Raw genomic sequence first — 61,610 nt, 5'->3', positions numbered from 1 at the left:
GCATCACAAGGGCAGAAACTCTCTAACAATATATTAAAAGTGAAAATCTTTTCACAATTCTAAATTTAGCTTGTGGCTTTATTTGTACCCTGAGATGACTGCTGGAGGGAAATGACATTATATATTCACATTTAAGACTATGAACAAAAAAAAGTAAGGATGTACTTCCTTGACCCTTCCTCTAATTTTTCATTAATACCTTCAAACAAGTGAAAGTAGAAAAACTGTCACAGCCAAGATTTCTCTGGGCAGAACTGTACATTAAGCTCTGCAGTTAAAAGTGTAAACAAGGTCATCTGGATTAAAAAATTATGCAAGGTTAAAATGGAAAAAAGTAGATAGCAAATTATACTGTATGTATAGATACTGTATGACAGTATCTATAAGAAGTGATTTTTATAGAAGTAATTAAATCTTAAAAATAACTCTTAGTCACTTATGGACCACTTACTGGAGTTTTTAACTGGGATGTTTTACAAATTCAGACTGAATGTCTTGAATGTTTAACTGCTTGTCTTTAGTCGTATCTTCTTCAGGTCACAAAGAACCAAGTGACATGCTCCTCTATGATAAAACCATATCATGTGGGTAATGTTAAATAACATCTGTTTTAGGCTAATAATTGTATTCAGTTGCCTTCATATCAAACTTCTTTATGATTATGGACAATGTGTTAATTACTGGCCACGTTCATAAATATGATCCACTTGTTTATGAGATTTTTACTATAACACGAGGCCTGAAGAGGAACAATTGCAAAGTTTATCAACGTTTCCACAAAACATCACAAGCAGCAGATTTAATCATTTCTGAGACAATAAAAGGGACACACACAAATCCTAAATGACATTCCTGATTAACTATACTGAAGCTCAGACTCAACAGTTTCTTTAACACATTTTTTTCTGGTTAACTGACTGGTTTCTAAAATTAAACAATATTCAGTGAAGTTGATTTGACAGAAAATAACATGCTTGTGCAGAAACCATTAAACATTTTATTTAACAAAGCCAAAAAAAGACATTAACCAAGGATGAAATTCAAAACAATTATGCCGTAATTTAACAATAAAACCCATTAAGTAGCTTCAGTTTACCCCATGATGAAAATCAAATGTAATTTCATAATCTAAACTGGATCAATAATTTGATAATTTAAAGTTCTGACAATTATTTTGTCAAACCTTTACAGGAAGTGCTATTTAAGCTGCCTTATGTAATACCACGTATTAAAGAGTAAAACACAACTTTATAATGATACCATGAGTTTTTAATCTGCACCACTTCATTTGGGAATGCAACAACCGTGACATCAATGTCCGTTTGATTTTATCTTCCAAGTCTTCCCTACCTAAACAAATATGTACCACACAATGCACGGCTAAGAAACATTTCAAAGATGCTGAGGGAGTGTTTTCCGTATAAGCATCACCTCCACAGACAGGTTTGTTAGCTTTTCTAGTGTATTCTCTTACAGGACTACAGGGTATCAGTTCCCCTGTGTGTTTCTGCTGAAGGCAAGTTTAATGATACCAACGTAACTACATTAATCCATAAATGACACCAGTCTGAATGGCTGAATTTCCAGGAATTTCAGGCTCTACTGGAGCCTCCACCCCCCCTTCCCTATACCACATTTAACAAAAATATATTCTGTGTTAAATAAGCGTAGAAAAGTCTCTATTTCCCTCTAACACCACTATACTCAGTCTGAGTAAATATCTTCATTCTGCTTTCACTTAAAGACTAAAGCATAACAGACATAATTCTCAAAACTCTTATTCCTTTTAATCATCGTAAAAAGGCCCCAAAACAGACTATAAATAGCTTTAACAGCATTTAACCAAACTCACACATCACTTAAACACAGTCATTCCTAAAACAACAGTATTAGACATTCTTGATGCACATGAAAAAAAACTGAAGCCTTTTCTTCTGAGAGGAAGTGGTTACACTCCGGCTTTTCCCGTCTCCTTTTGGAGTAAGTTTTCCTTGGCCGGATCCTGAGGGTCTCTACAGGAAGTTTTCTTCATTTCTTGACTTTTTACCCACGTGTAGGCTGATGAGCCACTAAGAACCATCATGTTACTGGTCCACCACAGCAGGCTTTTACTGGACGAGTTGTACACCACTGCAATGACAGTCTGCGCGCAGGCTTTTGCCGTTCCTGAGACGTTGTGCGTGAGCGGGCTGGTGAACTTGATCTGGAGGCCTGTGACGTAGCCGATGGCGAAACCAAACACGCCTCCCAACGTCATCATTCCCCAAAAGCCGAGGTCCGTCAGGCGGCTGAAGCTGGCCACTCGGCTCAACTCGCCAAACACGATTATGAGCGGCAGGAAGAGGACGCACGCGTTAATGTTGTTGTAGTAAGAGAGTTTCCAGATACTTCCATTCACAGCAGGCATCACTTTCTTAGTGTAGATGGCATTGAGAGAGACACAGGCACTCGCCAGCACCCCAAAAAACACACCTGACCAAGACAGGGATCCCGTCAAACCTTCCTGGTCCACACCGAGCCAGAACCCACCTGAAAAAACACACATAAAGGTCTGAGATATTACTGTAAAAGACATAAATCTAATAATTTGATATTGTTCTGCTGTTCGATAGATTCTTAGGGTTAATGCATTTGTGTTTGTTGTATTTTTAAGTATGTAAGTAGTACATACTTCAATATTTTTAGACAAATATTGAATACTGTAAACAGCTAAATGATGTTTCCATACACACATATACAAATATATATATATATATATATATATATATATATATATATACATACATACATACATACACATATACATACACACACTATATATATATATATATATATATATATATATATATTCACTACAATGGCGGCTGACAAAGTGGTAAAGTGACCTACCAAGTATAATTCCGCAGCACGTCAGGGCTTGAAAAGATGTTGTTTGTTTCAGGACAACGTATGACAGCAGCACATTGAAAACTGTGCTGAGGGATCGGCCCACCGTGTAGAAAGCCACCCCGACGTATTTTAGGCACAGGTTATTGAAGGTGATCATGCCGATGAAAACAATGGACAGCGGCAGGACCTCCCGCGACGTCTTCAAGCTGAACGTGACCGAAGGGAAGTTGACGACTCCCGGACACATCAAGGACAGCAGCTGCATGAGCCAGCACAGTCCAACAGTCACCGCACACTGATAGAAAGTGACAAACAACGGCGCGTCCAAGTCTCGATTGTCCAGCAAGTAGCTATTAAGGAACACCATTGTTATAGAGATAAACCAGTAGAGAGCAACCACAGCTGCTATTCTGACTGCCCGGAGTATGAAAGAGTCTTCATTGTCGTCCTGGTTCGTCTCCTCCGCACCGGTCAGAGCCATCCTCAAGATACTGGACCGCTTCAGCTGTGTCCTGTTCATGATTACACATGAAGAACAAATTGGATGAAAACCAGAACATTTACAGGGAATAAAACGCAAATATAGACATGCTGGATGAAGACATGACTTCCGTGTTCGGATAGCCACAACAGCCTGACTTCCGGTGAGATTTTTCAACACAAAATCTAATAACATGATATATTTCCCCAGATTGAATCAACTCTCCCGGATACGAATTATTTAAAACCAAACGTTCATCAAAACAACGAAAATATTAACTCATCAAATATAACAATATATTTATGATATTAAAAACGCATAAACTACAATCTAACTTTATTTATACGCATTTTAATAAACAACACAGCTGAAGAAAGTACACAGATCAGAACGCATACCCTGAAACTGGAGGGTAAACCATTTGACCAACTTCAAATATTTCGTTTACTAGATCCTGTTGTTATGTTTCTATGTACAATAAGAAAAGCTGAGCAAACATTTGATTCTCGAAGCTTACCATAATTTTCTTTTCTTTGCAGACTTCCCTATAGTGCCCGCCCAACCCGGCATACTATGCTGAGCGAAACTACTTCCTTGTCCTAACCTCGTTTTAGATTTTCAGTCACAAATGTCCTTTTAAAATTCGAATATTACCAATTATTTCAAGTGGGGAAAGGCAGTGCTTTAAAGAAGTTTAACAACTGTACTTATTTCTTAATGAGGCACATTATAGAGTTTTATGAGCCATTTATGGCCTCAAATAAATAAATTAATAAAAAAAAATGACACACGTAATAATAATTTCCCTGTCAATTCCCTTCCAATTAAAGTTAGTTTTTTTTTACCTTACGTTTTCAGCGAAGGCTCCGTACCTGTGTCGTGAAGAAAGTTTTTGACTCTAAGGAAGCGTCTATATAAGTCCTACCCTTCATACAGTGCTACTACGCATGTGTTTTCGACCTGTATTTCTAGTCCAGGCGGAAAACGTCGGCACCCCTACTAAAGAAACCTTTAAGCTGTGCCTTTAACAATAAGGACGTGACGTCATCGTCATAACGGAAGTCAATCTCGAAAACGTTCCAAAATTAAAGAACAAGACTATAGCTGTCCAAAGTCCATAGAACACTGAAACTGGAGGGTAAACATTAATTTGCCGAACATCATACATTTCGTTTAACAGATCTTATGTCTACATTCATATTTACAATACAATGTATATTAATACAGGAGAAAAAAAAAAATAATAAATAAAAAAAATAAATAAAACAAACAGAAAAATCACCAACATGACACAGGACATCATCCCTCTACCTACAGGAAACTACCATTGCCACTTAAAGCAATACACACTAAAGTTAAAATAACATGAAAATTTAAAATAATTTTTAATATAAAATAAATTTAATTTGATTTTATAAGCATTATCAAGGACTGTTGAACATGTCAAATGATGTAACCTTATTGATCCGAGGTGGCTCAGGTCAGTAGACTAAGGGCACAAACAACCTGACTCAATGATTGCTTTGTTCACCAAGCCATAGAGATCTTTAATTAGCACACTGGTGAAGTGTGGGGTGTGCATGAGCCTTTTCTTACTGAAATCTATCACAGTTTCTTTGGTTTTATTAATATTCAGCACCAGCTTGTTATTCCTGCACTACCCTGTGATGAGCCCGTGATTGTTTCTTTACAGTTTTAACACTATATGTCAGTTTATGAATGAAATGTAGTTATTTGGCCAGATGGTGATATGAATTTAGGATGGTATAAACACTTTTTTTTCACAATGCTCTTTATTTTGTTCTGTTTTGTTTGATTTCCCCCATTAGTTAATGATTGAAAATACAGAGTTCAGATTCTTATTTACTGCAGCATCTTTTTAAGGGATATGTCAGATTACTTCCAAATAAGTTCCACCAAAGTAAAACTGAACAATATTTAGCAGAGAGAATAACAAAGATATTAGCAACATGTTATGTCCCAACAGACCCCTGATCTCAGTGTAAACGGTTAAATTATGCTGCTTAAAAAGGTTAGTCACACCACACATTCATTTGTTTTAGCTGTTCTGTTTAAATTATATGAATTTCATATTACCCATTTATTAAAATTTAAATTTTGTTTAGAATATAGTCAAACTCTGTAATACTTGTATTACACTCACCTATGTACGAAAGTGCAAAAAATCTGATTATATAACATGGACTTGTATTTTATATACTGAATGTTCTAATTTTGATTTAAAGGATAAACTTTCAAACTGTTAATGTAAACACCATAATCTTCATTGAAATATGTGCAGGTAAACCTGATAATACATTCAACAATCGTTTCCTTGCAGAAAAAAAAGTGTTGGCTTTTATCTTGGCATCTGAAATAAGAAGACATAATTTATACTATTTTCTTTCCTTTGCTCATCACAGGCAGCAGCTTTGCTTTGCCGTTTAAGACAGTAGGTGGCAGCAACTCTTCAAGTATTGTTTCTGTGGGCGGCTGCAGCATCACAACTGTGTGCACACTCATTATGTAGCTTCATGGTGATCATTTGTAAGATTCTTTTATAAATCAGGCTAAGGTATTGGTCTGTAGTAATGGCCATGGGGCAACAGTCCTTTATATGACAATACTTATCAATGAGACATATGGATGTGTTGTTCTAACATCAAGCTTTTCTAATTTAAACAATGCTGAACCTTTCACATGCCTAATAACAGCAGTCTTTGATCACTATAACACGATGACAGTGGGACAGCCAGTCTTCTAATTGATAATCTTTGCTTTCCTTCCTCATGACTTTAAAGAAATGAGTGGCTTTTACATTGTGTTTTCCTTTATTTTGCATTGATGAGTTGAAATTTTGGTTGGTTGGTTGTTTTTACCTTAGCATCAATCGTCTGTCGCCATCTATCTGCTATATCTGCAAACTGCAATGCTTGTCTGTCGTTTCCATAAGTTTTCTAATGAATGATCTCAACCTTGATAAAAACAGAGAAACAATAAATAAAAAAAAGTTTTACTTTACTGACCAGACTTTCTGTCAAACTCCATGTCTTCCTGTCATCATTGTTCTCTTCTTCCACTGTTGTAAGCTTGCTCACTTAGTGGAAAATTGCTTTGAGTGCTGTTTGTTGGTGTTATATTTTCTGCTACAGTGCACAGCAAGTCACTTGGCTGGTGTACCGCTGTTTGCCACTGAGCTAGAAGGCTATGCCCATGGACCCATAAATGCTCCCAGCAAGGATAAGATGCCATCTTCCTTCAAAACCACACTAGTGGTATATGTGTGGTCTGATTTCAGCTATACATCACATACATCAGTGGGTGTCCAATCCCTCACGGTGCTTCTTTGTGCTCAGGTTTTTGCTAGGGAAGAAATGCCTATCTACTAACAGTCACAAAACAATCTGCCTCACAGAACCCATCCAACTGGGGAGGTTTCTACATTTTATTATCTAGTAAAAAAAAAAAAAAAAAAAAAAAAAGGAAGACGGTACCTTGGATGGTGAAAGGTACCACCGGGAGCGAATACATATCCCCCATTTCCACCTTACATTTCAGGGTAGGGCTCATCTAAGAAGGATGTAACATGAATATAAATAATGTATGTTGACTCGTACAGCAAAACAATAAAAATAAAGGAAAGGGCTGATGAAAATGGAAGAACTGCATACTCAAAACTATGAGACTATTTAATGTTTAAGATTGTTGAAACTTAATAAAACCACACGAACAAAGCTGCATAATTTTAGAAGTCAGAGGATATCGTTAACTGGACTTTTCTCTTTATTTTAGGTCATGATATTAATTCAAATATCAATGCAATAAGGTTCAGAGTTAACAGTTTTGTAACAGTAACAAAGAAACAAAAATACTTTATAAAAATAAAATTCAAAGACTGATGAAGAAGAGTAGAGTAGAAATCTCAGCTGTAAATACATTTGCACACATTTGAGAAGTAGAGGATCATTTAAATTCCTTGATATAGGCACATACGAAATGATTTCAAGGTGGGCAAATGTTTAAAAATAAAAACTGTTGTGACTTTTACAAGATGTATATCACTGATAAAGACACAGTCTCTTACAGCCTTTCCAGACCCTCACTCTTCTCTTATAAATAGCTGATTTTTAACAAAATCACCATTCAAATAACTTAAAACATATATGCAGTGAATTTAGATAATAATTACGTATAGTGATTTCCCATAGAGACCTCTAGAAGTCGTTGAATGCTTTAAATACTTTTGTTTAAACAGTCCACTCGATTCCCATCCCAGGCATATATACTGGAACAAGGACAGTGATCCAATTAATGACCAGGTTGAGCTCTAACTTTAGCTCAGCTCAGCAATGCCTGCAACCACAATGACTGTTCCCTTAACCAGACACAACCTTACAAAAGCCACAAAATATCATTAAAGATTTATATTTTGACAGCTTTTGGAGACAAACATACACCATGTCCAGCGAGTAGAAAATCTGAACCTGAACTCAGAGCCTACCCTCCATCATGTATTGTAGTTTGTAAGATAATATTTTGCTAAATTAGCATAATGGGTTATCCAATAAGATGGTGAAAAAGAACTTAAGTTTGTTAGGCTACTAAAGGTTTACTGAGGCACTGAATCAATGAGAGATTGTATGACCTGAATATTACCAGGTTTCTTCATGCAACCCATAGAGTCGCTCCCTGCTGTCCAACAGAGTGCACGTCTGTGTGGAGCATCTTTTTATTGGACGTTTTAAAATTCCTCAATAATTCAGTAAATTCCATTAGGTGTAAATAGGTAGGTTCATTGTCTGTGAAGTTCAAATGCTAGCACACACACACATAAAAGAAAAAGAAATCAATAAGGCTGCCTGAGAGATGATTGGAGTGTGCATTGACTTACATGTTTATGATTTCACCTTAAAGTGAGAAGAACAACCACACTTGGCTAGATTTGCACTGTTTTAATGGTTTCTGTCAGCATACTTGTCTGCTTTTAAAACATTCTTGGCTTTTCTAAGTCTCCTTGGCATGACTTTATTTCCTGCACCAGCTGAAATTCATCAGACTGTCTGCACACCTGTTTCTACTATAACAGAAATGAATGACATACAGCCTTTACTTGATAAAGGTTCATTTTAAGCAGATGTATAAAAGTTACTACTCTTTAACCTTTTGAAGTTTTCTTCTTTTTTTTTTTTTTTACACCAGAACCATATGTCTGTATTACTAAAAACATTGTTTACTAAATTAATTTGCTCAGAATAAAGTTTGATGGCTGAATCAGTAACAGTGTTGTTCTGCTCTGTGGGTAAATGCTATGATGAATCTCCCTGCAAATATGGTTAACAGATATTAGGCTGACACGGGTGAATTGTGTGGTATACAGTCCACAGGGCAGTTAATTTCCAGCACACAATTTTCTACTCCATGGACCAAAGTTAGTCTCCAGCTAAAATAAAACAAATAAATAAAAATAAATAATTTTGGCTCTACTTTAACTGTCTTTTCAAAATGACTGACATCCCTTAAACCTAGTTTTATGGAAGAAATTAAACCATTGCATTTATATATAGAATGTTTTTAAATATTATATCTGGATTCATTTTAAAAAATGAAAATGTAATAAGTCATTTTTGGGGGTTTTTCTGAACTAAGATTGTTTAGTTTCATCAGATAAATTTCTGATTTATTAATGTTTACCGTAGTGCACATTAGGACTTTGTACTTATGTTTATTTTATACTTTTTCCAGTTGACAGCTGTCTGACAGAGAAACAGTATTCCTAACATAAACACTGGTGGTGACTCAGACAAAGATTCTTTAGAAGATGAGAATCCAGAGAACCAGACAGGAGAGGGTAAAAACCCAGAGAAGGAACCAGGAGAGGATGACAAAGCCAAAGGGGACCAAGATTCAAGGCCAGAAGGAGTGGACAAAGACAGAGGGTTATCATCATTTCTGGGCCAAAACCAGTGTGTGGAGCTAGGACTTTTTTTCTTTCTAATTTGAGCTAAAAAGCAAGTCTAACATAAGGAATAGGTTCTAAAAATGCTCTTCTACGTCTTAATGCAGTGTGTTACGACCCTCTCTTTAACCGGGGGTATCGGGGTCGATAACAAAAGCCGGACTAACAAGATGATATCCAATAATAATTTATTAAACAAACCCCAGGTTCAAACAAAGAAATATACTCAGTAGATAACAAAAGGTGTCCTATTACAGGTAACATATCATGTCCGGAGAACTCAAAAGAATACTTAACCAAAAGGTGCCCTTAACTGGGTAATGATTAGGCAAGGCAAGGAAGTTTATTTGTATAGCACATTTCATGTACAGGACAATTCAAAGTGCTTTACATAAAACAAAGGCATTATAGATATTTAGAAATAGTAAAAGGCATCAACGCATAATCACAATAAAATAATAAATTACATTAAAATGATTAAAAGCAAGATAAGTTAAAAAAAAAAAAGTTACTGTGCAGATTTCATGAGAGAAGAAATGTTTTTAACCTGGATTTAAAAATGTCTACATTTGGTGAAAGTTTAATCTCCACTGGCAGTTTGTTCCACTTGTTTGCAGCATAACAGCTAAATGCTGCTTCTCCATGTTTAGTCTGGACTCTGGTCTGGACTAGTTGACCAGAGTCTTTGGATCTAAGAGCTCTGCTAGGTTTATATTCTCTGAACATATCACAGATGTATTCTGGGCCTAAACCATTCTGGGATTTGTAAACAATCAGAAGGGTTTTAAAATCTATTCTGTGACTGACTGGAAGCCAGTGTAAAGATTACAAAACTGGTGTGATGTGTTCAGATCTCTTAGTCCTGGTTAAAACTCTAGCAGCAGCGTTTTGGATGAGCTGCAGATGTTTAATGCTCTTTTTAGGAAGTCCTGTTAAAAGACCATTACAGTAATCCAGCCTACTGGAGATGAATGCATGGATGAGTTTCTCTTGGTCTTTCTGGGAGACTAAACTTTTAATTATGTTGATGTTTCTGAGCTGGTAAAAAGCTTCTTAGTGACAGCTTTGATGTGGCTGCTGAAAGTCAGGTCTGAGTCTATCAACACTCCAAGGTTACGAACTTGGTCAGTGATTTTAAGAGCCCGAGTCTCCAGGTGTCTCTTGTCTTCTAAATAGGACCTGAGCCAGTTAAGGATCGCTCCAGAAAGTCCAGCCCAGTTTTCCAGCCTGTGCAACAGGATTCAGATTACAAGTACTATTAACACTATAAAGGAAAATAAACCAACTTCTCTCTATCTATTTAACAATTAACCAGCAATACAAATGAGACTTATCAAGTTCAAACAAAAACGTCTCCTAATGAGAACGTATCTTAAATTATCTACGAATCCAAATATACCAAAAAATGACTCATAATGAGTGAACCAAAATCTCTTAAACCAAAACTTAAAATAACTACTCAAAGGTGAGAGTGTCTCTTCTACGCAACCAAACACAACTGTGTAAAATAACAAATAGGGAACCTAAAGTCTTACAAACCACCGGGTCAACTACAACCAGCGTCTACAATCCCAAAATGGCTAACTGTGCGCCTAAGGAACTCAGAGTCCCTCAGACTGGTCCTTTCATGGGACTTATAGGGTCCAATCACAGAGGTGGTGTAGAGGGCTGGTCTTGCTGTAGGTGGAGCTGTCCTGGCGTCAACCAATCACCGAAGAGAAGGAAGGGGCAGGCACTCTCAGCCAAATCTGTAACCAATCCTCTTGCAACCAAACAGCAGAATTTACAACACATTCACAGGCTGTAGGCCGGGGGATGTGACACAGTGTATAAGTGTTGTAAGTGAACTTTCTCATATATATATATATATATATATATATAAACACACACACATATACACACACATATATATATATATATATATATATATATATATATATATATATATATATATATATATATATATATAAATAAAGATAATTCTGTAAAAATTAAATATTGTAAAAAGCTAATTCTGTGGAGGACTGTTACCATACCTTCCTTCATCGACTTATCAGCTTTGCAACAAGCTTCAAAGAACACCTCTCAGTACCTGGAGCTCAAACTCCTCTAGGCAGAAGAACTGATAACCAACGACATATATGACAACAACATCTGAATGATTCAAGTGATGAAGAGATCTTTCTGGAAATTGTGAAAAGGAACCTCCTCCGAGATGAGAGAATGAAAAAATATGGTACAGTCCAAGGCCTTTCAGTAGCAGAATTCCTGGCTGCAGCAATGAAACGTGATTTCAATCAAGATTAGTTCCGTAATTCCGATCAACAAAGTTCTCTTGTGCAGTGACGTGCGCATATTGTAAAATTAAAATAAAATTAGGATAAAAAAAAAAGTTTTTTTTTTCTTTAGCATCCCAACACTTTATATGAATAAATTCAAAATACTCCCCCCCCCCCAAGTCTCAGGAGGATATGTGTGTAAGGAGATCAATCAATATCCAATTCTGAAAAGCCACAGTTTGTATTTTTAATAAAGCAGCCAGTACAACTCCTGTCGACATAAACTGTCAAACTGTCAAAGTAAGAAAGGTACAAATGTCACCCTAGGAACAATTTATTTTATTATTAACTTAAAAGAACACTTCTTGGTGTTCAGACAAAGCTATAAATCATTCATGGGCTTATTGATTTCACCAGTTTAATTATGTATTAGTATACAGTTGATCGCTGTGTGAATATGAAGATGACTTGTATATGGTAGAGCACTTTCCATCATCTGCTGGACTATATAAATGCAGTCCATTTACTATTTGTTTCTACTTTATAAAGTTACATCATCGTGTTTAAGAATTTATGTTGATGAATCTGGCCAGCAACCAGCAAGGTAACTGCTGAGTGCATCTAAAGTCACTCGCTAAGGTGAAAACAGAAGTGAAAGGCCTTTTATACAGTAGAATGAATACTTCTATAGTCATTATGGCACATAAAACATCCAAACCTTGTAAGCCTTTCAGATAGAACATCCTCATGAAAATCTAAGATCATAAAACATAAATAAAACATGACCCTCTCAAAATTGGATACCATCTTACAGCTATTAAGTACCCCTGTAACTATTCAGTATAGTAAGCTTTCTATGGTTCTCTTAGCCTAACTGGATAAAATATAACTGCAGTACACTGTACATTTAGATGTCCTCTCTATCTGGGTCTTGCTCAGCAGACTCCAGTACAATTCAAAACCTTGTCATCAAGGACCAAGGTAATTCTCATGACTCACTCTTCTGTGGGGATCAATTGTGCTGTGAAGGGACATTATGACAGTTGTGCTGCTAATTTGGTTTGTTGAATTCCTTTGTCTTCTGTTTTCTTCCATGTTATCAGGTGGAGCACATCCCAAGGCTGCAGAGGGAATCAGTTAAACTACCATTCAGGTCACAAGAAAATGATGGCAGACCGTAACAATCAGCCATAGGATTTGTCTTTAAGTCTCCAAACAAACAAACAAACAAATAAACTAACAAACAAAACAAACAAAACAAAAAAAACATAACAAAAAAAAAAATACAAACAAAACAAACAAACAAACAAAAAAAAAAAACAGGATGACTAAATCCCTCTAGCTGCCATCTAGTTGTATATTTGAGAACTATGAAGCTACCTGTTCTGTCTTTATCACAGACAAAAATTGTCCATAAAGCTAAATTGTGTTTAAATAGCTAGCTGTTTTCAGTATTGTGCAATACCAACATGATCATATACAGCAATTATCTGTCACTATGCAAGTGCTATATCAACATCTTATTCATACTTAATAGTCCGTTATTCTCAGGGGCCGTCCCCACAACGCCGGATTGCAGTAAAAACGCAAAAGTATTTTAGCAAACCACCCTTTCATCCACACGAAGCCAGGGATTAGCCTCCATGAAACCGACCATGTCTGAAGCCAGGTACCAAAGTGGAGAAGTTTGAGTCCGCTACCGTCTACAGTACTGCGCTGGCTGCGAAGCCGCACAACTCTAGGATATGACGTCAATGTGATGAACGTGCACTGATTCCCAATCCACCCTTCCTCGAGCTTTTTTTGCTTTATAGTCAAGCATTTTTTGAAGAAGAAGCTCAACTTCTTTATTAGTCTAAATAAATGTTTCTCCTTCGCTTCACAGTGAATCCTCAGCTATATTCTCTTCTCTGCTTCCGATGTGTACTACCTGCAACACGCAGTGAGCCTTTATCTGTGCATGCGTTGTTTTGCTCTAGCTTTCGAGTGTTACTCTTTAGCACCACCGACACCCAATAGTATATACTACAGCGGTGTCATGGGGATGTTGAAGCCTTTCTGCTAGTTTTTGCCACCGTTTTCACACCGTTTTCACACCTGAGCCGGCTTCGTTGCCGTGTGGACATAGCCTTAAGGTGTGACTGGGGATTCGATTCAACTGGGGCTTGCTACATTCAGCTGGAGTTTGCTTTCACACTGCACTTAGTTGAACAAACCAAACCTTTTGAATAATGTATTCTCCTCCTCATCTCAGGTGGTCCTGCATCAAGAATTACTGGAGGAAAAGACAAGACAAACAACATGAGAAAACCAAGTCAGCAAGTGCTTAATGCATGGCAACTTTGCTTTGTGCTACATAAGTTGTTGTCTGCTTCCTGCATTTGGTTCATTTGAAGCAAACCAGACCACACTTTGCTTCTCTAATGTGCACATTGAAGTTTTGCTGCAGATTCACCGCTCCCCAAGCAAGCTACATTATCCTAGCAAACAAACTAGCCTATTGATTCAGAAGAGCTGATGTGGATACACCCTGAAGTTTGTTGAGCTGCATGAGTCCCTGTACTTTTTAACTTTAAACTGAAAGTGATCAAAGATATGTCAATATTCTCCACAATTTTTAAAAGTCAACACACTTGAGTTTTAATTTATTCTGGCATTTTAGATTTATAAGGGCATCAAATTTCTTTCTTCTCATATTGGAAGAATGTTGGTGTTGAAGAACACACAAATAAGTGGATTAGGAGATACTCTATCTGTGTCAATAACATCGCAGAAAAAAATGTTCTGGTGTTGAAGCAGCAATTTAGTCCTAGGATAAAAAGAAAAGAAAAAAAGAGCCTTATACAATTATTTCTAATCCTTGTAGCATCTTTCTGGCAAAATAAGTTATTTTTGGTGAATGAAGTTTAATTTGCTCTATTTCACAAGGACTAAACACAACACAAAACAAGTATGTGAATGCACCACAAAGGTCATCAGCAGTCCACCTCATTGAATGGCTCACTGGTTTTAACACTGCTAATGAAGCTTAAGTGGTTGTGTACTGCACATTTGTGTTTCCAGTCCCCTGCACCGCTGCACTAGAGCTCAGTTAATTATCAACTTTGAGTGAAATTGTTCTCACTTCAGTCTAGAATGTGCTGTTAGTGGGTTGAATGAGCTATTTGAACTTGATCAATAATACTACTCCTCTGCAACGGCAAAGGATCCCACTTTTGTTTTCCTGCTCAGTCATCCCTTTCAAATGCATTATTTTGTCCTTTGTTTTTTTCCCTCCTCACTTTTCCATTTTCTTGCACATCTTTCAAAGGACGCAAATCACAGTTGCAGGCCAGGACTAAAACAAACAAACAACAAAAAATGTTCATGCTCATCTATATTCTTGTTCTTTTAATGTTTTTCAACTAAGATCCTGAAATATTCTACAAAAATGTAGAAAATAAATAAGTAAAACTAGCAATTTGAAAGTCTATGCTCATTAACATACTGACTTTTTTTCTGAGTCCCTGGTAGCTCAAAAACTCTTTTAGATTTATTACATTCTTCCAGTCATTAGGTTCTAAGAAAAAAACAAATATATAAATAAACATAAGAGAGCTGTTTGTATGCAACATCTGTTTCTTAAGTAATAGCTGCTTAACAGGGGGCTTCATCTCCATGGGTTGCATTCAAGCAGAACAAGAGAGTGAAATGAAATATATTACTAGACGCGCACTTACTTAATCATTAAAACAGATGTTTTGCTTGCCACGGATAGATAGAATAATAATGAGAGGATACATTTAATTCATGCAGTTCCTGAGTGGAGGTTTGGATTTCAACTACTTTTCTTGTGCTGCATCATCCAATCCCTGAAACTCGGTCACCAAGGAACAGAAGCCATCACTGTTAAAAGACCAGTGATTAACTAAGAGTGAAAAGATGAGCATCTGCGTGCACTCATATTCATTCTGTGCTGTAGTGTATTTGTGCAGAGCATGTTGTACTGTATTGGAGTGTGATGGGGAGGTTGAGGTTGGCTGTTGAAAAAGAAGCTGTAACTTCCATTCTCTCGTGGCCCAGGCTTTTTTTCTGCTGACACAGTGAAATATTGATGCAGAATAAATTCCCATCTAATTAGAGTGCCTGAATTAATCGGGCAGCGTTTAATTAGGGGAGTTTTCTTTTCAGGGAGGTTTTGATCTGAGCCATATGGCTGTTCTCTCAGATCTGCTGTGGTTCACAAGCTTATAAATATGAACTACTTTTGTTAGCAGCTTCAATTAAGAATTTTTTTTTTAGATTCTGGCAGGATTGGGGTGTAAGGAGTCGGCAGAGGATAAACAGGCAGTGATGTCATTGGTATTGCATTTTAAGTAGCATGTTACCCCTAAATCTGACATGAATAATGGGAATTTCAAGTTTGTGTATTGCTGATAGAGGGAAGGATTTTCATACCTGTTGTATTTCATTTAATTTACTTTAACAGAAGTTATTTAAAATTATGGATTTACCAGAAATTAGTGATGTGCTGATGACACTAAAATATTAATACATCTGAAACCAGCTTTTTATGTTCTAGAATCAATATTTTTGTTAGAATATTTTAGTCATTTGGGGTAAATATGGAGTGTATCACAAACTGGAAGACAGTGTAAAGAACTATGATATCAGGATCTTGTGTAAATTATACTCAGTCGTTAGGAACTACTTTTTCTTCTGCCAGTCACCGTCACATGTGAAATAAGGCACAGTGTAGCGGCACAGCAGCGTGTGGATCACTCAGTCTGTAACATCACATGAGGAGCTGAACAGCAATGGTTTGCTGTATGATGTGTGTGGGAAGACATTGAGGTGCTGTAGGAACACCACAAACCTCCTCTGAGAGTCAATCGTAATACAATATGTAATGATATTATGAAGAGAAGGAAGAGGAGAGGTGCTGCAAGAGTGAGACAGACATCACCTTTGGAGTCCTTCGATGCTTCAGCCGATTTATCAGGGATGCGACAACCCCACTTTTAGGTTTAGCTTACATCACTAATGACGTTAACATGATCAGTTAAGTCTTGTGGAAATGCTGTAGGGTGATTGCTGATACAGTCACAGGGATCTAATGAGTCAAGACCAGATAAATATTTGCTTCTGCATGTCCCCTGCAACCATGAATTGGAAAAGGAAGGTAAGAAAATAGATAAATCAATAGATTTTTGGTCCTGTCTGATATTTTGTCCCCTAGTGTTCAATGAAGGGAAATGCATCTTCAACTTTAAGTAGAAGGAAAAAACAAAAAACAAACAAACAAACAAACAAAAAAAAAAAAAAACATCACTTCAGCAATTGGAAAGGCTTTATCCTGTAGTTTTTCCATATAGTTTTATGCAATATATGCAGACAGGCAAATTTAAAATAACAGAGTTTTGCAGGAATTCTCACTGGCATGGGCTTACTGGTGACTGGCATGCCAACATTCATACTTGGTTGTTACAAGGTTGCCAAGTAGTCATTCTAAGGGAACATAAATGTCTAAGAACCATTTAATAATAATAATAATAATAATGATGGATTAAATTTATATAACGCTTTTCAAGGCACCCAAAGCGCTTTACATTGTATCCATTATTCATTCACGCCTTACTCATACCTGGTGATGGTAAGCTACTTGTGTAGCCACAGCTGCCCTGGGGCAGACTGACGGACACATGGCTGCCAATCCACGCCTACGGCCACTCCAACTATTACCAAACATTCATCCACATTCATACACCAGCAATGCCAACAAATGTCATCCTCGTTCTTTTCCAGTCTACATGTTGCTACTCTTCAGAAACTAAACATGCACCTACATAGTTGTAAGACAGTTTATCTGTGTATAATAATATTATCTGTGTATTATAATCGAATATAACAATCATGGACCATGAAAGTAAGCAAATGCTATTTTCACTGTGAAACAGGAATTCACCAAGAAACAACAAAGCCTCGATTAATTATACTCTGAAGCATTTTTATTGTCAAATTTACTTACCACTATTCAGAAAAAGTGATGCCAGGCTGATCGAAGCATGGCACGATGAAAGATCCCATGCATAAAACTGAAATACATCCAAGCAATGAATAATAACAGCTACTTGTGAATCATAATAACATCTAAAGGTGTGAATATCCCTTAATGTGCAAACTCATAAAAAAATGGGCGTTTGTGATTTTGATTGATGATATGATCAAGAGACAATCTGCCCCACTATCATCAGCCCATCAGTGATGAGTGGGATGAAGGCAATATAGATGGCAGAGCAGTCACTGATGCAATTTATGACTTTGGACCTTTTGTTGAAGATGTAGGTGCATACAGATAACTGTCACAGACTGAAGCATGTACACAATGTAACATCTGTTTGCAATGCATGGTTATATTATTGCTGATTTAATTTTGTTGTGTCTCTATGACACTGGTGCTTCTTTGTGTAGCAGGTTTAGAATATACTGCAGAATTCCCAGTAGGTTGTCTGTCTTACCAAGTTTGGAATAATTTCATAAAGTGTAGTACCTGCCCTGGCACAGTGTAAGGAAGGCTGCTGCTGCTTTTCTAAAAAAATGTTTTGGCTTTTAAAAGATTTTGACTGTGACAAAGTTTAATATAGAACAGGGATAACCAACTTCAGTCCTCAAGGGCCACTGTCCTGCAGGTTTTAAATGCTTCCCTACAACAACACACTCTGGAGTTTGGCATCCCTGATGGAAAAAGTAAAGGCACAAATTCTACCAAGATTAACAAAAAGCTCACATCCATCTCACTTAGCTCTCCCATTTCCATATTACAATTTTTGTGACTTTGAAATGATAAAGACAACGTAACAGGTATTCTTTGTTAGAGATGCCAATTATTCTTTCAGAAAGATGCTGCCTTCATTTATATTCTTTGATATAGTTAAAATGAACTACGCTGTGTTCTAGATCACTGTCACCAACCGATTCGAGTTATTGCCTAATGTGTCTGCAAGTGTTCTCAATGTTTTTTAACTTCATATGGACAGCTCCACAACTGACATGATGCTCAGGCTGAGAGAAAAGAATTTGTGTATTAAATCTGCTAATAAGTGTTGTGTAAATGTTAGAACTGTACAATTTCCTTAAGGATATAGATGGCAGATCTTTGATGCAGTAAATAGTTTACCCCTGGTCATGCATGAGTCACACTGCACAGTGACTCACAACAGGGAAGAGAATCACAGATATTTCTGGCAGTAATATGAAGCTAATGTTTGCATTAGGACATTGTTTCAGATTTGATTTGTTGTTATACACAAAAATACTACAGAGGTTTTATGTTTTCTTAGGGACATTTGTTCTATCTTCTATGTCTGCAAATTTAACATTATATGATGGTATATGAGGATTGATCATTTTCTAGTTAGCAAATAAGAGTAAAAGGATGGCATGCTTACACACAGCCACAGTGGTGTGGACATGCTGTCTGAATATGGCATATATCTTTATGTCATAATATGGATAAATGTTTTGGAAAATTCTATTTCTTACTGGTGAGTTTTGTTTTAACCTGTCTGACTTTCTGTATTTCCTCCCTGCTAGCACAAAACTTGGCATAGATAAATGATGAATGGTGAATGGAAAAAAAAACAAAACAAAAAACAAAAAACAAAAAAAACAAAACTTGACATAGAGTTGATTCATGACTGTCTCTATCATTTTAAGGGTAGAAACAACCTGCTCACTCTCACTGAAGGAGGGATCCTTATAGAGGATACAGTCAATGACAACAAAGGCAAAACAGTCCTTATGGTTCCTTTGTTCAGCAAGCAGATACTGAGACGTAGCTGTAGATATGTATAAGTTAACTCAGTGTGTAGTGACTGATGATCACAGGCATGTTTCGGGTGTTATGAGCTAGCATTTGCGTGTTGACGAGAGCTTGTCTGTGCTTTTGTAGCTGAGACCATGCTTAACTCTGGTACACATGAGGTTTCACTTGCTAAGATTTGTCATAGTCTCTGGTACATTCAGAGAACAATGTAACAATATTTCTAACACCTTTTGCATATGTGGTCCTCATGTTTATTTCTCTAGAAGCAAGTTGAATTAAGTCAAATTCACCTTCACCGACCTTTGAAAACTACTGATAATAAAATGCAAAATGCCTTCATTGAGTTGCCGCTGACTGACGTATCTCAGTCTCCTTGGATTGCATTTGCTTGAGAAAGTTGTCTTTCTTCTTTATCTGTATGTGTATTCTTATCAGCTTTCAAATATGCCAAGCAAAGGAACTGGCACATTTTAATTAATAACTGATGCCCACGAGGGAGTCTGGAATTCATTCAGAGGCCACATGATCTTGACAAGCCACAAAAATTGAGAAAGCACTGTGAGGATAATTTTCTTTGACTTCTCAAGTGCTTTTAACACAGTTCAGCCTGAATTGTTATGTAAATAAAGTTCCTTAAAATAATTTAGAAATTAGCTTCCTGGATTTATGACTGCCTAACAAAGAAATCACAGGTTATGAGACTAAAAGGGTGTGTGTCTGTGATGGTGGTCAGCAGCACAGGACCTCTCATGATTTGTCACCTTTAAAATATAGTATAACTCTCAGTCGTGTTGTTTCACTGTCTTGTCTTTAAATTTGTGAGATGGTGTGAAAACAATCATCTAATCTTGAACACCAACAAAACAACAGAGACAATGGTAAATATAGGAAGTAAGCAAAGCACTGTTTATATCCTGGGAGTTGTGAGTTGTGGAAGACTACACACACCTGGTAGGTTAGCTAGTTCAACAACAAACTAGACTGGAAATGCTACACAGAAGTCATCTACAATAAAGAAGGGAGCAAACTATAGTTCTTGGAGAAGCTAAGATCCTTAAATGTCTGCACCAAAATGTTGCATTTCTTGTGCTGTGTAAAGTACAATCAGTTTGCAGCCATCTGTTGGAGGATCAGCATCAGAGCCAGAAACTTAAATAAACTAGACAAACTAATCAAGAAGGCTGGCTCTGTGCTGGGAACAACTCTGGGGCCTCTGGAGTTGATTGTAGAGAGAAGAATGCTGCAGAAGCTGCAGAACATCATGGACAATTCTTAGCCTTTTTAACACAGTGAGGAAATAACAGTGTGCTTAGCGAAAGGTTTCACTGTAAGACAAACAGGTAGGGAGATCATTCCTGTCAGCAGCACATTGTCCTCCAGGAATAGTATATAATAGTTCTGGAATAGTAGACTGCCGATTTGTTTTCGTTTAATTTCTCTTTTTCATTCAGTTTCTTTTATTGTATTTCAACTAGTTTGAACAAAGTGGACTTGTAGGTAAAATTCAGGGACAAACCAATTTATCCCATTAGATGGGATGTTCTGTCTAATGTGATGGTTGGCAAACCTGTGGTAAAAGCTGTAAGCCCATTAACAGCATGCTGGTGTCATTTAGCTGATTCTGAAACGCTGGTTTGCTATACGCATGTTGACAAGTGACGTCACGCCCACGTGCTCATTGACCCAGTTTCCAGTTGGAGGGCAAGAAACGTCGGTGCCCTCCACTGTCAGAAGACGTGAAGTTGACAGCAAGTTATGCTGAATCTAAATCTCGCCCTGAAATATTATTAAATCAGTATGGTTAACACGTGTTGCACTGTAGGCTGCACAAATAGACAAAAGGAGGACAGTCATGTCAAATTTCATAGGTTTCCAGCGGATGTAAAACGCCGAAAGCAGTGGATAACAGCCATGAGGAGAATGCGGCTGGATATAAATTCTTACTCTGCTTTGCATGTGTAGTGGGCAGACACTACGTGGCCTTTTAATTTTTCCAAGCAGAGCCACACCTGATGCTTCCGTTTCTTGTCGGTTATCTTCTGCGATGGCATTACGGCACACTTTAAGAAACACACTACGTTCATGCGTTTATTGCTGTGGTACAATATCTGCCCCACATGTCCAGACACAAAGAAGTTATAGCCATCTAGTGACTTGTATGCCTTCATCGCCTCTGCTGTATAAATTCCTGGCGTGTTAATGAGGTAGTTGTACATATCGCCATACTGAACTGGCGGTCATTTCTGAGGACTGTCAACCCATAGATCGTCAGCTATTTTAAATATGTCTGTAAGCTTTTCGTTAAATACAGTTAGCTTTGCACTGTACCTTTCGCGATCATCAGCACAAAGATGATCTAAATTAGTAATACCTAAATCTTTAGTTTTCATTATGAGAACAGATTTGGTCAAAATGACGATATACTTGTACACTACAATGTTTTGGTCATCACGAAAGCAGAGCTTTTTGCCCTCCAGTGTAGTGCGCATGCGCGGGATTACCGGACGTAAATAATAACATTCAACGTGCGTATAAGCACACCCCGATACAAATGTAAGTCACCTTAACTTCCTTTCCTTTATTCTTTTGCAACTCTTTGGTTTGAATGCTGAGTAAAAAGGGGATTTTCGTTGCCATAGCCTATGTTAATAGGAAAATAAACTTAAATGAGGGGGTTTCCATGCAGTGCCAAAGTCAGTAGGACAAAAATCTGACATCATTTTACTTACATTGATTTAAGTAGATATATGAAAACGTTATGCTGTCTTTAAAAAGAAAAAAAAATCCCAGGGTATGTGTGAATACTCACCTTAATTATATCATCTCTTATTCATTGGATAGTTAACAACAGAAAACTGTCCACCAAGTCTAAGACAGCTGAACTCTGCCTTGAATGGAGAAGGACAAAGGCAAATTTACACAACAGGGATAATTTATCTGTCACTTTGCTTTAAACCAAGACCTGTCAACCATGAACTTCAGTTTCACACTGGTAATATATGCAGATGCTGTTACCTGTTTAGATACCAAGCTGAGAGAGGCGAATTATCACAGCGGCTCAGCTTGCAGGGCAAACATAGCTGTTTGTTTGCCTCTGGGATCAGTCTGTTTGCAGTGTTGGGTCATTACCTCGGGAATGCAAAAATGTATCTGTATGACCTTTTTGCAAAGTTTTCAAGTCAGTTGATGCAATCCTAATCCAGAATTGTTTCACTTATGCATATTAATGAAAAAGGTGTTGAGGTCTGTTATAAAATAAAGTCTAAATGAGTTATCGTTAGTTTTCACAGCTAACATTTACAAACCTGTTATACCTTTTCCTTTACTTTGTTTGGGCTGTAAACCATTACATAGACTTTTTTCTGTTCTTTAAACATGTATAAGCAAACAGCAGAATAGTATCTATGAAAATCTTTTAAACTGAAAAGATGTAGAAACTTCAGCATGATTTCATTTTGACGTTGCGTAGGTCCCAAGAGTTCTGGGACATTTCTTGAGCTGAACAGCTATATTAAAGTGGAACATGTCAGTGTCTGGATCTTTGTTTAGTTTATTTTTTAAGGGATCATAGAGTAAATTTCTCTTAAAAATGTGTTTAAGATGATGTCAGATAACTATTTCACTGTCATAAAAAGTTTCACAAACTGAGAGGATGTTTCCACTTTATTACTTGTAAGTCTGATGTAACAAAGATGGGTGCTGAGACCCAATATATCCCATAAAAACACTGTATTTGCATTATGTATCCAGAAAAAGAAAACAGAAATGAGATGTACTTAAGAAAAATGCAAAATGCCAATCCGGTACCTTGTACAAAATGACCAGTTTACTCAGGCCTTTGTTATCATTGGTGTGCACAGAAAGCTGGGGGGCTGCCTCAAGTGAATGTCCACACATCCCTTTTGTTGTCTGGTGAAATGTGACACTGACGACTGAGCAGGGAAAGCGATATCACAGCAGCATCTTTTATCCTGTTTGTCACAGCTTCACCGTTCAGAGCGTCACAGAGAAAAGATTATCAAATACATCTCTCATCTCACCATCACAGCCAAACTGAACTCAATGAATTCTCCGTTGTTGTTATTAATGTGCTGAAATTGGTACATTGATTTGTTACATTAAAACACTGAAACTAGTTATGTAATCAAAAAGAAAAAAAAAAAAGTCTTATTTCATGCCATGGCTTTGCACTTTTTCTTGTGTGGTAAAAAAATAAACAAAAAAAAAAAAAACTTCTTATCCTGCTTCTTTATATCTGAATCCTCCCTTCTGATACATAATAGACACCAAATGACAGCCAAACTGGGGATTTTTATTGATCAGTAGCAACATCAACTTCACACAGCTGCATTGTACTCATTGTGCGCTACTGGGCAGTAAAAACCTTTTTTTTTATTACCCTTTTAAAATAGGTAGGAAATGCAAAGGCCCATCTATTTTCATGGGTTTCTCTTACACTCAATGTTAATGATGAGAAAAGCTACAGAGAAATCAATCCAGGGACTGATACTTGGGTAAGTAACTTGACTAAGGAGGTCCTTTCTTGGACACACAAAGGAGAAATGGTGAGCAGCGATGTAATCAAACAAGGTCAGTGAAGGGCCATATATTTCTGGAACAGAATGGAGTCTGTCACTGGTTTACTAATGGGCTCTTGACTGAAAGCAGAAAGGGATGGGGATTCCTCAGGACTAATTTAGTTTTAAGCAGAGCTAGCAGCTCTGAATATCATTACAAATCTACAATCAATATTGTCATGGGTTGTGCTCGATGTTAAATGTCAGCAGAAATGGGAACACAGAATTTTCAGGCATCATTTGCAATACTGTACACCATGCTGCCTTCTTATGAGTCTTATTAGAGTCCAGTGTTGAGCGTTTTACTAAATGTTGAACACTTTCAGTCAGATTTTCTTTGTTCATTTTGCTTCATTTTTAGAAAAGACCACTGGTGTCTTCTAGAAGGCAATATAGATTTAATTTTACAGCCCCAGTGGCAAAAAAAGCATCATTAGTAATAGCTGTGTACTATACCATGGTGTTTTCCATTTAACACATACATACCAATTTTCCTCTGTGACCACCTCCATTGCTGGTTCAGAGGCTTATCAGCAGCACATCAACCTCAACTCCTCATTCTGCCTCCACATTTGTAGGACACATTTGTAGAAAGGAAAGCACATCAGATTTATTTTAAACAAGCAACGTGAAAAGGGCTCCTCGCTTCTCTGGCAAGATCAAATTCCAACATCTGTCACAGTTTTAAAGTATGTTCTGTGGGTTTCAGAAGAAAATATACCAAAGCCAGTGAAACTAACAGACCAGACTGCTGAAGGTTTACTGAAAGACTTTCACTAAATGAGCAAACTAATTTAATTAAATTAGCAAAATTGTTGTTTCTTATAGGTGACATTCATACAAGTAATATCAGCACCTCATTATTTAGCAGAAGTGTTGGTTTACTTGATATTTTACTGACAAGCCTGTCTAAATCCAAAGCTGTGATAACATTGATATCAGGGTTGATTTTCACCCCAATGTATGTTTTAGTGCAATATTTAACATGTTGTATGCAAACAAGCAATACCTGTACTATGGATATTTTTATGTCACAATCTTGGCAGGCAGAGGCACAGAGCACACAAAAATATGGCCCAGGCCCAGTGCAGAGTTCCTGGAGATATTCCAGCAGTGTCAGAATCAATTTTTTGCCAGATGCAGCTCATCCATAGCCTAATATGGTTCATGCAACAACAAAAAAGAAAATGCTTCTCTTTATAATTCAGACAAAAAGAAGACTGACAAATACAAATACCAAGAAAGGTCTTGGATGATAGTAAATATTGTATTCTATTTCCTGTGTGAGCCAGAATTACTTTAACATTGCATTACTCATGCATTACTGGAAAGAAAAATTTAATAATCTGTGTGATTCTGTTCCATAAAAAAAGAGAAAAGACAACAGGATATTTCAAACGAGACACTTAAATATGTGCATGCAGCCTGGGTTGAGACATCAAAATTACATGAATGACACCAGTTCTTGTCTGAAAGTGTCACTGTGATTCCTTACATGTTCACTCTAAATGTAACATGTCCTTCTTTAGCTGATCTGAGCGTCTTAATGCTTTCCTTACGTTATGTAACGATGCCAGCAATAGTGACTCAAACTTTCTGCACCTGTCTTTCTGTGACAACATGAAGTTTCCATATGAATACAATGTCATCATAACACAATTATGTATTAACTCAATTTTATTAATTGATATCAAGACAGTACTTTGTTGCAGCATCTGCAAAACATCATAAGTAACATCCTGCAAATATTTGTTGCTTTTAATGATTACTTCTGGCAATAAATAGGATTTTGATGACTATCTGATTAGTCAGAACAAAATATATAGTCAACTACCATTTTTAGGAGTTGAATATTTTTGTTTGGGACATGAGGAGAGTTATATTTCACTGCAGAGATGTGGAGGTAATCTTTACAGTGCTGTTAAAAGAATGTTATGGCCCCTTTAAAAGTGAATGCTTATGGTCAGAGGCTGTGTAGTGACTAGAACGAGTTGCAGCACTGTTGAGTGCATGTCTATGTGCATGAGTGAGAGTGGAGCATGTGATCAGAGCAGAAAAAACTGTTAAACACACCTGTTTAGCAGTAAATGCATAGTTTTTGCAACATTTATTACAACAAGCAATAAATGCCAAGCTGATTCCCTGTGTCTGCTTTCCCACTACTTTCTAAAATGAGAGGGGCCAACTCTGAAGCTAGCTGCAGCCCAAGAAGAATCATCTCCCATGTATCTAAAGTTAACAACTGTTTCTGCCGGAGTTTGCACCTATAACAGTAGCAAAAGACCACAGCAGCACAACAGTATTTCACTCTACTAGACAGGGTACGCCTTGGACCAGCTTCCATTTCATTGAAGTGCTAACAAAGAGAGACAAACAACCACTCACACTCACTTCTAGGGATAATTTAGAGTGACCAATTAATCCAACATGCATGTCTTTAGACTGTGGGAGGAGGCCGAAGTACCTGGAAAGAATCCATGAATACATAGGGAGAACATTCATTTTTATTTTTGTTATGCTGCCTCTTGCCAGGTTGTAAATGATAAATAGTTCTCAAATGACTCATCTGGTTAAATAAAGGTTTACATGGAAATTTCACACAGAAAGGCTTGAGCTCACCCCACCTTGCTGAGGCTCGACACAGAAACCTTCTTGCTGTGAGACTCATCATTTTTAATTGGCCTGATTAGTCGACATAAAAAATTTAAATAAATCACTTTCATACTATCAAATACTGTACACAGAACTTAACCAAATATTCATTTTTACTTTTAAAAGACATATGAAATGTGAGTTTGGGGAAAACCATGCCTCTGAAGTTCACATGAGAGAAACCAGGTCACAGACTGAAGTTCTGACCACTGAAGCCCAAAATTAAAGCACATGGTGGAACAGCGCGGGAGCAGCTTATTTCATGGGCTAGCAGCAGACAGTTTCAGGACTTCCTACAGACTAAAGAATGTGTGAAAATGAGAGAAAAGGAAAGTCAGAGAGGGAATGGATGTGTGTGTGGCAGCTAGCTGTTCTAACCTGCTTGTCCTCATATTTCCATCTGTTACACTCTACTTGGTAGCTGTGAAAGAAAGTATATTTCATTCAATAGAAGTTGCGGGGGACCCAGTTGTTATCAGGTTCACACCTGTCCAACAAAACTGCAAGTGGAAACTGACCATGGTCATGTAGTGGAGTTCTGCTCAGTGAACTGCATTTATCCCTCTCAAGTGCTGCTGTAAATTTATAAGGTTAGTTCATTCGTTTCTGTTATTTTCAAAATGTTCTTTGCTTGTCAGCATCTCAAGGAAAAACAGTTGACTGACATTGCACTACTTGCTCTGCTGGTTTTAGCAACTGCATTCATCATGCACTGTAAGGTAATTTTCCATACTTTCATCTACTGAAAGAATTTTGCTTTTTTTGTTAAAATGAGTCAGAGAAAGTGGACTATACTGCATTTCCAATAAAACTGCTTTATGGAGTCGTTGAGCAGCCACTTCACTCAAATTTTATTGCCTTGTATTACACTTGTTACAATATTTTTCTTCCTTTCACAATTTCATGTTACATGTTTTTCTTTTTTTCTGTTACTTTTCACAATTTTCCATTAATGGAAAAAGGTGGAAGGAATTAGCTTGATTTAACATTGGAGAGATTTAAGGACCGCTATAGGTGACCTCTGTTATGTTTTCCTATTCATGTTACCAATAGACCTTCTATATATGTATCACTCTTTTAAAAAAGAACATGCAGCCCTAGACTTTCAAGTCGTAAATGGCAGTGCACTCAGACAGCACATCCTCTGCCAAGGCCAATTTGAAAATCAAAGTATTCATTTTATGCTAATTTAGAGAGAGCAAGCAGACATGGCGGCACATGCACAGGCTGCAGCTTCTCTCTCTCCGAATGAGATGGTGTTTTTCTGTTATTCATCCTGTGAGTTGCAGTGTTTTTGTAAGTCTTTGTTGCATCTACCAGTCTTCAAGGGCACATACAGTCATGAGTTTCTGCTAAATGTTGACCAGACCAGTTCTTACAAGTTAAACTCTGCACAAGTAGAAAAGATACAAAACCACGGTCTGCTCTGGAGGCCTTCTCACCAAACCTCAGCCCTGCGGCTCGCTTACAGTGGAGGTGACACAAGAGTAGCTAGAGGAAGCCAAAGCAAGGCAAGCGCTGCGGTATCTGAGCTAGGCTAAAGACTAGCCCATACAAGGCGGCCAACGTGCGTTCTCTGGATGGTAAACTGGACTATTTACGTCTTCTACGGACAACTCAGAAGGCTGTGAGCCCTGCTTCTGGACAGACGGAGCTCTCGTTGAGGAAGAGAAGACATGCAGCAGAGAACTCTGTTTACATCAGTGATGCCTGGTGACGTGACACTGCTGTGGTCTGCAAACACTGCTCACTTTAGTGTAGTTTATGGTCATTAAATGGCAACCATTCTACCTTCAGAGGGAGTTTACAGCTATAGTGAGGACGCTTTGTTGTTTGTTGTTATTAAATAATAATATGCACAGTATATGGTCTGATAGGGTGAGTATGTATTATTCAGTCATTCTCTGTACCACTTAGTCCATTACGGGTCACGGGTAAGCTGGAGCCTATCCCAGCATTTTAGCAGGTGAGAGGCAGGGTCCACCCTGGACAGGTCATTAGTCCATCACAGGGTCAACACAAATAGGGACAAACAACCATTCACATGCACTCACTATATGGAGAAATCAGAGTGACCAATTAACCTAACATGTATGTCTTTGGACGGTGGGAGGAAGCTGGAGAACCTGGAGAGAACCCACACATACACGAGGAGAGCATACAAACTGCACAGAAAGGCCAACCTCCCCCCCAAGTTTGAACCCCCCCCAGGTAAGGCTGAAACCAGCGACATTCCTGCTGTGAGGTTGCGGTGCTAACCACCACACCACTGTGCAGACCAGGGTGAGTATGTACAGTATATAAATATGTACATAAACATGTATATAAATATGTAAACACAGTTTACATGTGATCATTTGTAAAATCTGACAGGGAGGAAAGACATGCAGCATCTCTCCTTTGACTTCCTAATGACTTTTTCCAGCTTCTTCCTTTCCCTCTCTGTGATGCTGCTGCTCCAGCAGACCAAAGCGTTCAGGATGGCTTATGCCACCAGAGTCATAGAAGGTCCTCAGGAGTGCCCCCTTCACACCAAAAGACCGCAGTCTCCTCAGAAGATAGAGCCTGCTCAGGCCCTTCCTGTACAGTGCGTTACAGTTGTTGTGAGTCCAGTTCCAATTATTGTTTACTGAGCTGATATTAGTACAGCATAAGTCTTCGTAAAACATTTTTCAAGGTGTTCTCCAACTTCTTCCTCTTCAGTTTGTTTTTAAAATGTGCTCCTGTTCTTTCTACTATTCTTCTTTCTATTTCAACTGAAATGACTTCCTTTTCAAGTGAAATTTGTCTCTCACACACACTAATAGAATTCCTTATATACATACTAGTGAAATGTGATTTCAGAAATTTCACTGTAGTGTGTGAATGATTTCAGTATTACGTATGAGAGCATTCCAGTATAGTATATGAGAGGCAGTCTTAGTATAGTGTATGAGAGCAGATTTTAGTATAGTGTATGAGAGGCTTCACCATAATGTGTGAATGATTTCAGTATGAAGTAGGAAGAGGTTTTAGTATAATTTGTGATTGATTTAAACTTAATGTGTCTGTAAGAGGGTAATTCTGAATAATGTCTCAAACGGCCCCTCATACACAAACTCTGCTATCACAATAACATGTAAACTCCTGCAACAGATAATATGGCCTCATGCTAACCGCCAATAGTTCAGTGGCTCTTTAACAGTGCAGTCCCCCAGTTTACACCATCTCAAGTTTATAAACTTATAAACTGTTCTCCTTTCTGTCCCCCTGCAGTAGATTAAAGTTGTCTAGTAAAACTGTAGAAATAGGAAAAGGCGGTGTCAGCCAGGTCTCCATAGACAGAAGGAGGCTGCTCTCTCTGTACTCCCACTGATGTCCCATGAGTGCTGCTTGTACATCTTATTCAGAAGAGATCTTTCGTTTCCCATGATGATGAAGGGGAGAAGAAGTCTGAAGCACCTTTTCTTTTCCTGAACTTTTGTCCTGATGTGGCACCCACAGCGAGTCTTCCGTAGCACCTCTGAGGGGATGTTGTGTCTGTCCTTGGGGAACACTTCAGCGCTGTGCAGTGCAACCAGCTTTTCCTTACTGTGAACAATGCATGCAGGGGACCCTATGTACATCATTAATTTGGGTGATTTAGTTGAAAGAAACAGTGAATCTGAAGAGAAACAGCAAATTTGTGTACAAATAAGTATAAGGCTTGTGTACAAAATATTAACAGAAACAAGGCAGAGCAAAAGTTAGAGGGCTGCGTCCACCTGCTTAATTTATGTTTTACATATTTTGAAACCTTCCTACTTTGTTGTTGCTGCATGTTTATAGAGAGTAAGTATTATGTTAGGCGTTGTTTTAATGCTGGATTTCCATTAACTTACTTTTATCCCTTTGTTTAGTGGAGCCACAGCCAACAACTGCTTTATGTGTGACTAAGTGATAGTGCTATGTAAGTGTATCAGTATACTTTATTACGTATTGCATCAGTCAAAATGTGTACAACCTTTTCACTGGTGTAAATGGTTGGTCAATAGTTTGATACCTTTCTGCTGCATTTTGTTGATATAAATCATGCATTTGTTATATTATTCACATTGGAAGGCTGCATTGGGAATCAGGGTTGCGGCAAATCTTAAAGGAGCTTTCAGTATTGTTCAGAAAGATTGAAGAAACAGTTGTGTACATGGCTCTGTTGTTGAGTTCATTATGAAAAAGTGATTTGTATTTGCACTAAATTTAGGGGTTTATTATTTGCCCACATGCCACTGCTCAACCATAAATCATGAAGCTTGGCCTGGTGGTTTTTGCATAATTTAGCTTATAAGTAAACCATGACCTAAACAGGTCCCTCTTGAAAATGAGACCAATGTTCAAGTAAAATTACCTGTGCAAATGAAGGTGCAATGAAAAGCGTTGATGCATTTCTAAACCAAAACACTGAGCAGTCAATCTATCAGTTTTCATATTTGTTATATTTCTTTCCTGTAAAGCAAATGTAACTCTTTTATTAAAATTGGTACTGTCATTGTAAAAAAAAAAAAAAAAAAAAAAATCAGAAAACAATCATAAAAAGGAAGAGATGCAAGCTTAAAAAAAGTGGTAAGTAGGTCTTCTTTTTTTAGCAAGTAATCATTCTTGGAAAGAAGTGTGGCACAGGGTCGATTGCTGGGCAAACTTCAATATGAAAACAAGTGGTAAGAAATCCCATGGAGTTTATCTCTTATGGTCCAATGGGAAATCACTCTGTGCTTTACCTGGCCTCTTTCTTAAATCCACCTTTTTCATTTTCCTCACAGATTCAGTGCTGTAGAAGGTTGTTGCTGGCTTAAGACACTCAGGATTATGTCGTAGTGAACGTTTATTACTGTGAGATGAGAGGACAGTTTGTTCTGCCCTGGAAACTGAGACCTCAGTTCATGTACAACAGCTTTATAATCCAGAAATAAACATTTCCTTCTTTAAAAAAAAGAGGGACCAGCCATGCAGAGAAGCTGAGGATGTGAAAACGCTGTTAGGTTTGATTACTGCACCCACAAGGCTGTTGATATTTCTATAAATGTCAAAGAAGGACTAATCCTCCCTTGTAGTTTAGCTTTTGAAAGGTGCTGCACTTGTCAGTTTCAATAAAATAAGTGTATTCGTTAGGGTCCAGTTACAAGTGACTTTGTTTGATTTAATTTTTTTTACTAGAGCTTTTTTCTGTCTTTATTTCTTTCATGTTTTTAAATGCTTCAATGTACTTTTTAACTCTTTCTCTGCACCTTGCTGTAATCCTCTTGTTTTTTGAAAAGTTCTTTCAATTGTCTTATACATGAAAAAGTGCAATACAAATATACTTGCCTTATTCCAGTTTTAAAATGAGAATACAAGTAAGTAAGTAAGTATGTAAGTAAGTAAATAAAAACATAAATAAGAAGCGTTGCTTTAGGATGGTAATATTTTCATTGGTGTTCTCCCGTCAGTTTACATGCTCACAAGCCTCACTGTCAATGGCAACTTGAAGATTATGGCACGAAGTAATATACAGAAGAAGCACGAATGCAAACAGCATCAGTGAAAAGTGCCAAGAGATGCTAACAGAAACTGCTATGCTGTAGGCCCTCCATGTTCAGGTGAACAGACACCTGCTTCATTTTAAGAGAAGCATATAATTAACTGGATGTGTCCAGTTAGCTATAACTGAAGAGAGCCTACAATTACAACTCTTCTGCAGGAGAAAGCTAATCAGTCTTTGTCGTCCCACTCAGGTGAGGTGTACAGGTTAAGGCGTGAAGACTCTGAGAGCCCTGCTGACGATGTAGAAGGGTTTCCACTAGTGTGGTTGCTCTATGGAGCTATGCAGCGCCTACGACGGTGACGCAGATACAGACACCGCACGAGTATAAATCCACCTTCAGGGTCAGCACCTTGAAGCACTGCATGACGAAGCTACAAGTACTGAACAAAGAAAATACCAGAGGTAGACCAAGGAGGGGTACAGGATAATCTGCCATCTTGGATGGGTCAACTGGCTAAAGCCCCGGACAATGGTAAAAGGATTATGAGAACCAATGCGGAAATTCATAAGGCTAAAGCCAACAGAAGATGCATAGCCTGGTGAAGATTTTTTAAGAATGTGTGTGGTATCAAAATTCACCAAGGAAAGACCAAGTGCAAAAATCTGGGTCATAGATTGATTTGTCAAGGTGGATCGTCAGTCGGTGGAGGAGGACCAGGGCCAGGAATCAATCCACAGTGCCCTGCACCTCCCTGCTCAACCTAGTCAGAGCACAGGAAGGAACGATGAATCTGAAAGTCCAAAAGACTTGAAGAAGAAATCACACTTAAATTTACCACCAGCAGCAGATGGGTCAAAATGCATGAAGAGTTGAATACCATCCTGAAAAACATTTTCAAAGGAGGTGCAGCATAGAAGATCGAGACAATGGTGGGAATCATGTATTAGATATGCTACCCCCAGACCACCAGCAGGGCCTAACAGGAGACAGCTTCACATTAAAGAGCTACAAGATGAACTAAAGATACTTAAGAAAATGTGGTGGAAAGCAAAGGAAAGAACAGCCCTGAACGAGATCACTTCAGAAAATAGAAGAAGGGCTAATTCAGCTTTGGAGAGCTGAGACAATCAGGGAAAAACAGAGGGAAAAGCATCGAAAGAGGAAAGCATATATACGGTTTGAGACAAGCTATGATATATATATATGTTTTTTTTTTTTTGGAAGTTTGTCATTTCTAATGTGGAAAATTGATTTTAGTGTCTAATATTAAAGTGTACATTTTTAATTCCTAAAAACATACAGTATGTCCCTCTGTTGTACTCTGTTGCCCTGAGGCAACAAACCCATTTTTGGCCAGATCTTCACTAGTCATTCCTTTAATTGATGCAAAGTACTGTAAAGACGAAAGACTGATATCTGATAAAATGCATTAATTTGTCAAATGGTGTTTAGTCTGCTGAATCCCTGTTTGCAGACTTTTTCAAAGGAAACAACTTTGCCATTTTGCTTCATGAAAAGAGTCTGAAGACTTCATTTCCCAGCCCTTTTCTGTCTTGGGAAGAAAAATAAATAACATTAACAGGTGAGTAAACCTTCATTTTTCTTCACTGCATTTTATTTGCTAATTAGATTATATAAAAAAAAAACTCATTAAAATACAATTGTTGCCCTGCAGCAACATCATATCATTATAGGAAATTGCGTAATTACCTAGAGGTAACAGTGAACCAATATGGAATCACCATGGCAGCATGAAATTTTGGTAGTGTGTGTTTAGGTAAATATCATGTTGAAAAGCACACTATAATTTTATTTAGTTTTTTTTTTTTTTTCTTTTTTTTACAATTTAGCAAACATAAATTTAATGTTGGCTGCAGTAAAGTAAGTTCAGGCTATTACTATCCTCTGCAGTCTACTATTACAGTGAAGTTGAGGCAGTGCCTTCACATCCTGTTTGTCGGGATGATACCAACCATTGCCCTATTTGGGTGGACAAAAATAGCATGTAAAGAATGTAAGGGTATAATGAAAGTGTTGTGTGCATAGCATGTCACCCTCACTCAAAAAACAAAAAAACAAAAGCATTGTGCAGCACCTAACTAATGACGATGCATGACAGGAAAACACAGGAGCCTGACAGGAAAAGTTCACTGAAATAAAGCAGTTTCTTGTTTTGCAAATGGTTATGATCTTTGTTTTGATGCAGTTTGTTTGTTTCAAAGTGTGAAGAAGTTTAACTTAAATAAAAAAAAAAGTAAGTATGAGGTGTATTTAAAGACTGCAGCTTTGGCCATTAACCTATTCTACAAGTAATTCATGCCGCCTCAAAGTGGGGTCAGTGTCCCTCTTCTTTAAGTTTTCTAAAAAAATTAGCATGGTAAATCTTGCAAAATCTTACTGGCAGAGAGGTAAAAAGCACTGAAAGCATAATTATGCTTCTAATCTCTGCTTCTAATACATAACCTCAGCCATCAATATACATTTAATTAGAGCTGATTCATTAAGAGAAAACTGAGATTAATTATTGTTATTGTGACATTGCTGATGTTGATAAAGTAAGATACAATACATACAAACCACATGAATTCATAATCCACATGAAAGATGCGATTACAGTGTCAGTTTGAAACGTGAAAATGAAGGTTGATGATTGATCAGCAGAAATCTTTCCATGCAGGTTAAAATCTCAGTCTTTTCATTCAGTTTCTAACATATTCCTCATCCCTATTATGCTCTTATCTCTGTCACCGAGGTGGCAGAGAAATTAAATTACTTATCTCCAACTTCATTAACTCTCTTATCTTTGCAGAGGCGCATATCAAACATAATTTTTCTTAAACATCTTCTCCTAATTTCAGCCTTTTTAAGTGGAAGATATTTCAGCAAGGCACCAGAGAAATGGATGAACAGTTTAATGTGGGTAAAAATTGAAACCGTCTTTTCATTTGCTTTACAATTTGAGTATGTCGATATTATAACCAGACAATAGATTTTAATACATTCTTTTTCTGCTCTGCATTTCCTATCAAAAAATTTCCACGTTTTCACAACATGCTTTAACCTTGTTTTAACATGATCAAATATTATGCAACTGTTTGTTCAAACAGCAGAATCTCACATGTCTAAACCCATGCACGGAGAAGAATTTAATCAAGCCGATACATTTCTGTGATCTGCTTTTTTGCACACCGTTTCCTTATTCAAGCCAAGCCAACTTTATTTATAAAGCACTTTAAAAACAGTAAGTACTGACAAATGTGCTGAACAATAAGAATACATAAACATTCATATATATGACACCAAATGGAAACGGGGTATGTGACAAAACTCATCATTCATCAAACTCATCAAAATTCATCATTATAACAATAGCATTACGCTTCCATAGATTTTGTTCTGGGACATAAACCTGCATAGTAGCACAATTTGAACATATAATTATCTGCATAACTTCACAGTTGCTGCTCCATGTTGCTTCATTGTCTTCAGTTTTTCTTAATATATTTACCTCTCATCTGTATTGATGAAACCAGTCACTACAGTTTACACTTTATTTTTATAAAAAGATAGCATTATTTCAGCTCCTACCTCAGCGTTCAGCCTGTCATCGTCTGATGTAGTTTCAGCCAATACTATAGTAGGAATAAAGGTGCAAGGCAGAGCCAGCTTAATCAGTGCTCACATAAAATAGCCACATTTGGCTTGAGAGAGGAAGCAGTTGAGATCCTCTGTCATGGTCTCAGCCTGAAGTGTGGCTTTCCAAGCCATGTCTGAAGGCATCTAATATTCAGCAGTAATTGCTGATTTTCCCCACCTGTGCTACTCTACATTTAAGCAGAAGTCTATCCTATTTCCATTGTCGGGTCATCTGAGTTTTCTCCTGTGTGCATCCAGCTGTGCCTTGAGGTTTCTATTTTTTTTGTATGTAAGTTATTTATTTTTACCTCCTTGGATTCCTGAACCTGCCTACCCTGAATCTTTAGGGAAACCTTTCCCAGTTTCCCAGATATGTGTTCCCAAAAGACAGGGTTGGGTTCTCGGACATTGCTCAAGCTTGTCTGTTTTTCCACCCCATTGACATACTGGGGCCCAAAAATACACAGCCACTTCAGCGTGTTTATGGAGTTTTCAAGCATTATATTTAGAATTTTTTATCACTGGGTTTACAGAAACAAAGTTATTAATGGTGTTATTTTAAAAAATCAGAATTTGGCCCTGGGGGAGAAGCTGATTTTGGTCATGTCATGTTTGCCTTGTCACAGCAGTGAACAAAATCCACCAAAATAACAATAATAATAATAATACATTTTATTTGTGGGTGCCTTTCTTGACACTCAAGGTCACCTTACAGGATAAAACACAAGAATAAAACAAATCGATAAATATACTCATAAATTAAAGGATGCATAAAACAATAATAAAAAAGCAGTGTGAAATATTACAGTGAGTATGCCAGTTTGAACAGATGTATGACAAGACTGTGAACGAGTATGGCGGCGGTCTGAGGGGTGAGGGAGGGGCGGAAGTGGTTGACATTGCGAAGGTGAAAATATGCTGACCGGGTTATGTTATTGATATGTGATGTGAAAGACAGAGTGCTGTCGAGGATGACACCCAGACTCTTTACCAGAGGGGAGGGGGAAATGGAAGAATTATCAATGGGAATGGAGAAACTGTCAGATTTGGAGGGAGTGGATTTGGTGCCTACTAATAACATTTCTGTTTTGCTGCTGTTTAATTTAAGAAAGTTTGAGGTGAACCAGTACTTAGTCTCTTAAAGACAATCTATGACGGAGGATGGTGGGAGAGTAGAGTTAGGCTTGCTGGAGAGGTAGAGCTGGGTGTCATCCGCATAGCAATGAAAATGTATGTGGTGTTTTCTAAAAATATAACCGATGGGGAGGAGGCAGATGATGAACAGCAGGGGCCCAAGGACAGAGCCCTGGGGCACACCAGTGGTGACTGGGAAGTAAATGTTTTCAACTGGATGAACTGAGTGTGGCCAGAGAGGTATGATTTGAACCAATTGAGGGGAGTGTGAGTGATGCCGAGGAGAGTCTAGCCAGGACGATGGAGTGGGAAATTGTGTCGAAGGCCGCACTCAGATAAAGGAGGATGAGAATAGATAAGAGACTGGAATCAGCTGCCAGGAGGAGGTCATTAGTGATTTTAAGTAATGCGGATTCGGTGCTATTGAGTGGGCGGAAACCGGATTGAAAATGTTCATACAGATTGTTGTGGGATAAATGGGCTTGGAGCTGATAGGCAACTGCTTTTTCCAGGATTTTTAAAAATAAATGGGAGATTGGAAATGGGACAGAGGTTATTGAGATTGTTGGGATCCAAACCAGGTTTCTTAAGTGTTGGGGTGATGGCAGCTGTTTTTAACAGTGACTTGAACAGTGAATGAACCGAAAATTATTATATTGGGTGAGCGTAAAGAGAGCTCAGCCAGAAACACAGAAAATTCATTTATGAACTCCTTATTAGGCTTAGGTGGACAGTAAACTGCTACCACAATTGTGGGAACAGGGCCAGGCAGCACTGAGACCATAGACTCATACGAGAGGGAGGCTGGGACAGAGACAGGCGAGATTCTCCACTTCTCGCGGGAGAACAGTGCAAGACCTCCTCCCCGTCCAGAGTCACGTGGTTTGCAGTTGTAAACAAACCCAGGTGGGTTAGCTTCATTCAGAGAGACGTAGTCATTTGGCTGTTGTCAAGTTTCAAACATAAAAAATCCAACTCACGGTCAACAAGGAGATCCAAAAATCCCTTTATCCTCTAAACATGCTTCGTATGACGTCAGAGGTGTTCATCCTCTCTTTTAGCATCACGGATGGCTGCCTCTCATATTTTTCCTGTGTGTTTCATCAGTTTGTGCTGCTGTTATGACTGCAAAGCTGTGTTTGAATGTGGCAAGTGCAAAGACTTGATAAAAAAAAGGTACGTTTGAGAAAAATGGGGGTGCCACACTAACATGAAAACTTTCCTCCCTCAATTTTCCTGGTCCTTTGCAACATGCCTACCAGAGTTGAGCCCGCCTGTTAAGATTAGTTTTAATAACATTATTTAACAGTTATAGCATTAGTCCATATTCTATATTGTGTATGCAGGTTTATCTATGTTCAACCAGCAGTATCAACAATGTATAAGGTGGAAGGTGGCATCCATAGACATGCATGTTAGGTTTGGTAAACAGGTGTCTTGTAAATTAAACTGCATGACACAGTGGGATGAGCTGTATAAATAAAGGTTAATAATAAACAATAAAAATACACCATTATGACCACTTCTAACAGAATTTCTTTGCACTCTGCTCTAATTTCCACTGTACTCATTTTCATGAGCATTTCATTCCTTTCTTATGGACATCTTTATCACATTGCCTTGATTTTACTCATATCTTTCTACAAAATTGACATTTTGGAGCACTAAAATGACTGGATATCTGTATTTTTTTCTTTTTCTGCGTTTTCAACTGACCTGGTTGGCTCACATTTACACACACACACACACACATGGGATATTGCCATATGCACAAACTCACTATTAAACTAAAATAAAGCTATTTTTCCCAAAGACAAAACAACGTTTTGTAACAAGTTATTTTCAAAAGAAATTAGATATCTGTCAGTCTGAACATTTAAGTCATGGTGATAAGCCAGAATAGCCTACAAAATAAAAAATAAATAAATAAATAAATAAATAATAATAATAATAATAAAATCTGGCATCAAACTCATACTGAAAATAATTATGTACATTTCAAAATTCAGATATCGCTAGAAACAAATGTAAAATTACAGTAAAATATTAATTACGCTTATATCTGATATTAAAATCCTGAAAATCCATCCTCTCTATTTCTACCCTTTTCCTATATCTATTTTTCCTCGCTGTCCTGAGTGTCATTTATTTTTCCTCCTGTCTTTTTCTCTATCCCTCCTCCCTCCCCTCCCTCCACTCTGTCCTCCTTTCTTTTCTTTGTTCCCTCCCTCTGTCCTCCTGTGCCATCCTGAGCAGCATATAAACATAAAACTACACATTCCTGTAGATGGCTGCTATTTGCTAAAGCAAATATAGGATACATGGGATTATATGGCCATATAGTAGTCAAATCACCTTTATCTATTTGCCATATTTAAAATGACTCAAGATTCCTGAAGAGTTTAATAGAATAAAGGCAGAACAACAATCCTCAGAAATAAATGCAATGCTATTTGCAAGCTGTGAAATGCACATAACCACGAGGGGCAGTGTTGGGAACAATTTGACCAGAAGTAAGATAAGAGGATAGACATATTGATGATCTTGTTTGCACTTTACAAATACAGCAATTCTATCCAATCTGAGTTCTCCTATGTGCCCATTTGGATTTATCTGATAACAAGCATAGTCCACAAGCAAGTATGTGAACAATCATAATCACACCAAAGCAAGCTGAATATGCAAACGCAAGGTAAAAAAAATCTGTCTTTTCTTGGCCTAAGTATTCCAAAGATGCAAGTTCATCTTGTGTTCGTGTTTCACCATAGAAAGACATTTATTAGCAATTCCTGGTAATGATGTGGAAAATAAGTTGCACAAAAAAAAAATTGAAAGGAAGTAAAAAAAATTGTATTATCATACAACAAAAATGACTATTATAAAATATGCCAGTGAAATAAATGACTTCTTTGTGATGAAAATGTGCTTTGACAGTTTTCTTTTTGTTTTATTTTTTTGCCTCTCATTCTTTTCATCAAATGACAAAATAAAGACACTAAACAGCAGCTCCACACTGTTTCTATGGGAACTGTCCAAGATTCATTATGATAATGTGGTGGCCATGACATGCATACATATGGCAGATCTGTTTAATTCAACCAAAGCAATCATATCAGAGTTAAAATCAGGAACATGGGGAACAAAGGAACTAGTAGTGTTTGTTCTTCACAAGTCATCTTCTTGCATTCCTGCTTATATTTGGACAGTTTAGGTATAAGGCAGAAGGTCCATTTTATCAAAAAATTTTCCCCTCCATAATGGACTTCTTGCATGTAGGATGTTCAGACTTGAAGCTCTGATCCCCTGAATACATATTTACTTGAATGAAATACTATTTCTCATTTCTCTCCAATATTCTATGAACTGTGCTCATTTGGACCTGATGCTGCAGCACAGGCTTTATACGGTCTATTTGCCCACTAAAGTACACATTCAAAAGGGTTTCCATATGCATGTTAATGGCACAAAATGGACATGTTTATGTTTTTTTGTGAACATTATGGCTGATCTGAAAATGCATTTCATATGAAAGACTGCATACAAAGCACACAAACTTTCAACAGATCACAACTGATGCTTATGCATCATGACCAATCTAGTCTGGCTGTTGGAAGTTAAACTTCACTAAACTTTAGTCATTCAGCAAGTGCATGAATATCTTCTCCAATGACCTTGCAAAACAATTCATTTGATTGTCAGTTCATATCTTTTGGAGAGCAAAGTTATTAAGCGCCTCCGTTCAGATTATTGAATTATGCTAAAATAGCATTTCTGTTGGCAACTTGATAGATGATTTGAAATGCCTCCACCACTGCATTTTCTCAGAGCTCGAATGCATTTCCCAATAATAAGATTTATTTAAATCAATTTCATGTTTATTCCTCCTGAGGTTTGTTGTTTTGTTTATCTAATAAATTCACTCTTACAATCTCTTTCACACCCTCACAGGAAAGGATTAACACTTGAAAGCAGAACCTCCAGAGATTATGGAGGGGAAAAAATGATGGTCATTAGATTAGGAAAATATTTCCATTAATGTTTTTGGCAGAAACTTAAGTTCTTTGTCTTTGTTACCATCCAACTGTCCATCTATCCAGCCATCCATCTAATTTCACTCACAACTCCTCACATACATTTCCAGTTTACAGAATATATCTTATGAAACGGGGTATTTCAAGTTGCACAATGATCATTTTTATTGATCTTTAATTAAGAACGTTTGGTGCCCACATTGAAGCTAAAAAGAAGCTAAAAAGAGAATCAAAGAAAACAAGCTTACATTAGTAAAGCATTATCATAAGGAAAGTTGAAGTCATGTAATTTTCTCAACTCAACCCAGCTACCCCGTCCAAATGTTGATGTTTCCACTGTTCTGCAATAGGCAGTGTTTTTCAATACTCATGCCAAAAGAAAACCTCAGAGCCACCAGCTGATTTCGCAAAAATGAAGACATTTAGTACATGTGTTTAGAAGTCATTGCAATGATAGAAGTAAGATTCAAGGCCCCAGCATTTGCACCCCTACAAATGCATGATATTACCAATGGGATATACAAAGACCTGCATAATAAACAAGGTGCAGCAGGTTGAGACTCTATAATCCATTTCCACCAAAGTGGTTAAAGTGCTTTGTCAGAGTCAGTATTCAACGTAAGATAAGTCCGTCCTGAACCCAAGCTCCTGGCCAGGAAATCTGTTAGTAACCAGCTCTTTGTCTGGTCAAGATCTAAGAACAACTTTGCAGAACATGAGCTCATTGTTTCTCTCGTTTTATTGCAATTTAATTGTTTTAATATCAACAGTCTGCATTTGTGAATACCATCCAATGCATCACTTTGAGCACTTTGACTTTGAAAATTAAAATTACAAATTGGAATCCTACTGTGCGTTGAGTAGGCTGGCCCAAGGGACATCACTGATGATGTGATAATAGCAGCATGATAGCAGTGAGAGTGTATGCTCTTTAAGTGACTGGGATGATGTACAAGGACATCTGTGTAGAGAAGGGATTAAAAGTCCCCGAGACCCAAAAGTACATCACCAAAATATCCTTGGAGACCTGCAGTTCCAGACTTCCAAACAGCTGCTGGCCCAGCAAGCAGATAAAGTGATGGCTAATGAGAAGCAGACAAATAATTGTAGGAATCTCAGGAAGAGAGAGTGAGATAATGGATAGACTGAACTGCAACAAAGTGACTCTCCCAGGAATTGCCACCCCACACCTAAATATGGACTTCACTGTTTATCTAAAATGGAATCATATCTTTATTTAATGTTCCTTTTTGTTAAATGAAAAGTCTTTACCAAGAGCACAAATCACAGGGTTTCACAAAGTGATGCAACACTGTGCTTGTTTTCCATCTCTAAAAACCTATGGCTGTTTAAACTTATTCTGAACAACTTTCCAAATATCTGCTTACTGTTTTATAATAACTGGAAATGTGTCCAATTAATTTTAGAAAAAAGAAAAATAAGAAATTCAGCTGTTGAAAATTTGAGTTCAGACATTCAGTCTTTAAAACCCTAATGTGTAAGCTGACACAAGTTAAACCCTCCAAGTTAAGTTAATGAATGACTGTGAGTGGGAGCAATGAAATGTTGTGCTTTTCACCATCTCCCTCTGGTATGATGAGAACAAGGTGTAAGCCCATGTAAGATATACTACACTATTACTGAAAGATGGCGTTGTGACTAAGCACCATGCATTTCCATACAGATTGCATTTGTTTCCGCTCAGCAGCCACAGAGTAATGAGGAGCTCTGTTATGTTGAAGATAACAGGATGGAGCTCATTTCCGTGAACCTGAACAGTCTTAAGCAGCGTTACAGCATGTCCCTCTAATACAATGCTCATTTGACCAGCAAAAGAATCTGTCTGCTGTGTGTATGTGAGCATATGGGAGTGTGAGATTCGTGTATTAACTGACTGTTCCTGTTTTACAATATTTCCATATTTCCTGCATTGCTTTTCAAATACATTTATGCATACAGAAAATTCACAGAACAGTAAAGAAGCATGCAGTAAATCTGGGTGAAGACAATTCTTCTGGAACAGTATGTGCTTTATTACACTGCCTTTCATGCATGACTCACACTTTCACTATTAAGTTCTAGTACTTTATCTTTCTCCTTAGATATTTTACAAGCAAGGGTAATTCTCTTTGTTTTAATTTTAAAAAGCTGTACCAGTCCCTGACCTGTTAAAACAAATTAAAAGTTGATCCGTAATTAGGACTAATCATTGTTGTGATGGTTCATTTCCCCACTTCTTTTCCTCACATCAATTCTAATTATGGCCAACCTGTTTTATATTCCCCTTTATGACAATTTTTGGTGTCAGATTTTCTGTCGGAGCTGGTTCCCCTTGATAAGACAGGGAGAGGAGCCAACATTCCTCACTGCCAGAAAAGCGGATTTATCAGATGACATGCGCAGAGCCAAACATCTGCTAATGCACTGCCAACTTAGCACTAATATGCACATGTTTACACAGCATTCCAACCTTTCAGAGACTATGTGTGGTATCAGTATTTTTGTTGAACAATCCATCCTTATGTAAAAGTATGATTAATAGAATTGGAAGACTGCATTTGCTGACATAACTGATTAAAAAATAGCATACAGACATTTCTTTAAAACACTGGTTCTGCTCACACAAAAGCCAGGGAGGCTTTAGCATATTTCCTTGGCTAGGGGCAATATGAAAATAGCTTAACTGAACTGGAACTTGCCTTTCTGGGGTGTTTATATAAGACCAGACAAGTTGACAACTCACTGAGCTATATAGACTTTGGAAACTACACGTCAAGTCTAAGAATTTTAAAGAAAATAAGAATTTCTGCATCTGAACGAAAACAGACCTTTTGCTCAAGGGAGGATTAAAAGCAGAGAATTGTCTTAAGAGCCTTATTTTAATGAACCAAATATATGCTGTTTTAAAAAATGAACACATATGGCAATATTTGTAGTTAGGTTCAAGAAAATACTATGTAGAAAGCTATCACCATGGTTAAATTGTTTTAATGATGCATGTGGAACTCTTTCACACTTCAGCATACTCATACAGCTACAGAGAAAAAATATTGGCTGCAGGATCGTTTAGCATAGTCCTTCATCAACGCCATTATAATAAAGATTTATAATCATCAGACTTTTTTTTTTTTATTTTTTTTTTTTATCTTTATGGGATAGGATTGTATTTGTATTTACTGGATAAGATGGAAAAATAAGAAGACAACAGATGAAAGACAACATGACCCTTCCATAATCACTTGAGTGCAAATGTTTGCTAGCTTCTCAGAAGAAGTTTTCACTGACAGAAAATTAATTGTCCAATTGCGTTTCATGCTCTTATTTTTAAACAAAAAGTAAGAGTCAAAACTTTGGACACACTTTCCCATTAAATCTAATGGACATCTGCGTCCGAACTCAGAAGTGTGGATTTTCATGCTACCAAAAAAGCTGCACTACTGCCTTTGTAGCAATATTTATAGTCATGATAAAAAATATAGAATACCCATAAACCACTTTGTTGATGATGAGTGGGGATGAGCTCAAACCATCCCAAACTGGTTTCTTGAAAACGAGTTCAGGTCTCCACAGTAATCAGATCTCAATGCAACCGAGCACCTTTGGGACGTGGTGGAACAGGAGATTCTCGTTATGGATGCTATCATGTTAATATGGAGCAAAAATTCTGAGGGATGCTGCTAACATTGTTGAATGTAAGATGACAATAATTAAGGCAGTTGGCAAAAAGGTACTAGTACGTAGATTGTAGGTAATGAAGCGGCTGGTGAGTGCATGCTGAAGTTACATCCTGAGGTAATAGAAGTATGCTGCATTTGTTTCAATGTCTGCAGTTTTTTTTGTGTATGCACAAATGTATGTTGCAGTGCCCTTGAGGCTACTATATAGCTCCATCTTACAAGATGTCTTTTAAAATTGAAATAACTCTTTGAAATGTCGACATCTGAATTCATTTGCACTAACCCATTTATTTAAAGAGCTTAAAAAATTCCTGACATGGGCAGCTTGTTAAGTTAATATTAAGGAGCTTTTCTTTGGCTGAAATGGAAGATTGGAAATATAGACACTGTTTGGACAGGGTTATTAGTTAGATTTAATGATATATACAGTATATATATATATATATATATATATATATATATAATTTAATTACTTTTTTGGGGGATTTTTATAGCTAAAAAGTTATTTTTACACACTGCAGATGGATAGAATTTGTAATATATTATTTGATGTCTTTTGCTGATTTGGGAGAGTTCAAAGCCCATTCACAAACCTTCACATTGCCTTTCAGGATGTGTGTTGGAGCATTGTCTAATATAAAGCGTATTGCTTCTATTTTTTTTTTTTTTTTTTTTTTTTGAAGTGGGGGTGGGTATGGTTCCACAAATTGCTGATATTTGGTGTAATCTGTTATCCTACACCATCACACTCAAGCTTATCAGTTGAAAAGAAGCCTGTGACTTATTTTGAGTGTCAGACATCTGGAGCCCTTTGCTGCTTTCTTTTGTCATTCTATCTAGCAAATGGTTTAATTAAAAAGTTTTCTTGGCCTTTGAGAGCTTGTAATGACTTACTCAGTTCTGCTGAAATGCCAATCTTAAAGGTGCTTCCTATACAGAACTTATCAAATTGATAGCCAGAAAATGCTTTCACATCTTTTTATAGTCTTCTCTGTCTAATAAGCATCAATTATCTCCAACTTTGGATCCTCAGTCAGATGTTCAGAGAAAATGGTTGTTGACTGTGATCACAAGGCTTAAGGAGTCTAACAATTTTCTTTGCTCAGAAATGTCTTGTCTCTTAAAGCCTAATAGGCATCTAAAGGTCTCACAAAGAAATTAAGTTGTTAAACTTCCCAGGTAGACCTGACTAATATAAATGGGGTAAATGTTCTCTCTGCAGGAATTCTATTGGCCTATTTACACAAAATGAAATAAATCAATATTTATTCCCACTCCTAATTTATTAATAATAAGAACATTGTGTCTCTTGAGTACAATTATTTCAAAAGGCAATTTTAGGCACACAGCAATTTTGCAGCTCCGAAATTTTTCAGTCTCTGTTATTAAACAGCTAATTCTGTAGAAAGTTCTTGCATTGCTTAGCTAATTGACACGGCACACAAAATGCACAAACTACACAGAAAATAATGAAAACAAAAAAGTATCAAGACCCTAAAGATCACTGAATAATAGGGCAATGGAGAAAAATAAGCATGCTCTCACAAAAAATATGTTAAATGAACACAGACTTGGTTAGCAACCGTAATGTTCAAATACACAAATAAACAGGTCCACACCCCCACTGTATCTTTGGATTTTATCTGAAAGTTCCACCGATAGAGTGGGGATATACTCTACCAGTCTAAATTTTGGACACAGTTACCGATTAGATTTATATGTCAAATGGTCTGTACATATATATCATTATACATCATGTTCACCCATTCACACATACATTCACACACTAATGGTGGAAACTACCATGCAAGGGAGCTCAACCACAACCCATCAGGAGCAAATAGGGGTTTGGTTTCTTGCTCGGGGACACCTCGGCATGGGCTTTTTTCCGGACAGGGATCAAACCAGCAACTCTTGGGCTACAGGCCGACCACTCTACCCACTGAGACATGCCGACCGATTTAGTAAAGTAAGAAAGTAAGAGAAGAGAGAGAATGTGTAAGAGAAGAAGAGGAAAGATGTAGAATATGGCAGCTTGAACAGATTATTTCAAACAGAAAAAAACCCCAGAATATAATCGGAGGCAAGTGCCTGTGCTTAATAAGTCAGGACAAGGTTCCTGTGCTGTTTAAGCACCTTTCTGGACCTACTGCTGTTTAATTATCATTCTGGAATTAGAGTCAAAGTTACTATTACTACCTACCTCACTATTATATGGACAAAGCATGGGAAGGATCTGTTTTTTTTATTTCTCCAGTGCACTTAAAATGACTTAGCCTACACCATGATGAGAGATCTCTGGAAAATATGCCTTCGTCATCTTTAGTCACCCAGACTAGATAGACCACAGGTTGTGGAACAGAAAATATGTATGTCTAAAAAAAACAGTAGCACAGGAACATTACAGAGGACAATGCTTTCACCATTTTCCTTTACATTGTTCACTTCTACTACAACTCGAGAGGGCCCACTGGTTATCCTCAGCATGTTCTGGAGACCAGTCAGAATGTATATTAATGAGCCAGTCTTGAACACACAAGGAATACAGCTACAGTTACTAAATCTTTAAATAGAAGTTGCATGAAATCGCCTGATTTCCACATCTGGCAGAGACTATGTGCACAAGATGGCCCTTGTAAGGAACTTTGTGAAGTTTCTGGAGAGTAACAGCTGTGACACCTGGAGAGACAGTAGTCAGACTCCACCCCAGGAGGAGGATCCAATCCCTGCCCTTCCAAACAGACTCAGAAGGAAAGGCATTATAACAGACTGTGTTAAAGAAGAGGACTGCTCTGGATCTATTTTTTTTTTTTTGTATCATACAGATAAAGCTGGGTCAAAGATAAATATTAGAACTGTAAGTACTTTTTGCTTTTGAAAGCTTCTAGCCACTGCATTCATGAGAGGCATATATAAAGACAGCACATTCCTCCTTCAGTAGACTGAGCCTGAGCACAGGCCATTTCTCAATGCATATTGCTCATACGTCTGGTCAATGCCCTTGTAAAGGGAGCAAAATGTGTTTCTTTGGAGGTTTAGAGTAAAGCCTTGGAGAAGCTGTAGCTCGTGAATATGATGCACTGAATGAATAGTGTGTTTTTACACTTCTATTTAAGATGCCCACCATATTGGGCATAATGGACAAGACTCCACACTCTATCTTACATGGTGATGGAAAAATAGTGTGAATTCAATCAGTGGTTTCTTTAGCTCCACTGCAGAAATGACTAGTCCAGGAGGTTGGTGCTGTCTACAATAAATTAAAACCCCACAAAACTCACTGTGCCAGGCTACAATATGTAATAATTAGGTAGGTGTGAAAGGTTTTAATTAAAGTTCCCATTAAACTGGTATTTTCTTGGGAAACACAGTATTAAAGATCCCATTCAAAGGTATGTCTTTACTGTGCATCAATTTTTACAATTTGTCTTATCTTCATATGGAAGGTTTACTGTCTGTGTATTACACACATAATATGCTGTATATTATATACACAGTATGAGTGATGATGACGTGAGTAAGTATTTAAAAAGAGATGATACTCCACCATCTCCATAATTGCCTCAGAATTCCACTGGGATGTGTGACTAAAGGAAAAAATAACCACTCACTGTTCGTATAGAGACGCAAAATCGTTCTTTTATATATTTATAACTTCACACTGAGAGAGGTTAGTGATTTTCACTATTTATATGTTACAATAAATATATTTAAGGCAGGCAGGCACCCTTGGGAAATACTTTCTCCAATCCTAAAGATTAATTCAAGTCATGTTTCAATGAAGCACTTGAAGAAACAAAGCACTGGGAAACAAGACTCAGATTATTATTACTACACTATAAATTGTGAGCTAGTGTTCCAAATGTGGAATTTTAATGCTCTTTCTTCTAAGATATGCAGAATACACCTGGTAATACAGAAAAAAACAAAAAAAAAAAAAACAAATAACCATGAGTCTTTTTGTTTGTTTTTAGGTTTGGTGCTAAGAACTAGCTTTTCCTGACTGTATCACTCATTAATTCACATCATGTCTTCAGTCATTGAACAGCTAAGACAGTTGAGGAAATGTCTATCAATTTGACTTCCTTTCTAGGCATTTGTGTTTTAAAGTAACTTTACTGAAACATGTGTGAATGTAAATATAATCTTTGTCAAGAAATAGATAAGGGGATTTAATGTAAAACAGTACTGGTATCATGTAGAAATAGAAACTTTTAAAAACACAAATAAAGGTGTGAGAGGCCAGTCTATCCCTAATCTTACAGAGCCAATATCTGTCATCAGCTTCCTGATGTATAAATGCTGACATGAAAAAAAAAAAAAAACAAAAAAAAAAAAAAAACAAACCATAACCCAGTGAGTATCGTATTTTTTAAAAGAACAGTCTGACTCCCAGTTTGTGTTGATTAGAAACAACTGCTCTTGATCCAACAATTGTCAGAGAAAACCCTAAATGAATACCAGTGTGTCCTTAGAGATAGAGGTGAAGAACAATATTCTGGGATAAAACAAGTGTTCTGTTTCAGTGCACACAGTGTTTGGGCTTCATGATTTGGGAAACTCTGAGTGTACTGCTATTCTAGGCAGTTCTAAACATAAACTCCACTTTCTCCACAGACCTGGCAGTTAAAAGTACAACAAAAATCTGCAAAGTTTAAAAGTTTTTTTTTTTGTTTTTTCCTGTCAACGTGTTCAAGGTTCTGGAGGCTGAAATTTAACAAAGTTCACCTACTGGAAATTGTCTTGAGAGCTAGGTATGGAAATTGTCCAGGTTTTTCTGTTTGCATATGCACAACACAGCAAGACGTTCTCCATGTCAGATGTGTTTTTGCAATTTAAAATTCTGTGGAGGGTGTCTGGGGGAAGAGCACAAAAAGATGTATAAAGATTTCAGTTCCCTACATATGTTTTGTTTTTAATATAAAATAAATGTATGCAGAAAATCAACAAATGGAAAGCATTAAACTGACCAACACCAGTTCTTTTGACTAATTTTCAACCTGAGAGCTCCAAGAACAGTCATCTTATTTCCTATACAGTTAACTTGATAAATTAAATGACTGGGTAACTTACTCCATTATTTTTATTAGCAAGCCTTATTTAGTTTTAAATAAAGTGTTTTTATTGCCTTCATTTCAGTTGGAACTACATAACAGAAACAAAAGAAACAAACAAACAAACAAAAATAAAGGACCCCCAGATAATTGTCTGCGTTGTTTTGCTTTCAGAAGCCATTTTACTTCCGCACAGGTGTAGCAGCTGCAACTTAGCAATTTCCAAGTAAAGAAAATGATCAAATATCAAGTGGAGTATTATTTCCTATGTCAAGGCAAAGACATGTTAATGCTTCTGGTTCCTTATTGTTCAGCACAAAAATGCAATCACACCAGCTTTCTGCTGTGATGCTTTCTGCTAGACCAGGCAAGTTAAAATAAAAAAAAAAAAGAAAAAAGAAGTATGTAAAAAATTGGAAAAACTAATGTGCAGAAGTTCTAATGCACACTTGGTGTGGACTTCGCTTCCTTCGAAGAAGACTTGATAGGAGATTTGCCAATTACTGTATGTCTGACGTAGCAAAGATGTGACTTTCTGACTTTTCCTGATCTGAGCCTCCAAATAAAAAACTCAACGTACTGACTGTTATCTTTCCAGATATGACATCCCAGATTTTCTCAGGGATGACAGTAATTACCGAAGAAGATTGGTTTTGAGGTGACCTTCTTTTGGGTTGTGATGCCATTTTGATGTGGAAGCAGGTGATGTGGAAAAGATGGTTTGGAGGTAAAAAAGAACTCCGGACGCCAACTTGATGAATACTAAAAAAGGTTTATTCCAAAAAGTGACATCTTAAACAGACCTGCAGAATCTATGAAATCTCTGGAGCCAATTGTAGGAATCCCCCTGCTGTCTGTATCAGCCGTTCTTATATATGGTTTTCAAACAACATTCCTAAGCTGACCTCTGGAAAACGCTATATATGGAGCCTAGTATTCACTGACTCTTAGCAAATAGCAGACTACTCCACCAACTATAGTCAAAGGATCAGACCCTTCACTTTACATGGCTTTTTTTTTCTTCCCTTTTACTCCTTTTAATCAGTTAGGACAGTTACTTTCTCCACTGAATTAAAACTATGGGCATTGACGCCTATACCTCTACGTTGTGGCCTAGATCATTTGCTTCAAACCAATCAAATGCTTCTAATTAAAATTTTGTTTCATTGTGAAGGACTAATACACTGCAGTCTTAACAGTGCAATTTTTTTCTGCAGCATTGTTTGTTACTGTCTTCATGGTCCCTCAGGTACGTAATAGGTACATCAGTTTCAAACATTGTCATGCGTCATTGCCCTTCATACTTCTGTGCATCTTTTACGTTGCCACTAGTGGGCAGTGCTGAATTCAGAGTTCACTCCTGCGTTGCGAGAGTTTCGTCAGGACGTGGAAACAACAGGTAATGCACGACTATAAAGTTGTCTGCAACCACCCAACACACAGCCGTCCAAAAGCATTCTCTACAGTTGTCCTTGGCGTCGTTGTCCTCTTCTTCTTCCGTCTTTTCCTCTTCTTCTGCTTCTCTAAGTTTGTTCCTTTCACTGATCATTCATTTTTTCAACCTTAGCTTTAGTGATTTAATAAGGCCTGGGTAACATCTTTTTATTTAAGAGTGGGGCTGAAAATAGATTTTCAGCCTGGTGCAGTTAAACTAGCCACAAAGGAGGCAATCAATGTTTGGAAGCTGTCATATTTATGAAGATGAGCAGAATAAATCATCATGTCAGTCAGTGACAACAAAAGAGTGAAATCACCCTTATCTGTGTCAGATTAGCATGATCAATATAATCACCAACAACAAGATTTATGCTTGTTTACATTTAAGTTTCAATTATTTTTATGTACAGACCTAGATTATTTAAAGGTTTTTGTGGTAAGCTAATAAACTGGTAAGTTGTATCCTCGAAGTGAAAATGTACATGGATCTGAATGCACAAGAAATCAAGTGTCTCCAAACTACCTTATTTGTGAATTACTTGTCTGTACCTTTACTGCTGAAGCATATGTCCAATTTTTCCAAGGGACTATTAGCACTCAGTTTCAATTACAAGCTATCTAATGGATGTTGACACTGAATCTACCACACTTTGAAACCCAGGAAGCTTAACTCTTCAGATGAATTGGAATGTCTCATCAGCAGCTGCTGCAGATGCTTTTGAGATTCAGTGTGACAGCACTAAACCAGATGGCTTGTGGAGTCTGACCCACATCTCAGGAAGTTACAGGAGCTGGTTAGGAGCTTGCGTCGTGACAGAATTTACAAAGAGTTATTCAAATTCAAAGCAAGCTACATAGCATGCTCACCCACAGGTCGAGTTTATTGCATTTTCAAGTACTGGAAGTTCAACTGAACATTTAGTTTTTAGATGACTGAGAATATTATCCTAACTTACTCAATCTAGTCTGAAAAGTGCTTCCAGAGGACTGAATAACATTGAACAATTGACATTTGATGGCATTAAATAGGACAGATACATATATCTTACAAGCGAAAAATAAATAAATGAATAAAAAATTGCCACATTTACTTCAGTTTTGGTTTTAAACAAATAATTTTTTTCTTTGATATTTAAACTAATAAATAATTTAAAAACATTAAAACACACATGGCATTGCTGTATTGTCTATATACTGTATTTTCTACTTATGTTACCTTTTCTGGTGCATAAAAGTTATGTAAGTATGTTAAAGAGGTTACAAACTTGATTTTTACCAGAGGCTGTCTTTAACTTGCTCTTCATAAACAGACATTCTCATTACTTTTTCTTTACAACTGATAGTGGTAGCGTGAGTTATACAGGCAGTGAATCTGAGAGCATTTAACCAATCAATTCAGAGGGATCAAAGACGGAAAAATAATTCATTCTCCCAGTGTAATTGTTCTGTCAGAAGCAAAAAACAGAAAGAAAGGAAAAAAAAAAAGAAAATCCTCTTGCCACTCAAGTAAATGTCAGACTGGAAAGTAACCCAATTTGCTGTGTCCAAAAAGCCGCTTTATAAAAAAGGTTTATTGTCATTATTTTGTAGATTTGGAGGAAGAAATTGAATGGCACACAACTATGCTGTGATTCCAAAAGTTAGTGGTCTCTGTGATAATGGATATCAAAAAAGGAGTTTTAATTTAAATGACTAAAAAGGCAAAAAAAAAAAAAAAAAGGCCAAATCTTCTGCCTTTCTTTTTCTTTAGGATTTGTTTCTCGGAAATGCTATTTCATCATTTTAACGGTTACACTACTCACTATACGATTTGGATAAAGTTACCCTTAGGAAACATGAGAAAAGTCACTCAAACCAGCTGTTTTCACCCTTTAGGCACTGGAGTTTTAAAATTTTAGGGCATAGTACAAATGATAAAAAATTTAAATATAAACCAAATTTTATAATGGCAGTAAAATCATTGTGGAATCACAGATTGGTAGCTGTATCCACATCCAGAAACTCCTAAATATTGGAGTTTTGCGTCCCTGACCTCAGGTAAAGCTTCAGAGTTGACATCTCCCACATGTGCTGCTTCAGGAACATTACTATTATGCATCGTGAACAGAAGCATTACTTTCACTGCCAGGTGCCCAATCATCATCCTCAGGAGGCAGGTTTTTGCCTCTACATCACATGCTCAGCTGATGCACCTCATCCCAGTAAGCAGACTCACCACCCCCTGTGATGCAACCTGCCACTTTGGTGTTGCCCGCATACTTAATAAAAGTGTTGCTGGTGTGGCTGGGGGTGCAGACTGAGGTGTAAGGCAAGGCAAGGCAAATTTATTTGTATAGCACATTTCATGTGCAAGACAATTCAAAGTGCTTTACATCAAAGATTAAAAGCATTACAGCGGGTGCAAGAAGCAATAACAAGTGCATTAAAACAGACTTTAAAACAAAAAAAATAAAATAGATAAAAAGCACAAAATAAAATTGCATTGTGGAAATTAACAGTTGTTCTGATAAAATGAAGCAAATAGAAAAGTTTTTAACCCTAATTTAAAACTTCTAAGAGTTTTAGCAGACCTGCAGTTTTCTGGGTGTTTGTTTTACATCTGAGGAGCATACAAGCTGAACGCTGCCTCTCCATGTTTAGTTCTGACTCTGGGAAACAGAAAGTAGAACTTTTCCTGTTGACCTGGGGGATCTGGTTGGTTCATAATGAACCAGAAAATCCTGAATGTATTCTGGTCCTAAACCATTTAGTGCTTTGTAAACTAACAGCAAGATTTTGAAGTCAATTCTTTGACAGACAGAAAGCCAGTGTAAAGATCTGAGGACTGGAGTTATATGATCCACTTTCTTGGTCTTAGTGAGTGAGTGAGTGTATTTTTGCCCTCTCTTTGCCATTTTGCCCCTGTAATTTTGTCTTTGGTCACAAATATCGATGAAATAAACATATGAGAATGTAAATAAATGCAAATTGATAATAAATGTACAATCTAATGCAGAGAAGAGTCAGTGTTCTGATGTTCATTAAGGTTGTTTGAGTAGTTCAACGCTGTAGTCGCCATATTCATTGAGAGGAATAAGTTCTACTTAATGTTCAGATATGCCCAAAATGTCCCTCCCAATATTTTTGCTGGAAACATGTCTGTTTTGGAAGCACACAATATCCACAATACTTGAATTATTTTTGCGATTCAGGAAGGCTTAGTCTAAATCCAACAATCCAATTCTTAAGGCCCCTGAAGTTACATTTCTGTTTTGGTTTTGTAGAACGAGGGGCAGTGTATTGAGATTTTGCTTTGAGTGCACCACATTAATGCATTTTATTCTACAATGTTCAAATTTTTCTTCTGGGGGGCAGACCCCCTAGCTGAATTTGGTACCCCACCCACACAATCAAGGCTGTAATCATGAATATAGCCTTCCCTAGATAATGGCAGATAATTTCATTTAGTCTTTTTCTAGGAACACTTCTGATCAGGAGTTCTTCTGTGCCATAAGCTCAAACTGACCCAATTCATGTTTTTGTCCACAGACTACATGGACGTTTGTAGTTATGCATCATTAACTTAATAACCTTTGGCCACCCTTCTATTTTCTCTGGCCACCATATGGCCACCCCTAAAAAAATCTCTGTGGGCATCCCTGACAAGGTGCAGAGGACCTGGGGTCAATGCAACATGCACTTGTGGCAGATGAAGCTTTCCCCCTCCAACGACACCTAATGAGGCCATATCCAAGGAGACAGCTACAAACAAAAGAGAGATGCTACAACTACCGCTTGTCTTGCGCCAGAAGAATAGTCGAAAATGCTTTTGGCATTTTTTTTTTACCCAGTGGCGAATGTATCGCCGTGTTCTGAGTATCTGCCCAAAAAAAGCTGATTCTGTTGTGAAGGCAACATGTGTCCTTCAGAATTACACGCGGCAAAATGGAGAAGTAGAGAGGGGGATTCCACAGTCATCCACCCACTGACAACATGAGAGATGCTGGTTTGGAGCCCATCACCCAGACTGGTTCAAACCACTCAAGCAGAGAGGTGGCTTCAATCAGAAGAAAATACTGTGATTACTTCAACTCACCAGCTGGTGAGGTACCTTGGCAACATCATATAGTATAGATGGGCAGACACATTGTATTTTTTTGTTTGTGTGTTTTTTTTTTTTTTTTCTCCTCTGGTATGGATAATATCTTGAGGACTTTTAATTGCTATGTTATATGGGAAAAGTGACGCCACATTATCAGTTCAAGGAGTCTTTATTATATGTTCACATAAGTTTAATAAGTCTCATTAGCTATTGTTGTATAATGTACCTAGCCAATGGAATACCTTTACATGGTTTATTTTATGTTTACCCTTTACGTAATATTAATTAAATAAACACATTTGTACGTTGTACTTGTATACATGTTATTTAACTGAAAATGTGTCACAATTTATTATAAAAGTTAATATTGATCATTACATACAGTAAGGTATGCATAAACTAAACAAAATTTGCAATGCTAATATAAAGTAGTTTGCAAAATCGCAAGATAAGAAACTTACCGGACAAGTGTACCCTGATGCCAACAAGTTCCCATGCGGCTGCCTTTTTATTCACATCTCTATAGTTATTAAGTAAAGTATGTTGCAACGGGTTGAAGACGGCACTGTCTAGCCTGCTTTCATTGGTCAGTCAACGAAAACCTCTCTGGTTGGCTGTAGTGCCAGGCGACAGCGACAAAAATGGAACATTTATCTATTTTCTCGTGTCGCAAGCCCCGTGTGCACATCTATGTTAATGAGTGCAACATTTCACATGTACGAATGTCGCGTGTTGCTTGGCTGGAGGGGGGCAGCGATTTTCGCCTCAATACTCAGGTTCCATAGAAAATGAATGGAGAATGAGCGACGTCGCCTTCCGTGTTTCGAGCCCATTAGGGTGGAGCTGCTTCTGGCCATTGGTGACGACATGGCTGCTCTTAATGGTTCAGTCGCAAAGTGGGCGAAGAAGAGGTTGAGTTCTTCTGCCAGCACAGCACTGCCCTCAGTAGCTCTAATGCCAGGTTTACATTTGGTGAGGTGCTGGACCGCCATCCATACCTGCCTGCTGTTGTTGCTGTTCAGATGTTCGTCAATATTCCTCCTGAAGTCCTCCTTGGACTTCTTGATGCCTCTCTTCAGGTTAATGCTGGCCGTGCTGCAGAGAGCCCTGTCACCAGCTCTGAAAGCAATGTTTTTCTCCTTCAGCAGCTGCTTCCCCTTTCTGGTCATCCAGGGTTTCTGAATGGGGTAGACCCAGGTGTGTTTCTCTACTGTGACTGTGTCCTTACAGTTCTTGATGTAACACAATACAGTGTCTGTAAATACACCCAGGTCCTTGTCCTCAAAGATATCCCAGTCAGTGCTCTTGAAACAGCCCTGCAGATGCTGCGAAGAACCATCTGGCCACGTTCTGATGGTCTTAATGGTGGTGGGGGTGGATTTCTCAGCTTGCCCAAGTGTGGTGCAGGTCTGGCCCTGTAGCTTGACGTTGGTACAAACTTGTCCAGTGTATTGGCTCCCCAATAGTGTCTTAACATGCTGTTGGAGTTTAGGGAGCACTGATCTTGAATCCACTTGAATAAAATCACCTGTGATAATGCACACCGCGTCTGGATGTTGGTTTTGCTGCAAGCTAATGTTGTTGTAAAACATGCTAGCTCAATAGCCAAGTCTAGGGTGGATGAACGTAGCCACGTTTTGGTGATGAGTAGGACATAGTTTTTATTGAAGTTATCCGAAGCAGCCTGGAGCCTCAGCTTGTCCATTTTGTTGGTGATGGATCATCCATCTGCGAGGGAGAGGCTGGGAAGCAATGATTTGTGTGGCCGCTTCAGTAGCCTCATTAGCCCACTCGCCCTGCATCCCTGCTTCTGCTCCCTGCACCGCCTCTGCTTTGTTTTTATTGAAGTTGTAATCCACGAAGAGCTGAAATCCCTTGTTATGAACACCGGGATGTTATATGAATGAGAGGACTCCGCTGTAATAGTTATCTGACATTAAAGCTCCAATTTTTAACAGGTCGTGTCGGCTTTAGGTGCTGTTAGCTCAACAGAAGGCAGTTGAAAAAAAAAGGACATAGGCTACATAACAAACAGTAAACCAAAGCACTAAAAGTGAGAGGACACAGAGCCAGTGTGTCTACATGGGCCGCCATCTCCTGTTCAGTCCTTCTGAGTACTCAAAACACTGAGTTTCCAGAACAGCTCTGACAACTCAGTAGGTCTTTTAATTCTGAGAAGCATATCTATAAGGGGACCAAAGCTTTGTGATGATGTCATGGCATTACTCAAAACAATAGGTGTGATATGGGATAAATAAAATGTGAAATGGGGTGTGAAGGCCCATTTAAGCTTGACACAAAGGACGGATAGGTAGACGTACAGACAATTTCATCTGTCTCCTGCATCGGTTACGCACGTAATTTGATCTATTTTCAGGGAGCTTAGCTAACCGTCGCTTGAACAATAGGCAAGGCAAGGCAAGGCAGTTTATTTGTATAGCACATTTCATGTACAGGACAATTCAAAGTGCTTTACATAAAACAAAGACAATACAGATATTTAGAATAGTAAAAGGCATCAACACATAATCAACACATAATCACAATAAAATAATAAATTACATTAAAATGATTAAAAGCAAGATAAGTTAAAAAAGTTACCGTGCAGATTTCATGCATAGGCGCATGAGAAAAGAAATGTTTTCAACCTGGATTTAAAAATGTCTACATTTGGGGAAAGTTTAATCTCCACTGGCATATTTTACCAGTGCATTGGGGGTTTGAAAGTATTTATTTATTTATTTCAGTTTAGTGAAAGTAAATAAAACATAAAAAAACATTAAATCATTTTAAAAAATTATAAAAAGAAGATGAAAAAAAATTAAAGGGTGTAGGCAGAAGCTTGTAGCTTATAAAACGCCTACCCATTACCAAAACAATTAGCAGAACATTGAAAGATTTACATCATCACCACAGTTGATAGTAAGAGTAAATTGTAAAATATTACCCACAACAAAATCTTAAGTATTTCATTTTTTATGATACTTCATCATTTATGTACTTTCTTTTAAATGATTCCAAAGTTGAACTTATTTTTAAGTCATCAGAACAATTGCTCCACAGTTTGACACCAGTGGCCAATATACAATGGAACTTGTCTGCATCTAGGATTTGCTAAACATTTAATTTCCTCTAAATTCATAACATTTCTCCCTCTTTTTTAAACAGCCCCTGGATACAGAATGGAAACTGAATATTATTAACTTTATACATAATTTGAATTGTGTTGTAATATACTAGATCTCTAAATTTAATTATGTGTAATTGAATAAATAGTGGATTTGTTGGTTCACAATACATTTTTTTTTTATTTTTACAAATTATACACATGGCTTTCTTTTGCAGTCTATATACTTTCATTATTAAATCAATATGTGAGCATATTTTAGTATATCTGTATACTATGTTTTTTTTTTTTTTTTTTGCAGTGAATATAGATTAAACAAATACGTGAGCATTTCTTTTATTTTAGTGTTGTGAACAACTATATTGTGAGCATTTGTCATGGAATCATTCATATTAGTTGCAGCGACAATGCAGCGATTCCACAAGTCTTAAAATAATTGCTAAACAAAAGTACTAACCCCAGCCATTTTCAAATAAATTACACTCACAGTTTTATTATGTGGGCTACTTTTTATCTATATAAGGCAGATATATTTTCCCTTATTATAACACCATAATTTAATTTTTTACCATTTTTTTCCTGTTTATTCTAGTTTGCTGCAATTATGTGAACAGCCATCTTTGGTACAAAGTTGTTATTTAGACGCTCACTGAGCTATTGCAATCAACCCTTGACCCTTGGTCAACTCATTCACAATGACTGACAAGAGCAGTGACTGCAGGGAGATAATCAATACTCTTGCTACAAAAGAGAACTGGTTCTGTATGGAATATTAGAGGCTTTCACAAAACTGTCAGTCAAATTGATCCATTAATGTAGGATGATTTTGCATTGTGCACTCCAGTGGCAGTATCCTTGCTATTTTTTTCCTGATATCTTGTCTTTATCTTTGTTCTGTTTCCAGGCTGTCAGTCAGCCAAACCCTTGAGATTTACATGTATACCCAAGTCTAATCAGTTTGCTCCTCATTCCACAGCAGCATGATGAGCAGTCCAAAGCAAACACTGTACTTCAGGCAATTTATATTAACATATTAGAGCTGCTTTTGTAAGTTATACAGCTTCATTTTTTTTCTTTTTTTATTGCTCATTTCCATTTAGCATTTCTTGGCTGCATTCCTCTCACATTTAGACAATTCTTTCCCCTGGGTAGGGCACCATGCACATGAGAGGACATAATTTTCTATCACTGTATTACACTATGAGATAGATATTGCTTTCATACACCTCAGAGGAAATCAAGGCTTCTATCCTAAAGAGAATAACTTCATCAAATTAGTAATCCTAAAACCATTCATAAGGCTGATGAATATGTGTTGTCATTTTTGCCTGTCAAGGCCATGAACAAGCTAACTGAGCTTACATTGGAATAAGCCCAAAAATTGTAGGCATACTGTTGTCACAGTAACATCTTTATTTATACATTTACTTATCTATTAATCAATTAATTTTCATGTAAGACATAAATGACAAAGTTAAACATAAATGTGCACATTCAAATTCCTACATTTCAATAAAATGCATCACAGTTTAAATATATTCCCTAAAACTATGTTCCCTTTATAGTGGCTCCCTATATTCACTTTAAATATGTTCCCTGCACACAGCACATAACATGCATGAACTCAAAAGGTTTGCTTAAGAGCTGTTTTCAAAATGCAACATCTGGTAAAGCATATAAAGAAACATATGTTTCTGATATGTCAACAGTGTTTTTTTTTTTCTTGGTAAATATGTTTTTTACTTTATTTTATTTATTTATTTATTTCACACATGGCTATGCACAACCAACATAAAACTAAACAAGACAAATCAAAGCACATCACCACTAAGCTTGAAATGGAGCAAGAAAAAGAAAAACTTATGATGCCATCTAGTTTGTTAAACATAACACACAGGTATCTTTTTTCTGTCATAGGAATCTGCAGTAATACCACCGGAGATTGATCTCTTTTTGCTTAATTTCTTTAATTCTTAAAGTCAGTTTCTAAATATACCATTCATCTAATGACTTTGATGTCTCTTTTTGTCTCTTGAACAGTTTTATACCTCAGTTCATTAACCTAAAGGATAATGAATATCTGTAACAATATGTTAAGCCTTGACAGACATATGCTTAGTATACATTCTCAAAATACTAACCTTGTAAATGTTTTAAACGCTTAAAGTGCCTTGGCTGGACATCAACCTCCGCCACAAACACATGAACAGACATGAAAAACTTAAATGTATTTCAGTTGTAAATTTAATCTCAAATAGAAAATACTACCATGTCTGAAGAAATGTCTGCCATGTCACACATTTTTTGTCATCTAGCAAATTGTCAATCATTCAACATCATGTCAGGCTTAGTGCAGACACAACCTGACAAATATATTGGTGTAGATTCTCACTTATCCAAGTCATGATGATCCTAAGAACTTGAATAAAGGCAACTGGACTTCTTTTTCTTGGTGCTTGAAAACATTTCATCTCATGTGAAAGGTTCCTCAGTCTCTGACAGACAGGAAGCCAACGTTTGGCAGAAAAACAGGAACAATCAGGAATCGTAGCAGAAACCTTTCATTATACTGCTACAGGTTTGGGCTCCATAGCCCATGATGCACTGAACATCTTTCTAATCTCTCTTTACTTTTTACTCTTTAAGTACAAATATATTCCATCTTTTTTTCTTTTTCAAATTCTATGCTCAATACACATTGTTGAGAACATCAGTGAGAGTGTTTACAAAAGAAAACCTGCAGCCAGGTAAATCCTTAAATGCATGTATTTCGGTTGTCAATGTAGATTTTAGAGATAAGTCTCATGACCGAATCAGAGTTTTGCATTTTGAGACACAAAGTGAGCACAGCAAAAACTTTCTTGATTCTAGAGCTTTTGGAATGTCAGTCCAATCTTTTACTGACCTTGATATGCAACCGTCTGCTCTGCGCCTGGACTCATGACTAACTAACAAACAGACCACAGACTGAAAGGTTGTGTGTGTTTGAGATGGTGGTCGGCAGCACAGCAGTTGATCAAGGGACTGTACTTTCACTATTTCTCTTCATATTATACAATTCAGACTTCTAATACTGATGACACTGCAGTTGTGGGGCAGATCAGTGATGTAAAAGAAACTGGGTACAGAGAACTGGTCAGTCAATTTATGATTGTGCAGAAACAACCACCTCATTTTGAACACAAACAAAACAAAAGACACTATTGTAGATTTTAGGAGGAACAAGAGTAAGGAAAGCACTCTTTAAATCCTGGGGAAGAAGTGGAAGTGGTGGAGGAATACAGATGCCTTGGAGTTCAGCAAGATAACAGGCAAGAC

The 61,610-nt window shown here is 37.3% G+C and overlaps 1 protein-coding gene and 1 long non-coding RNA gene across 5 annotated transcripts; one reads left to right on the top strand and one right to left on the bottom strand.

Moving 5' to 3' along the window:
- Window positions 1-977: 977 nt before the first annotated feature.
- On the bottom strand, window positions 978-4,360 carry LOC121636543 (GDP-fucose transporter 1-like). Of its 4 annotated transcripts, none has more exons than XM_041980136.1 (3): window positions 4,243-4,360; window positions 2,890-3,401; window positions 978-2,529 (listed from the first exon to the last, which is right to left on the bottom strand). In XM_041980136.1, the coding sequence occupies exons 2-3, from the start codon at window positions 3,368-3,370 to the stop codon at window positions 1,949-1,951; spliced, it is 1,062 nt and encodes a 353-aa protein (XP_041836070.1). In that variant the 5' UTR covers window positions 3,371-3,401; window positions 4,243-4,360; the 3' UTR covers window positions 978-1,948. The 4 variants fall into 4 exon arrangements, with proteins under 4 accessions (XP_041836070.1, XP_041836054.1, XP_041836062.1 ...); XM_041980120.1 differs by having other exon boundaries at window positions 4,216-4,357; XM_041980128.1 differs by having other exon boundaries at window positions 4,221-4,345.
- A 17,415-nt stretch (window positions 4,361-21,775) lies between these two features.
- On the top strand, window positions 21,776-36,133 carry LOC121645700. The gene is made up of 3 exons (XR_006011495.1): window positions 21,776-21,938; window positions 22,490-22,491; window positions 36,122-36,133. It is a non-coding gene; the product is annotated as an uncharacterized LOC121645700 (long non-coding RNA).
- Window positions 36,134-61,610: the final 25,477 nt, after the last annotated feature.

This window comes from Melanotaenia boesemani, chromosome 1 (genome assembly GCF_017639745.1).
Source record: "Melanotaenia boesemani isolate fMelBoe1 chromosome 1, fMelBoe1.pri, whole genome shotgun sequence".
Lineage (NCBI taxonomy): Eukaryota > Metazoa > Chordata > Actinopteri > Atheriniformes > Melanotaeniidae > Melanotaenia > Melanotaenia boesemani.
This window is presented reverse-complemented; position numbering and strand designations above follow the sequence as displayed.

Excerpts from the sequence above, each read along its gene's own strand:
- LOC121636543 (XM_041980112.1), bottom strand. The coding sequence starts at position 3,409 with ATGAACAGGACACAGCTGAAGCGGTCCAGTATCTTGAGGATGGCTCTG. Across the intron at positions 2,530-2,889 it reads GTGCTGCGGAATTATACTTG|GTGGGTTCTGGCTCGGTGTG; the intron begins GTAGGTCACTTT and ends GTGTTTTTTCAG.